General features: G+C 44.6%; 2 long non-coding RNA genes across 2 annotated transcripts; one reads left to right on the forward strand and one right to left on the reverse strand.

Annotated features, from left to right (window-relative positions):
• The first annotated feature begins 7,789 nt into the window (after positions 1–7,789).
• Positions 7,790–36,183, forward strand: LOC109321621. Its single transcript, XR_002104110.1, has 3 exons — positions 7,790–7,944; positions 25,952–26,064; positions 35,637–36,183. It is a non-coding gene; the product is annotated as an uncharacterized LOC109321621 (long non-coding RNA).
• Positions 36,184–45,041: 8,858 nt separating this feature from the next.
• On the reverse strand, positions 45,042–48,653 carry LOC109320940. The gene is made up of 4 exons (XR_002103893.1): positions 48,415–48,653; positions 47,984–48,105; positions 46,524–46,638; positions 45,042–46,171 (listed from the first exon to the last, which is right to left on the reverse strand). It is a non-coding gene; the product is annotated as an uncharacterized LOC109320940 (long non-coding RNA).
• Positions 48,654–72,089: the final 23,436 nt, after the last annotated feature.

Genomic DNA, 72,089 nt, shown 5'->3' on the forward strand with positions numbered 1-72,089 from the left:
ACTGGTCACAGGACATCATGATGATTGATTTCCATCAATTTACCACCCTCTGGGTCTGACCATAGAGCCAGTTCCCCAGCCTCCAGATTGTGGTGGACCCAAGGCTACAACTGGCCAGTTTTGCCAAGAGATGATCATGGGATACCAGATTGAAGGCTTTTTTGAAGTCAAGATAAATGATATATATTCTGGTTGTGCAGCTATGTAGCACCATACATGTATACGTGGGTGAGCAAAAACCCTAAAACTGTAGGCAGTTAAAAACTGGTGGCAAGCAGGTATTTGAAGAAGGGAGACTGGGTAACCTCCCATGTTTTAGCCCAATAGACTAGGGGTTATGGAACTCCCCCAGAAAGTGGTAGATCAAGGTTGTAGGGCTTCCTCACTCAGACGGCGGTTGAATCTATACCTTCCATTTCTGTCAGTGCTCTAAGCACCAGGTCGCAGGTTAGGTATTATGCACATTGCTGTCCTTAAAGCTGAGCCACTGCACCTTGCATTTATCACTTGGCAAAGTAGATGGGTGGAGAACAGTGGAAAAGTTTGTGTCCCACTGCGGACAAAGTCCCAAAGTAGGATCTAAGGACTTCTCTTTTCCAGGTATGTCATGGAGCCATATAGCCTCCAGCTTGTTTTCTTTCTCCTGGCCCTACATATCTCTTTATTTCTTGGCTGCTCAGGGAAGAAGAGGCAGAAGAGAGAATTGTATAATGTCTAACCCATGGCCAGGTGATAGAGCACTTGCTAATAACCAAGAGATGGAGGGAGGGAACTATAACCTGTGACCCCTGTTTCCTTGATAAGAGCCTCAATGATTTGCTTATTATGCTAAAACCTGAGGGAGACCCTCTTGCAACATCTAACAGCCATTAGTTATTGGCTTTTTCCCAGATATAAATTGAGGATTTACATGAATATGATGCCTGGCCAGGGCACAACCTACTGAGAATACTTAGCATCTATGTGAACACTTATACATCCATGCTACATGTAGAAGAGGATCACAAACTATGCATAAGGGTCAAAAACTTCAGTTACATGGCTAGGTAAATACTATTTGGGGACATAATGAAATAGGATTATGACCTTTATGTTCTTGAAGTCAAGCTCACTTAAATGCTTTTTCTGGATTTAACTAATAGGAACTTCTCCCACAAATGAAAGACTGAAAAAAGTGGGAAGCAGCTGGTTAATGGTGAAAATACTGGAGGAAGCTGTTTACAAGTTTTGTCATTGTGCTGTCTGTCAGGTACAGGTCCTGGTCAGGCTTTCAGATCATGGACAGATTGTCCAAAGGTGACATAATCAGTTTGTTAATTGGAGGGTATGTGAAAGTGCTGGCAGTGCCGCATGAATCATACAGATACCACCTACATACAGATCTTTGGAAAAGTGGGGCAATGAGCAGGAGAAGAAGCTGTCTTATTCTCCTTCTTTTCCATGGAAGTAAGATGCCAGCAGATGAGGACTAAATCAAGGGGAGAAAAAACAGGAATCATCTGGATGGTGCATAAAATAATGCAAGTATCATGCCACTGTGCTTAAGTGGAAGAAAGGTCGAACTCAATCTCATTAAACAACAACTAGTGATCAGGAACTACTGCATGAGGATTAAAGTTGGCATGGCACCTTAAACAGACTACACTGCAAAGACATAAGGTAAGACTTGACCCATTATGGCAGGTGGGATTTCAAACTACACCAGAGATGGTCATTTAGCAGCAGCACATGATAGAAGGTTAACAGAAACTGTCAGGAAGAAGTGTCCTGTACTGATGGGCATGTACCAAACTGCAGTTGGCATTAACAAGATAGTTGAGTAGAATTTCCATGTAAAATAAATGCTTTTCCCTAAACTACCCTAAACCAACCCTCAGTGAATTAAGAGGCAAAAACCCAAGTAAAGAAATTCTCAGTCTCCTAAGAAAGAGCCAGATTTCTAGCATCTCCTTTTGGCTAAGGAAAATGCATATAATAAAGTAACTGATTTCCTGAGACAACTCAATTTCCCTGTATTATGTCAGGATTGTAAATGATAACTACTAATTATGAACAGTGGAACTGGATACTTCAGTGCACTCATGTGAGAAGGAATGGATAAGGAAGGACCTGGGGATTAAGGCTGGTTTATCATGTGCTGTGGGCAGGTTGCTTAATGTCTCCATGGCTCAGTTTCCCTATCTGTAAAATGTGGCATGCAAATTTAATCCAATTCTGTATCTGAAAAAATGTTCTTATACACGATATTGAGGTGCCTACATTTCCTGCATGGGGACAAAAGACCAGTACTATTTTTGGTGTTCCATTTTCTTGTTATTGTATCTTTCTCCTTGCTGTCACATTTTCTAATGTTGTTTAAAACAAATTTTTATATCTATTGATAGCTTGAAACTCATGAGGGATGAGTGTTGGTTTCAATTAACTTTCATTAAGATAGATGACCCTGTAGATTTCCTCTTGAAACAAGGCCTAGATCAAATCCAATGTTATTGATTGCATTTAGCATGCAGCATTTGGACTAAAGGGCTGTGAATAAATAGGCTGCCCCTGTCTGCATATTTCTTAGTGAGAGCATTATATGTAAAACTGTAGAGCTCCTGTCAGCAATGTCAGTCATACAAAAACGTAAATTTGTGCATTTCCAAAAAAACACATCCTATGTTGGAATTTGAGGAACGTTTTGTTTTTTTTTTTATCACTGCTTTGTATCTCTCCTTGGATGGTGTGACAGGGAGTAATCTCCCAGTCCGGGTCACATTACCAGCCCGCCCACCTGTCTAGGGCAGGCTGCCTGGTCTTTCCTGCCATGCCTTGTAGTTACAAAAATGGTTGTAATGAAGTAGAAGGCTTCCCATTTAAGACCCCGATGCCTAGAGGTTTGTACACAACTTCAACCCTCCCTTATCATGTCCCATGCCTCACAGATGTCTCCTTTTGAATTGCTCTCAATGGCAGCTCGTGGCCGGGCCAAACACAACCCTTTGCTTGGCTTCATACATTCGTCCTTTCTCTCTCTACCTTAACGGGCCTCATTCACACCACCCACTCTCACCAGGCCTTTAGCACTCTGCCCACTCACTGGGCCTCTTATACGCTGCCCCACACTGGGCCACACTCAACTTGCCCTGCTCCCTTGAGTGGTTCCCATAGTCCATCAGGCTTGCCTACTCACGTACCTTGAGTGGCCAATGGGCAACCTCTCGGGCCCTCTCACAACCCTCATCCAAACAGTGACCAGCCAATTCCCCTCTCCCTGAATGGAATTCTGACCCGAAGCCCCTCATCAGGTAGCTCACTCTCTCCCTCGCTAGGTCTAATTACTCGCCTACTTGGCCTCAGGCCCACTGGCGGCCTCAGGCACCTGAAGACTTACCTGGGCCTAGCTGCTTCCTTCCAGCACGCCCCCCTCCCCCGCCTCTGGGGCCTCAACTCACATGCCTCTTCTCTGAGGCCCACACTCCGTCCCCATGCTGGGGCCTCAGGGTATTACACCCCCACAGACACTAGTGCCTCTCAATAGGCATATCTGGCCCCACTATCTTCCAGGGTTTTACACTCCCATGGGCTCGGGTGCCTCTTCCCTGGGCATGCCTAGCCCCACTACCCTCCAGTCATAATGACCTACCGGAAGGTGGGACCTGGGGTTAGCAGGCACCCCTTCCCACCTTTCACTGGGGACATAACTGGCCTGACATTTCTGGGAGGCTGTCCTGCCATGGACAGCCCCACCAGACCACCCTTTCCCAGCAGGGTGCAGTTTTCAGTCTTACCCGAGACCAAGCAGGCCTACCTGCCCTGGTCTAGTTCCCTCATTAAGGCACCTGGCTGACGTTCCTTCTCACTCTGACCTCATTCAGATATTATAACAGCCTACATGCTGGCTAACCCCTACCCTCTTCAGCTGTGATATCCCTTCCATCAAAGGGACCTTCAGCCCGCATGGGCTCTGGCCCCATCTCCAGGCCAAATAGCTCACCTTGGTCCTGGCCTGCCCCTCCTGTTATGCGTAACTATCCTTTGGCCCTGGCCCTCTGCATTGACCAGCACAAGGGATCAGAAAGTCAGTCTAGCAGCTGCTGACCCCCATTCTCCAAAGGGATCTCACCACAGAGCCCCTGGCTTGGCCCCTACCAGATCTACTTGGGGCTTGCCTGACCCCTTCTGTAGGCCTACAAGCTGTTATCCCCCTTGTTAGCCTGGGCCTTGCCCTCACTAAGCCAAAGCCTTCTTCCTGGGGCTCTGGGCCCCACTGCTCCTGTAGGAATGTCCTGCCATCCCCATAGTTCCTCCCTTACCACCAGTTATGAGCAGCAGCTCAGCCAGGTGTTGTTGCTCCCCAGCTGCTTGCCGCAGACTGCTGCCTCAGCCCTGAGAGCCTGGATCTTAAAACAGGCGCCTCACCAGGGCTGGCCCACACCTGCCAGCTGCCTACTCTCAGTCTTAAAGTGGCACTAACCAAAGGTGCTCTGCCACTCACCTCCCCCATTAAAATGGCTACAGCAGGGGAATGGTCTCCCTGCCGCCCACCTTGCAGGCTTCTCCATAGCCTGCAGCAGCACACTAAGTGGTGAGCACCCCAATGCTGTTCTGACACTCTTTTTTGCAGTTACAGAGCTTAGACTAGGTAGATCCTGGAATTATCTTCAACCTGGCAGTATCTAAGCATTATCCACAGATTACCCAACAGTGTTGAGCCACTTAAGATTGCATCTTTCTAGAGAAGTCTGTAAGTAACAAAGACTGAGAGGAACTTTGCTTTTTCAACAATAATGGCTGAAACTGATGTTGCTTTGTATCCTAAGGTGCAGCTTAATGAACTGCTGCTACAAGAATTCATTCTGATTGTAGTCTGAATTTAATGTTAGCACTCCATTAGCTTCCAATGCCAAATCTAGGTGTCTGATGATTAGCACAAGGCACTGGAAGGCTAGGACTCCTGAGTTCTATGCTTTGTTCTGCCACGGCTTCACTCTCTGGCTTTGGGCATGTCATCTCACCTTTTGGTTCCTTAGTTTCTCTATCTGCAATAGGGTTGGCCTATTTTACATGACCTGTTCTGAAGCTTAATGCTTTGGTGTTTGCATACTCCTTTGAGATCCCTGGATGAAGGTGTTATAAAAAAGTAAAGTTTTTTTTCATGTCCAAATTTGACACTGACATAAGCTGTACAGAAGTACAGACCTTCTGATTAAAGGTTTAGCTGAAGTCCTGGCTGTCTACCTCTGGAGTCAACAAAAGAATTCAAGGTAGTTTATGAAAACTAAGTGAGACAAAATGCTGAGTACCTGTTGGCTATAACATTGCAATGTAATGCAGTTGATATTGATATTGTAAAGTGCTGCAAGGGGATGTGTGAAAGGTGAAAGCAACCTATAAAACCAATTCCTTTTTCTTTTTACTTGCTATCTTGTCAAGGATCTGGAAAGCTCTTTTACTGAGTAACTTTCGTAATGTGCACTACATCTTTCAAAGCACTGTTTCATTTCTACACAGGATTCTACACTTTTCTCCTGAAGTTTAAAAGGAGCTAGTTGCTATCGTTCTTTTTAAGTTTCCTAGGACTGGAAATGGTGATAGGCTGTTACGGAGTTTCCATGAGTGAGAAGAGCCATAATTGGCTTTAAATCTCTTGGTAAATCATGATTGAATCCCCCCACCCCCCGAACCAAAAATACACTTGTCTTATTCAGGATTAACCTTCTCTTTCAGCTGAATCTACCTTCTAGGACACTGAAGAAAACAAGAATACCTACTTTCAGTGAGGTTTACTGTGGAATCTAGCTTTCCAGATAAGAAGTTTGATGCATAAAGATCTAGGGACTACATTTTTGTCTTATTTCCTTCAACTGGCAACAAAGATGAAATCAGCCTGTTTTTATAGCTGAGAGAAATCTTCCACAGCAGGTCACATGGCAGATGATGCAAACTAAGTTACAGGCAGCCGGATGAAGGGATATTTCATCAGAGAAATGTATAAAGTTTGGGTGTTTTATTTTCCTCTTTTTTATTGATTTCTTTTGCTCCTATCAAGACCTCACTGTCTTACACAGAAGCAAGATCAATTACTGTAAGCTTCTTCCTCCTTAAGGCCATTGCTCTTTAGTGTTGTGTTTCAAGCAATTTGCACCTTCCCTCTGTAAAGAAGATTTTTCTGGTGTGGCACTGCCCACACACAAATCATGGACACTAGGGTAAATTAACCCCGCGAGGGTACAGACAGTCCATTAGAGAGAGAGAGTACTTTCTGGTTAATGGGCAAAAGCATCTTTCATTTCAGTAGCAGCCTGCCCTGAAGTCCACTGAAGTTAAAGGAAAGACACCTCCTGACTTAAATAGGCTTTTATTCAGGCCCTAAAAGATTTGCCTTTAGACAATGACCAGTCACCGGGAATACAAAACAGTGGATCTCTCCCAAGTGAAATGCCAAGGGAAATTATTGAATAAGTAAAGACTCTGTAGTTAAACCTTTGCTGGGAAGACTTGGTCTTTTAGAATAATGATGAACAACACACACTCACTCAGCAGTGTTCATCTTCCAACTGTCTGGCAAACAATCGATGAATTCATGTTCACACAGTCTAGGTGACTTTACATGACTCCTTGCCAGGATCTTTGTTAAAAAGCAGATTTACAAGCATATCCCTGGCACTAGTTAGCACTCATAGTATCCAGTACATCAGTTAGTAGATGGAGTCCCCTGGTAGACATAACAACCTTGACATTAGCTGGTAGTTGCATTAACACTGGCATCACCTGGTAATATTCACAATAACACTGTCATCACCTGAGACTCCCAGAAACATTGCTGGCACCTCATATACCATTTTTATTCTTACTGTTAATTACTCATCAGCTCTTAGTGCCCTTCTAGATGCTAGTTAGAAGCACTACTCCTGGTATCACCAGATATATATGTACATTCATCCTAGTGTCATTAAAGAGACAAAGTCATTTACCAGATAGACAATAGCTGACAAGAGACCTACATTCTATTCCCAGCTCTGCCACAGGTCTGATGGGTGATCTTGGGCAAGTCATTTCACTTCTCTGTGCCTTGGTTTCCCCATCTCTAAAACAGGGTTATGACAGTGATTGCCTTTGCAAAGCACTTTGAGATGTACTGATGACAATTGCTATGCAAAGCCTTATTATTACTACTACTACAACTACTATCACTACTACTATTATTATGGACAGTAACATAGGTGAGCATCCTGAGTGTGTCACCAGTAGGTCACTAGGGCAGCTCAAACAAACAGCAGAGAGGAGCCAAGTTAATTCCTTCAGATTCAGATTCTAGAGCTCAGCATCCGCATGGCTCTTTAATTTTTCAAACCCCATTATTCACTTTCTGTGTTCCCTCTATCAATTCACCCACCACCCACTGAACACCCCATTATGCTGTGTGACTGTTGCAGCTTTATTCTCAGGCTACTGCACTGCAGCTCTTTATCTTCACTAACACATATTATTCCACCAGCCTATTTTCAACTGATCTTCTAACACTTCTTAACAGGACAGAAATCTTCTCACTTGGGAATGTCTGATGCATCTTTTAAGTTTTTTTTTGTACATAACAAGGTTGTGTCGCAGGCATACCAGTCACCTAATTATTATCCTTGACCTTGGGAAAAAAAATCTGAGTGCATTTAATAACAGCCCCAGTGAGCTGAAGCAGCTTTGCAATTACATTGCATAATGTTGTCACGCAAAGGGGGTTACCAGGGAGATAATGGTAAACACCAGCTTCAGTTCTGTCTGAAAAATAATTGGAGTCATCTCCCTTTGTGGCTGGTATAGAGGAGCAAATTGGATGGGTAAATTTCCAGTTACTGTGGACATTAGTAACCACACTGCACTTCACCATTGACCGGATCGCTTGCCACCCTTAAATGCAGTGGCTATGAATTGCCTGGCTTTCTCTCAGTACACACAGCTCTGCAGGTAGGTGTCATTTTAATGTGAAGTCTGAAAGCTGGCTGCAGTATAACCTTTATTTCTTCATGCTGTTATTACATCTTCTCGTTATTTACAATGGTCCTCTCTAACTGCTCCATCTGTCAGAGAATTCATCACTTCTGATAACTCTATAGAGAATACAATCCTGGCAGGCTTGTATATAAAGGACTAAAATTCTCCTTTCAGTTACACCAGTGCAATACCATTGACTTCACAGGGGTTGCAGGGTGTAACCAAGAGGAGATTTAGCTCTTGACAAGTCCCTGTTAATCTACTTCCCTGCTTTTTGCACTAATTGCCACTTAATAACACCTGTTTCATCTCAAGAGGGCCTCTACAGCTGTTGGTGTCATCTCTCTGCTCTGCCAGGAAATAGAAAAGTCAGTGTATGCCAAAAATGAGTAGAAGAGCTGGGGGGCCTTGAGACTCTCCTGTAGGGTTACTAGATACTTTCTGATCCACTCATGAGCGCCAACAGGTGTTTGCATCTGTCTTCAAGTTCTTATTCATGGATGGTCTGAGTGGACTTTACACCACCAGAAAATCTGATTAGCATGATGCAGTTATGAAAGAGGCACTTTTAAGGCTGATGCGGGTTATGCAGCTAGTATTAGAGATACTACAGGCAGCAAGTATTTCATTTCCTGCCCATGTTCAAATCAGACATAGATAGCAACCATGGGGTCTGAACACTGCAGGCTACATTGTGTTCTCATCTTAACCCCCTTCACTCCTAGGGTAACTAAGCAGAATCTGGACCAAAGAGGTCTCATCTAACTTCAGTTCACCATGTACCTAAGGAACATGTGTTCCACCTCAGGCTGAAATAGGCATTGATTTAGCATCCCTTCAGTGCTTCCAGATTCTTTTTCTCATTTTCCCTATTTTAGCTGAGAAGCTTCTGCCTGCCTGCCACTGGTCCTCAGACTGACTCCATGGACAAGTAACAGTCCATGCAAGCCTTCCAGTTGATCTATTGGATTTAATTACCCCAGTGGTGCAGCTGTGGTGTGTTGTGTGCGGAGATACTTATATCAGATAGTCTTTCTCTGACTGATTGAAGGAGTCAGGAAAATAATGTGTTACACTATTAAGTACATAATCTCTGCCTTTCCAGCTTGTTCTTGTGACTCCTATCTTCTAGTCTTCCTGCAAGTCCCATGCTTTATTTCCAAGATGCAGTATCCCTTCTCTCACTGAGTAATCCAGCCATCATAGCGCCTGTTTTCTGGTTGTTACTGATTCCAGTCAGGCACCATTGGCCTTAGCATATTGTCTGCTGGCCCTGCAATACAGGCCACGTGAAACTTCACCCAGCATTGCAGTGGTATTGCACTTTCCTTCTCCACTCCTCAATAGATCTGTTTTGATGACAGCCACACTTGTTGGCACAAATATGTCTTTTATAGCTACTCTGTCCTGGCCCTCTCTACCATCCAATTAGAAGGCTGTCAGTGACAAGGCCATCATTCCTCCTGCAGCTCCTCACAAGGCTGGACACTACTGTACTGCTGCAGAAGATTAAAGGACTCTTTCCTTTGTATTACCTGGTAGCTGTGTGCTAGCCAGAATCTAATTCATCTACCCCCAAAATGTGTGTATGAAGCTACTAATAGGTTCCTTAAGAATTCTTTCCTTTCTTAAATTGAGCGTGCATGCCAAAAATCCAGAGTTCTCCGATATCCATTTCTCTTCTGTTTTCCTTTTTTCCATCTCTCAGGACAATAGCTGTTCTTGAGAATTCTAGGGTTTTGAGCATCAGGCATCCTACTTTCTTTATAGTGGTCCATTTAAAAATAATGGTGATTATCTTCTCTGTTCAGTGATTGCTCTTTATACTTCAAGTGCTCTGCAACTGAGAAACAAATGGGTGTGTAATTCTTTCATCTCTAGGTCACTAGTTCAACTCTGCTTTAAGCTGGTAGTAACTGCATGTCATTGTGTTGTGAAGGCTGTTCAGCAGCCTATGTGAAATGAGTTGTTGAATGACAATCCTGTACATTAACTTTACCACCAAGCATAAAGATTACTGGGTAGTACAAAAGAAATGTTGCTTTAATCTTCCACTGCAGTATAGAGGTGCTCAGATTTGTCAGGAACTGCAGGAGGAATGATGGTCTACATTTCAATGGCATTCTAGGGGTGTTACTAAGAATGAAGTTTGGTCCATTAACTTCCAAACTATGGGCTGCATTTGACAGTGAACTTGACTGATGGAGTACATAGGGCTGAATTGTGATGTAAATTATCAATGATTTCTAGATAACCTCCAACAAAGTGAAAGTAGCTATGGACAAACTAGTTGCAAAAATTAAAATTCACTTACTGTCAAATCTGGCACTTACCTAAACTGGCATGCATCAGGAGTCACTCCACTGAAAATAACAAAAGTGTGAAGCTAGTGGATTTGCTCTGGATTTACACCAGTGCCACTGAAAATAGTATTTGAGCCATAAAGATCTGAAGATAAACACTGTCTGGAATCCGTGATCCCACTGTGAGAATGAAATAGAAGACCTGGGCACTCTTTGAAACAGATAGAAATGCGTCAGTATTAGATCTCTCACTCTTTTTTAATCAAATCTTTGCACTGTAATCAACTCTGAGTCTAACTCTCTATCTGTATGGAACAGAGTGAACCTAAACAATAAAATGATTTAACACATTGTTTCCTTCCTCATTTCTTCCCTGATTGAGTTCATTTCACAATTTCTCCTGCTTCTACAGCTGTGTTACTCCGCATCCAGGAAGTGTTATTAATGCTGCTTCAAAGCAACACCTTGCTTGGCAGAAAGATATTGAATGTTATTGTTTATTAGGGCATCATTACTTTCAGTTTCTATTTTAGAGCCAGAGATTTCTTCAATGCCTTCCTGCTTTTTGGTTTCCTCTTTGCCTTTCCTCTTCTGCCAAGTTGAAACAGGTATTCTTTACCAGTATACCTATGCTATATCAGCAAAATACCTAGCATGGACACAGCTTAAACCAGTAAAACTCTGCATTTGTTGGCATGGTATATCTCAACACCACCCCGAGTGAAACACACTATGCTGACAAAAATATGCTTGTGCTGTGATAAGTGTTGTCTCTGTTAGGATCAGTTATGTTAATCAGGGACAGCTCCTGGTCACACCCCAGCCATCCCAGCAAAAGAGTGCAGTGTAGACCAATACTTTACACCGGAGCCTTTGCCCAAAATATATGCACACAAGTGAGGCAGACAGTAGTTAAGCATCCACAGCAACAAAGAGCTTTGAGGCAGTAATCTCTTTTTTTCCATTCTAAATATAGCAGAAATTCAGTTTAAAGTTTATATTCCATAGGAAGGGTTGATTTCTTTTGATCACTTGAAGATAATACAAAGATAAGTGCTAGGAGTGGCAAAATAACATCATCTATATTGGTTTGATGAAATGATATAATGCATTTTCTGGGTGTATGTTCAATATGAGATCAATGTAAACAAGGAATTTAATTCCAGAAGAATATTTCTTTCTATTATTAACTCTGGTTCTGAGGATTTTCTAAACATATTCCAAAGTTTTTATACAACATGAAATACAAGAATTAAATGGCAGGTATTCCAAGTGGGTTATTTTCCCTGGTATTTTTTTTTCTGACCTTGGTTATTACCAATTTAACCATTTCCATGCTCATGATAGTTTTGTCATGTTTTCCTACCCACCATGTGCAATAAGCAATTAATGGCAGCAATAGTCATTATTTAGTCACAGAAAACACATTAACTCAGTTCAGAAGCAGGTGAACAGGGGTCAGTTTGTCTTCTTTGGAGCCATTAAACAGGACCATTGGGATATTTTAGGTATATTCTGTACTATTCATTTCCTCTGAATTGAGGGGGTGAGAACTCCTAGCCAGACTTTACCCACTTTGCTTCATACATCTTCTCTTCTATGTCCTCTACACCCCAGAAAATCCTTTTATCTCCCTGTTCTAATTAACTGACCAATTTACTAAGTATATATTTCAGGGTGGACAGAAATTCCTATTGTCAGGAAAAGGGCATTGCTTTATTTTTCTAATTATTTCTACTTCAAATGGACTTCCTGTCTACCACACCCTCAAAGAAATAAACCCAAATCTGCTATATATAGGTCTCTGTAATAAAGTACTTTGCATTCCATGGCTAATAATAGGTGGTGATTTTCAACTGACAACTTACTTCCTCCCTAGTGTCATTTATGGACAATGTTGAGGAGAAAACTGTCAGGGACAGAAACATGCAGCTGGCCTAGCTCGATTTCCTGTATGGCTGACTTCCTGTAGACCCCCAACTGCTAGTGGCACATTGATAGGCTAGCTTTGTACAGATGGCTTCCTGTGATAGCTCTTCCTGGTCACCACAGTTGGCTGGATACAGACAAATACACATAGGCAGTGAACATTTCATTTTTATATAACATCTGCACACTTTCCTTTAAGAACCAATACAATTATCCATGCTTGGAACTTTCTGTTAAAAAGTCATTAAGTATTACCCACTGAAATATATTCTGTGTAACTCTCTAACCCCTATCAGCTGTCAGGTTCAAAGCAGCTTGCAGACAATGAGGCATTACTGAAAGCATTACTGGAGTGGCTAAAACAGGGGTAGGTCAGGCCTGCACCCATTCCCTTCAGTGGGAGTTCATCCAGGAGACCAGCATCAGGCCCCACCACAAGAAAAAATTGTGAGTTGTCTCTGAAAAGCTTGACTGTTATATGCACTATTTTGACCTATAATTCTTACCCTATTTATACACGTTGGGGAGGTCCTAACTATGAGCGGTAGATGTGTGTGGAGGTTGCAAAGCAATAGCTCTGAATATTGTGATTTCTGAACATTCTGCAAGCTGAATAAATCACTTTTATTGACTCAAAGCTATTTTCCATGGAGCTTCCAGTGACTGTGTCTCCAACTCTCAGGGTTAGAACTGCAGCTGGATTGCTCCTTTACTTAACATCTTGATAAAGGACATGCTCATTTTGATGCTGATCTCAACAGCATTGGTGGGGGCAGAAAGTGGGGACAGAGTCTCCCCTTTGTTTGAACTCTGCTTGGACTCAGTATAAATGAGTTGCAAGAAAGTACTTATAGGGTGTGTCTGCACGTGCATTTGATGTGGCACCAGTTTACTTGCGAGTAAATGGTCCCAGGCACACATGTACATGTGTAGGGAAGCAGGAGGAGCTCCAGCTGCCAGCAGCCAGCAGTTCTCTTCAAAAGGTAGCCCCGCTCACTGCTCCCCCACCAGCCACTTTCCTGGCAAGGAGCAGCATGAACAACAGAGGGACAGCACACTGCAGCACTCGCCTCACTCCCTGTGCCTCCCCATGCCATGGCTGCTCCAGCTTCTGCCCCTAGCAGCAATAAACAGTGCCCTGTGCTCCTGCTAGCCACCACGCTAGCCCTGCTGGCCCACTGTGCCAACTGCTGGCTGACCTATGGCCATCTTACCCTTCCCAGCTCCCCCATATGCAGCAACCACCTGCCCACCCTCTGTGCGCTGCCCTAGGGCCACCACTGCATACCTGCCCCCTTGACCCTGTCCACCTGGCCAGACCCCAGCAGGGACACCAGCTATGGGCTCCAGGATGCCACTGCTGCAGCTGCCATCACTCTCCTGGGCCTTCAGCCCCACTGCCTCTGGGCCTGTTGGGTCAGCCAGGATTAGTGGTGGTATATTGTCCAGCACACATGGGATGATGAGCAGTGGCTGGAGGTAGTTTGTATGACCTGGGCCACCTTCCAGGACCTCCTGAAGCAGCTCCAGCCACACCTGGAGCAGCAGAACACTGGCATGCGGCCACCACTCTCCAGGGACACCCTGCTGACTGTTGCCCTACTCAAGCTTGCCATGCCCACCAGTCTGCAGTATGTCAGCCGCTGCAGCGGTTGCCATCCTGGAGGTGTGTGGAGCACTCCAGGATGTGCTGGGGGACACCGTACACAATCCCTGGCAGTAGTGGTAGGGATCCGTGCCCTGGAATTGCCACAGTGCATCAGGGCCTTGGATGAGACATCCCCATCACCTGCTTGCCCCATGGAGACCCACCCGTATTACAGCCAGAGAGGCTTTCACTCCATAGTGTTCCAAGTGATTGTGGACCACCATGGCACCTGCACGCACATGGGTGCTGGCTGGGCCCACAGTGCCCACAATGCCCGCATCTTCAGGAATTCTGCCCTGCCAGGCCTGGTGGAGAGTGAGCACTTCACACCAAGGGTGCCGGACCTGCAGCTGGAAGCAATGATGGTCCCACCCCTCTTCATCGGGGACCCCACCTACCTGCTCCACATGGCTCTACACCAGACACCTGGACCACTGCCAGGCCTACTTTAAGTGCTGCCTGGGCTGGAGTGCACCTTTGGCCATCCTAAGGGCTGCTGGCACACCCTCACTGCCCACCTCAAATTCACTGGGCACAACCTCCCTTGGGTCATTGTCGCAGCCTGTGTGCTGCGTAACATCTCTAAGACCCTGGGAGAGCTCTTCCACAAGGCCTGGACAGAAGAGGTATGGCAGGAGGACAATGCCTGGCAGCAGAAGCACCACCTCTGGCAGCAGAAACAGTATAAGCCACCCCCCACCAAGGCCTTAGGACAGCCACGCACTGCCACCCAGGGCCAGGGCACCAAGTGCGGGAGATGCTGGCCAACCACCTCCTCTAGCACTCCCCACTCTAGCCCACCTGCACAACCGCCCACAGAGCCCCTTTCCCCCCACCCACCCCCAGCACCACACTCACTGAAAACACACCTGTCAAGAATAAGTTTTTATTCCTCTCACATCAAACATACCCCACTTCCCCCTCCCTCCTCAACAAACAGAGCTCCTCCACTACCTATCCTACCCACCGACAAAAAAATACCTTCTACCCTGTGAAAACTATGTAAAATGTTGTTTGCGTGCTGTCGCATGGTGGGGGGCCATGGAGTGAGGGCAGCTAGGGCACAGAGCCTGGGGACAGGTGGCCAGCACCCTGGCCTTTGGCCATTCCCCACCAGTGCACATGCTATGGTGTGTCAAGGAGGTGGGGGGCTTACCTGGGGCGATGGCAGCCAGTGCTCCTCCTGTGCAGGTGACTCCTCCCATGCAGGTGGCTCCCCCTCCAACAGGTGTTGTCTAGGGGCAGCAGGGCCAGCGTGCAGTCCTGGCCCCACTGCAGGCAGCTCCAGCTCTGTGCCTATGTGGAGCTGGGGTAAGAAGCAGGCCTGGGCCCAGGTGGGGTGGCTGGGTGGCACTGGACCCAGGGCAGGGGCCAGGCCAAGGGATCCTGGATGCTGGAGGCAGTGCAGGACCTCCTCCCAGGCCCAGGTAGGGGCCTGCTGCTTGGCAGGGTCAGGGGCTGGGCAGTGAGTGGCACAAAGGCAACTGCCAGTGCCAGAATAGTGTCTAGCACAGTGGTCATTGTCTATGACCTGCACTGCCCTGCCCAGGACTGTGCTCTGCTCCTGCAGGGACTCTGCCCACTCATACTCCAGGGCCAGAAGCTGGGTCCAGAACTCCCAGTCTGCTTGATTCCATGCATCTTTGCAACCCACGTCCTCTGCCCACCACTGTCCTGTCAGGCCGCATCCTCCACCTGCCACCTGTCCTGTTGGGCCATGTTCTCCATCTGCCAGGCCTGAGCATCTGCTAACTGGTCCTCTGACACTGTGACCAGGCAATCCAGAAGGAGGGTCCTGTCCAGAGTCCTCCTCCGGCAGAGCCAGCATATCCTCGGGGCCCCAGCTGTGGGCAGCAGCAAACCTAAGGCTGCATCCCGGCTGCCAAGTGCAGCCTCTTCCCTGAGTGCAGCTGCAGGCCCTGTAGACCCATGAGAAAGAAGCTGTTTGTGTGCACTTGCAACTTTTCAAAGATAAGATGCTTTGTACCAGGGGCTGTGTTGTGCCTGGCTTCAGATCAGGGGTCAGGCATACATGGGTACCCAGGAACCATGGTAAGTTGGGCAGACAGGCCTGGGCCCAGGTGGCCCCTGGCTGAGCACCACCATCCCCACTTGCTCCCCTAGGGCTGGCAGGCTGCTGGGTGCTGGCCACAGATAGCCTGCCTCCCCCACCCTGTTCCCAGAGCAGGACAGGACAGGTTCCTGGCAGCACCTGCTGCCCCAAATCCATACCCCACTGCCCCCCACTCCACCTTCTTCTGGAGGCCAGCCACTCTGCTGCTCTGCCTCCCAACCCATGGTGCCTGGGCTCAGGGGCACAGGGCTCCTGGACAATGGTGATAAGGAGCTGCTCATGCTCCTGCCCTCCCTGAAGGGATGTTCTCTATGGAGGCACTCCAGGGCCAGCCCACCCCCACCGGCCCCTGCACTGCTGCTGCTCCCCAAGCATGCCCCTGCTGTGCGTGCCCCAGGTAGTTCATAAGGAACTGTTTGCCTGGACCAAGGGGTTCTCAACCCACTATGCCCTGCTGCTTCTGATGTCCTGGGTGAACCTGTGCACCTGGCATGGGACCCTGAGTTATGACAGTGTGGAGAGAAAGCCTGGACTGCCCTGCAACCTCTGCCCCTACAACCTGCATCCAGGGGAGCACGGGCAAGCTGGGCAGAGAGGTTGGGCAGGGGCAGGGGCAGGGGGCATGGGCCAGGGTGGGGAGCCCTCCTCCCATTGTAGGCCTTATCACATGGCCAGGGCTGGGGTGGTTGGCAGCTCTATGTGGTCACACCTGTCGGTGATGGCATGCAGTTCTGGGCAGTGTCCTTGGACAATGGGTGCAGCAGGCAGGTGTCAGGCCAGGGCTCCCCCCAGGAAGAAGCTGGCACTGTTGGCAGCCAGCAGTGTCATGGGCAGCTGCACCTCATGGCAGAGGCTGAGGCTGCAGAACTGGCATAGCAGGCAGTGGCCCAGGCTCCTGGAGCTGCTGGTGGAGGGTGCAGCTGAGAATCTCAGCAGGATGGGCAGCTGCAGGCCTGAGGGGCCTTCCTCCAGTGATATGTCACCATGGGTGCCAGGCCACGTGGGGGCTTGGGAAGGCTGCCCATGCTGCTGTACACAGAATGGCTGCACCCTGGGTCCCAGGGCATGAGGATGTCCATCAGTTGCCACATAAAGGGCATGGGCTTATGGGAATTTCCTGATTGATGATTGTGATCAGTGATGGCAACCTATTGTGCCCACAAGGTCTTCACCTTTATGCGGCACTACCACACCAACCAGTTATGCTCGCACTCCCACATCCAGCCTAACAGGCCCTTGTAGACATGAGCATTGGAGCGCCCATCCCACTGCAACTGGTGCTGCACCTCTGCTTTACTCCACAACACCACAAGGTCACCCGTCTCCTCCTGTAACCAGTTGGGGCCCTGAATAGTGGGCACAGGCATGGGCATGGGTGTCAGCAGGAAATCACCATCAGGGATCCTGCATCAGCTCTCTGGACCTCTATTCTGCTGTCCCCATGCTGCTGTACCTGGGCATCTACTTGTAGCACCCTGTGCTGGGGCCTAGCTTGGCACTGGTAGTCATGCAGCTGAGGCAATGCCTTGCAGCACCTGAAGCCACAGGACAGGCTACTGGAGCTATGTTGTGGGCAGCTGGAGCTGGCCCTGGAAGCCAGAAGCTGCCTGCAGCTGGGCCTGGGTACTGGAAGGCCTGTAGCAGCCTGCAGGCCCTGATGGCATGGGCCTGGCAGCCCTGTAGCAGTGTGATGCCAGGCAGCAGTGCTGGGATGCAGGCAGGCTGGGGCAGTTGGCCTGCAGCCTGCCCAGGGGGACACAGGGCCTAGAGTGCCCTCAGGCTCCCTAACTGTGTGCCCCAGAGCTCAAAATGCCTACAGGCTTTTAAAGGCCTGAGGTAGGGGCTGCCATAAAGGCAGGCCAGCTCTAGGACAGGGGCTTCAGACCCCTAGTGACAGGGCTGACCTGAGAGAAAATTTGCTCCCAGGTCATGTCTACACATGCATTACTGCGCAATTACTAATCATGAGTAAATTTGATACCTGAATTTGTAGGTACCAAATTTATTCATGATTAGTTTTAATGTCACAGTAAGTGTGTACACATGTAGATGTGCATGCTTACTGCACAGTAAACTATGCTACTGCATAAAGTGTCTTGTGTAGATGTGCCCATAAAGACCACTGCTGAAGAGCACCACTAAACTTACACTAAGGTGCATGGCATTTTGGTCTGCTTTTCCTCCTCCCACATTTTTCTGGAGCATCGCCAACAGAGTGTTCTCCCAGTATACCAGGTTGGTGAGGAGGCAATTGCCAAAAGAGGTGGCAGAACCAACTTTGCACTAATGGAAAGTTTTTCTGTGCAGGCAGTTTTCCACTGGCTGGCTCTGGCTGTTTTGTGGCCACTTAGAAATGTTCAAATGATCTTAAGGGACCAGCAAAGCTTCCAGGCCATGTATCAGTGCTGTAAGAATGCAGATTAAACTATAATCAAATATTTCTCCACATTGACCTGTGGGAAATACATGCTTGGAAATCAAATGTAGCGTTTGACCCTCTGAGGTGAGATGTACCTTCGGTAAGAGTTGACAATTCTCAGCACCTCAAAGAGTGACACTCTTGGAGCAGTATCCTGTCTTAGTTGGTGAGGCAAAAGGCAGGTAAGACTGAGTCCATATTTTACATGTATTTTCCATTTGAAAAGAATCGCTTGCCTCTCTCACAACTTAATACCACAACATTTGTATTTTTTGTCTGACAATTTCAAAGTTAGCAGTAGCAGTAAGTTCGCCATGACACGACACTTGGATAATGAGGAGGCTTTGCTAGTGTACACTAGCATACACCCCTCAGAACCAATTTCCATGAATAGAACCAGATGTCTAAGTAATATACTTTTGGAAGCAGTTTTCTCATCCTGGGAAAATTTTTGCAAATTGTTTTCAATCTAGACTGAGACAAAAAGTCCAAAGCCCCCAAATTTTTGTAACCCCCAAATTCAGAAAGTATTTTGGTTTGGTTCCATTTCAATTTCTGTAAACATTGAATTTATATTTCCACCTTTTAATTCTTTTTTTACTATAAATTCACTTAAATTCCTAAACAAAAAGACTCTTTGAGCTGAAATACTTTCATTTGGAAAATGTCCAAGTGGGACATTTTGACCATTTTAAACCTTTGGCAGGGTATGGAAAATTCCTCAAAACCTGCCTATCTAGTTAAATTTTTAATTTCGACAAACCAGCATTTTTTGACGAAAAAACCCCATTTTGCTTCAAAATATCCAACCAACCTTATGTATAATTTATTGGCTTCCTCAGAATTAATCATATCAAACCCATTTGCTTCACTGTTACTAGGTCAGACCTATGACTCATTTTGGAATGAACACACAGGAACGTGGAAATCTAGGTGTACATGTTCCAGGTCTATGGACCCTGGTTCTCACTTTGTTCCTCTGCTCATTATAGGAATGGGGTAAGAAGAGGCCTTTCACCTACCTTTGCACTTATATTAATTTTGACATAGCCAGAGGCCTGCCCAGGCCCCACTATCAGCTAGAGAACCTAATTCTAACTTCACAGTGACCCATGAGATGCATGACCCTGTCCTTAAAACCAGCAGTGAGGAAGGATGGCTAGGACAGAGTCCCTATTCAGGCTCTTAGCTTCTAGTCTAGATGAGCAGGCCCCTTGTACTGCTGCTATTGCCCAGGCAAAACTCTAGCAACTTTCCGCACATATACTACTGTAATGGTATACAGAAAACAAATCACAAAAGAGACTTGGGTGTTTTATACCTATTTTAGGAATGCATGTAGTACAGAAGACAACATTTCATTCTGTGTGCAGCTTAAAAATTATTATTGAGTTTCCTAAAGCTGTGGTTTGTAAAGGATTTACCTGACACTCCTCTGGACTTCAGAATGGTTGAAAGACTGTGAACCTGACAAAAAGGTAGGGCCCAAACAATATCTAAAATGCCAGGCTAACCCTTTCTGGCCATAATAATTTTTAGATCATTGTTTTGTGTCTGTCCCTTCTACATAATCTTAATTCTGGCATCTGTCATGCTGGCCCAAGGAAGGAAAACAGAGCTCTTTTCTGAATTAATGGCACACATATTTGCAATGACTGGTACTGGACTTTGCAGAAGCTGACTTGCCCTCTTTGCTTGTTTCTAATTCTCCTTCCACTTATACAGTGCTCAGGTCTGGAAACGTGCAGTTAAAATTCCCAAACACAACTTCAGTTCCAAGAGTCACCATTTGGGGCGGGGGCAGATTTAGATGCTGTGAGACCTTTTCCGGAGATGTTGAGCATCTACGGCTCCCATTGACTTGCAAGTCAAGTTTTACATTCACAGCACCTATCAAAATCATTGCTGAAGTGGCCCAAGATGGGCATCCAGAAAACATGGCACCAAAATTAACATGATTTAAATTGTTGGCCTTGGTTTTGGTTGGGCTTTTTTTCCCTTCAGAGACAGTGCAAGTTACAATACTGTGGTTCACCCTAGGCTTTTCCAAAGCCAACAGGTGCAGAGATACAGGGCTGTGGTTAGCCTCTGCTTCTTTTTTTTTTTGTATAGTGGTCAACATTCCCGCGCTGAGACCAAGTCGCACAGAGCTAATAACCATCAGCACAACCACCAGAGACAATTCTGTTCCATTCAACCTACCTCAAAGACATTTTCTTGCTAAGTATCCTAAATTATCGCTCCATATCATCATTTTCTGTTTGTCACCAGGGCTAATTAATGTTACACTGAACTGAGCAAGCTACTAACCAGGCCATAATCTTAAACCTGTCTAAACAGATTAAATATGTGTATGCTCTGCTTTGTTTGCCTGGCTTTTCTGGCTCCTACTCAATAATTCTGTTCCCTTAATAAATAATACCAGCTTTTAAGTTAGAGCCATTTTCAATCACTAGTCATTTCCCCTTTTTAAAAACTTTAAAGTACACAGGAAAGGGAGCCTTCACTTCAGCCAAGAGGCATGAAGCAAAGAGGACAGACTGCACGTTCAGCTGAGCAGCCAGGGCTTTGCCTGGGACCTGACTCCAGAAAGTGTATCAGTGGATGGGGTCAGATCAAGGAGGCAGCAAGGTTTTCAAAGGCAAGGTGAAGTTTCCACCCCCAACCACCCTGGCCTTCTGAGTCCCAGTTACTAATTCATAGCCTGTTTCCATTTTTTAAAATGCCACTCATTTTCTGCTCTGTAACCACATTATTTTTTCCAGTGTTAATGGTTCTTCTTGCTGCCACTCCATAGACCTCAGATACAATAATGATGGACCAGACGGACAGACAGGCAAACAGAAATTTTGCTGGTGAAAATGTTACCAGGCAAAATTCAAGGTGTTTGGATACAGTGTTGTGGGAGAGACCCACAGAACGTCATGAGCTGGAACAGATGGCACACAGCATTTTGTATTATACTCCTCTTAGGCTGTTATATAGAATTTGATGTTCCTAAATCACAGGTGGGTTAAAAAAATCCTTACATAGACTCTAGTGGGATTATCAGACTATATTCTAATACAGAAAATAAAGAAAGAGGAAGACACTGCCATTTGGACTTCCTTTGAACCTTAATCAAAATGGAGACATGTCCTGTCATGCACATCTTCACATTCTGAGGAAGTGGCACAGTTCCCAATTCTCGATGCTCCATTCCATTCTTTCTGAGCTCGTCTCCCATTTTCTTATAATTTCATTAGTATTTATGTAACTGTATCAGCCTAGTTAGAGCTGGACTGAGCACAAAAGAGTAAAGGTTCTTATTCTGAGATTACACTCTAAAGTGTTATTGTAAAGCAAGACACAAATTTTATATATATGGCTGATATACTTCATCTAAAAAAGCTCAAGCTCTGAATTTTCAGTGAAGCAAATTATAGGTGCTACAATCTGTCATAACTGAACAGGAATTCACAACATTTATGAACAGTAGCTCCCATACTCATTAATGAAATTAGTGAAAAAGTCACAGAAGGGAAAAGCAGAACATAGAGTCTCTGTTTTGCAATGGGTCCCTCTTTCTTCTCCCTGACATGCCATTCAGCTCCTGAACCATGCAGCACCAAGATGGGGTGAGCAAGGCATGGGGCATGACATACTATATACTGCCTGGGACAGGGTTGGTCATTTGTTATGTATTTGTACCTGTTTTGGTGTAGCCCAGCCCAGCTATCTTCTTTCTACTTGGCCACAATATAAATACTCAGCAGTAATAGTGACACTATCCCCTGTCAGCGTACTTAGTTCCCTTGATGCTGCTAGCAGTTCCTTTTTAAAAAACAGTTTTCTTAACACTGCCTTGGATGTTAAGCTTCAAAGAAATACTGGTGAGGTTGGAAGACATTTCCAAGATATCATGCCTCTTCTAACCTCAAAATCCACTATCATTAAGACCCAGAAGAGTCTAACTCTTTGTACTGCACCATTTTCCATTCTGGATGGCTACTGCAGCTAACCTGACCAAGCACATAACAGGTCTATACCACATCATAGGGGTGAATGAGGATGCCCTTTAAATTACATATAAAGGCCTTTGATTCAAACTGCTGAGGTTGCCATAGGCAATTTGCTAAGCTTATTGATCATCTTCTGTTTAATTTAAAGTTTGATGTCCTGGAACAGGCTATTCAGCACAGAGAGCTAATGGGATGGGATGAGATACAGGGAGCAAGAGGGAGACACACACAAGGGAAGTGGATAGTGGTCAAAGCAAAAAAAGAGGGTTATATGCTGAATAGGCTTCATGGGTCAGTTAGTAATAAATATTGTAGTAATAAAAAGAGTGTAGCATGGATACCAAAGGGATCTTTTGCTGTGTGATTAAAGTAAAACAGGGTGGTTATTAGGCACATAAAATCTCAGAGAAAGATGATGAAAAGAAAAGAGGTGAAAGTGAGTGTATGTGTGTGCATATAAGCTTAGTTCCCCAAGGCAGCTTTTGGAAATAACCTTATGTAAGAGTCAACTAATATATAAGCACACTCGGTAAGAGCAAAGGTGGATTGAGACTAGAAAATGCCCTTTATCTCCCAGCATCCATCTCTCTCTGTCTCTCTCTCTCTCTGCTGTATGACAAGCTGGTAGCTGCAGAGCTCTTCAATCTGAACATAATCCTTCTTTCTCTGGATCAAGAGAAATCCTATGATTGGGTCAACCTCAACTTCTTATTCTAGACTGGGGTGAGCAAAGTCCAGCCTGTGGGCTGGATCAGGCCCATAGCAGACTTCATTTCCCAGCAGCCCCTGCCCACATCGCTGCAGCCACTTTCCCTGGAGACTCCAGCAGCAGCAGGCCACAGTTTCCATGGAAACCAGCCCCAGCAGCACTGGCAGGTTGTGTGGCTGGACTGGGAGCTGCTCCAGGACCAGGATCTTGTGGCAGTGACAGCATGTTCTGGAGCTGGGGCAGACTGCGATCTGCTGTCTGTACGCCCCAGGCAGGGTCACGCAGGCAGCATATAATGGCTCTGTGTCAGCTCCAGACCATGCCGTCACTGCTGCAACATCCCAGCCCCAGCCCTGGAGCAGCTCGCCACTTAGCCGCAGGCCATGTCAGCACTGCTGGGGTCAGTCTCCATGGAAACCCTGACCCCACTGTCATAGCCCCACAGCTGCTGAGATCTCCATGGAAACCGGACACAGCATTGTGATCAGAAGCTGCTGGGAAATGGAGTCCAGCCTCTGGCCAGATCTGCCATTTTACCCAGCCCTGTTCTAGACTCTGAAGGCCTTTGGCTTTGGGCCCCTCTTCACCTCTAACATCTGACTCCTGTACTGTGACCTCTCCAGCCTTCTGAAGATAAATGGAGTGCTATGTAGCCTATTCTCAGCATCCAGGGCATCCAGCAGGGCTGCCCCACTTTCAAGAATATTATATGCTCTAGCCTTTAAGCCACTACTGGAATTGAAATAAAATTCCACACCTCCCTTATTTTTGCAAACCCAAAAACAGATTAATAGGAGTTTATAAAATCACAATTTGCTCACTGGGGGTTGGGTGTAGGAGGGTTAAGACCTAAGATTAATAGTTTGAATATGGTAACATGGAGCTTGGATCTCAACCACTGGTTTGAGTCATATAATTTTTTAATAAATCCAAATGTAGCATCCTAATCTCATCCTTGCTTTGTCTGGGCTATACAACAAGAAAAATGTGTTTCCATCAGGTTCCATAGCTTGTGATGCAAATTTGCTATTGTAAATTCTTACAATGTGTCCACCTGACCACAATTGAGAATCACATACAATATAGCTACCTCATGAGACCCTATGAATTAATATCCAGGCAGCCTGGACCATTCTTTAATGAACAATGTTTTGTGCTAGGGAGTTTACAGAGGAAAGGTCACATTAATTACTTTAATTTTGAAAATAACTTCTCTATATTGAAAGTCACATGCCCAGTGCTATACATAAGGGTCCTTTTCAGAGCTGGAAATAGATTCACAATCAACTTCCTTGGAAAAAACAAAGAGCTGGTTTGAATATATATTGTGAAGCAACTGATCTACTTAGACTATATTGTATATTGCAAAGTAAAGCTACTGTCCAGGACAAAGTGGTAGCTCACACCTGTGTACATTAACAATAGATAAATACTTAAACTGGGAATGTTTCATATGAGAAGTAAAATGACTCAATGTTCTGTCTGGAGGAGGGGGAAGGAAGCTCCATAAAAATGAACATCAAATTGAGGAACTCCTGGCTATCAAAATGTATGATCTGAAGAGAGTTGAAGGGGTAGCCTAAAGGAACCAGTGAAAGGAAACAGAAGTTGATGGTTTCAGTAATCACGCATCTTATGATGAAATTATTCTATTTGCTCTTGGGCAGATACCCAACCTATATAAAGAGCAGCATTCCTTTGAGGTACCATGGACCAGAAGCACCTGTAGAAAAAGCAGTCTTGGGTATGTCAAATTCAATATACTCTTAGTCAACACAAAAACTATTTGCATCAGTCATATAACTGATGCATTATTTTTCCCTGACAGCTGTCTGCTTGGAACAACTATCTGTGATTTCTACTACAGAGAAGGAAGACAATTTATCAAGAGTCCACGTTGCTTCTCTTTCATAGATCAGTTGTCTCAGGCACAATTGTGAATCAGTTCCATGCCTCTCATATCTCTCACCCCAGTTTTTACCTGGTACACTTGCCAATTTATATATATTGGATAGTATGGAAATTTAGGGAAATATACAGAGTGCCTGAGGCATGCACTACAGGCAGCTGATATCAGCCAGCTGACCTCATCAGCTAAGCATTGGAAGAGGGAATCCATTAGGAACAGTAGCTAGCAGTCATGTCTATACTGTCATGTGAAGAGTTGTGGGTGTCCAGGTTGGAGGTGGATGATATATACTTCCAAGATGTCCCAGAGTAGACTTATTAATTGAAGGAGTCAGGAAAGAGATATAGACTGAGAAATATTTGTGCTAAAAAACATATTGTGGTGATCCACACTGCTGAGGAGAACTTGCTGGTAGGGTCCCAGAAGAAAACTTTTTCAATGCACATGTCCAAATTGCAAGCAGTCTGACTTATTGAGCAGCATAGAGTCCCACGTAGGCCTTTGCAAGAAGGGATATATGTTTTTAAAAGCACTTAGTTTCTAACTGGCTATGGATAGGAAATTACACAATGGATGTTGAAATATTGGCTTGTTGAAAAGTTGTCATTCGAGTAATGGATGCTTTATTTCCTGTTTTTGCTGAAAGCTAAAGCACAGCATAATTAGCTAGCGAGAAAGCAATCTTGGCAGCCAAACAAAAAAAGCACATTTTAGGCGCCTGAGCCAATTAAAATTGTTTACACAGCAATTGAACAATATTTTTCTCCAAATAATTATAACTGGGAGAATTCATCATAACAAAGTCAGGCTTGTCCTTCACAGTCCTGTTTCATGCTGTGTGCCTTTAGCTTCCAGGGATATGCCTGTGAGTTGAGGGCATTTTGCAGCTCTCACACAGCTAGATTCTGGGGTGCAGGGGGGAGGGATAGAGGCAGTGTATTAGGGAGGGGAAGATCCAAACTCACTCATATTCTTTTCATCTGGGTAGGATCCCAGGCTGGAAGAGAGACATGTATTTTCTGGATCTGGTTCAACTGTTCTGGGGAAGAGCTATTCTGCTATCCGCAGCTGATTTCTTCTCAGAATCATAGAAATTTTACAGTTAGCAACAGATAGTGAGAAAATACTTTTATATTCTGGCCTTTAATCTCAAAAGAGTATGGCTGTCTAATCATAACCTGAATCATAATTCAACCTCATGTCCAAAATGTGTTTTGCCATAATCCAGCTTCAGAGTCAGATTTGAACATTGCATCTTCTGTCCTGATTTCCAATAAAGAGGCTATGATTCTCTCATTTTTCTATTAGAGCAATTCATACTTTAATTATACAACTTTTAATTACTTGAATCCACACCCTGCCTAAATCTCACTTATGCAAATGCTCATAAATGGAGACTCCAGTTATTTCTATAAGGGCTGCCTCTTCTTCTTAGACAATGACAGAAACAGCCAGGATGATAGAAAAATAGCATTACTTATGACTTCTGACTGCTTTTCTTATGACACAAAATCAATCTGTTATCCATTTGTCTCTGATATTGCTACTTTCCTTCCTGGGTGTGAAGTTAATTTGCTGTATATTTATATATGGCTCTACACGTTGTTCTGTTTGAATATTTTTTTCATTGTTTCTGAAGCAAAAATAAGCTGAACTGTGAAAGCTATCTCATCTACCATGGCAAGGGTGCTATATAGGGTTTATAATGAACAATAAGAATGAATAAATACAGAGGATAAGCAATATTTCGACTGTACAGCACATTGCCAGGCAACAAACAGTCAACTGACTGCACACATATATACACATATGCAAACTGTATATTGTCTGTGTCCAGACATGCTCATGGTTATACTTTTTTATAAGTTTTTTCTGCCTGCTGCCTATTTCTGGCCCACCCTAGCATTGTGTGTGTGTGTGTTCTTAATTATTAGGTGCACAGCCTGTTTTCTTTTGTGACTTTCAGAAAGAAAAATGGATTGGGTGTGACTTGCCCAGGAAGACTTCTATAAACAAAAGCCATGGGTGGGTGCTCAGCCTGTTCTGACTTGCCCTTGGTTTAGAATTGGAAGAACAATTGGGAAAAACATGCCCGTACATCATATTTGCTGGAAGCAGAAATCCTGGACCCAGGCTTTTATCACTGATGAATTTTAAAGTGCTGAGGAAAAGCTAGAGAAGAAAAAAAAACAAAGCCATTTGAACATACTTCAGGGAATGTCAAAGTGGTTGAGGTTGTTCACCACAGACTACATTTTAAAGGATGTGATTTTCATTGTCTCAGAATCATTGTACCTCCATGGGAATTGCCTGTGTAAGACTCCCTTGTGGTTTTAGTAGCCACAGCATGGTGTGCAGAATGGGGAAGGAGGCAGAAAGGCACCGGCTAGAAAGGCATTCTACCTTTAGACCTTTATGGAAAGCCAATGGAGAGTACTGGAGCAGGACATTCAAGCATGGCTTATATGCATCTTTTTTAGGGGGTCAATATGTGTGTATTGAGCACTTCCAGATACTGCACAGGGGCTTGTGCTGTGTAGTGCTGGGAATGCTGGCACTATGAAGCTAGTACTCAAAGGCTGCAAGCTCAAGATAGGGTCAAATTTCCTTGTGTGCTTTCCACAGAATTTTAGAGGACAGAGGGGCAAAAGAGAGGAACAGATCAGAATATAGAAATACCACCCTAGTGCTTGACTCAATCCCAGCATAAACAGAATATGCAAAAAATGACTGCATAACTTCTGAGCTAAGGAAGAAACAAACCACAATATCTCAGGAACAATGGCCTGAACACAAAATGACTAGAGACATAAGGAAAAGTTCTTCGTGGTAAGAGCAGCTGTGCACAAAATGGATTTCTGAAGGAAGGGGTCCAGGTGATACTACAGATTTATAAGATTAAGATAACAGGAATGATTAAGTCCTTTGGACCTTTCAGTGTGATAAGGGTCAACAGCAACCCCAGTTCACCTCACAGGAGGTGCATCTACACCAGATGCTTCCTGCACACTAGCCTAATAACACTGAACAGTAGCATGCCAGTCAAAAACTGTGCTGATAACTTACTGCTCAGTGTTAATAGGCTACTGCACAGTAAGTATCACCAAAAAAAACCAGTGCGCCAGCACTACTGCACAGTAAATGTAGTTACTGTGCATTCATTTAGTTTTTCATTAGCAAAGTACTAAACTAAATATGCAATAACTATGGCACAATAATGAATGTGTGGACATACCTTGGACTGTTCTTTTAAGGATTATGATGACATTAGAGATTGATACAACAATGGCACTAAGAAAATACAAAGAACTGGGACCATTAGTATAACTAAGCTATGATGGACGAGTGGTACTGAATGAGATGTAGTTCAGGGACCCAAACCTGAAGGATGTAGTTCCCATTGCAGTAAATGGGACGGAGGTTACTCAGTACCTCTGAAAATCAGGCCATAACTGTTACTATTGTATTTCAGTGACATGCCCTATGTTTCATATGATCAAATACATTTTCAGAGTGTATGATCTCTTAGCTTGAATCTCTAATTCTGGTCCTACGTAAGCATGTTTCCAGATCTTGTCAAGCGTATGTCTTTAGTTTGCAAGAACAAAACAGACAAAGTGCAGAAATTTAAATCATCATTCCTTTCTCCATGGGTTAAGGTTATATGCACAGGGAAAGGCTTTTTTTAAGTAAGTAAGTGGAGTTATTTAGCCTAAGGCTTGTTAAAGTTAAAGCAGTTTTGGATCGTGATGTTTAAAAATATATTTGATAAGAGAAGAGAACTGCTTCAGTGATATATACTGAGCCAGATTTCATTCCACTGGCTTCACTGGAAATATGTAGGTCCCTAAAATATGCTACGCTTTCTGGATAAATGCAGAATATCTCTGCTAAGAAAGTAGAAACCTGTTATGGTCACAATAGCTAAAGAAATGTTTTAAGGAAATAAGTATTGGACTATTGATTTGGTCACATCAATTTGATTGGCTGTGAGGTCTTCTATTAACTGGCACTGTTGTGTTGATACACTGGGAAATGCAGAACTTTTATTGGCATCCATTAGGGAAAGGAAGGAAATTAGGACAAAAGCCTACTGTTTATTCAAGATTGTATTTTTATTTATCTTTTGGCTTTTAAAAGCTTCTTGGTTTACATACCCTCTGGGCACAAAGGCTTCAGTTTACAGACATCACTGATGAAATAAACAACCAAGCTGACAAAAAGTCAACTTGAGCAGAGCAGCTGAGATGTGAGAACAGTTCTACCACTCAAAGTACCCCTTGAGGGAAAACCTGAATAAGTAGGCCTTGCACTGAGCCTTGGAGAACAAGGTTTTGTCAGACCAATGGGGAAGCTGTAACCCTGCCACAAAGAGTTCCCTGACTTCAGCTCCTCAGAGTTCAACTTTCCAGACTGCAAACAGTCTACCTCAAAGAGAGTGGGTTTTACTGTGTTAGCTGCTCCCGGGTAACTGCCCAGGTGCAGAGGAGAAATGGCAGTAGTGACTGACTCCTAATGCCTACCTACCTCTGACCTGAGCTGGGTCATTCTGGCCCCCCTGCCACAAAATGTTGCCAAACCCTAGCTTGGCCTTCTTTCATGAAGGTCTAAACAACTCACAAATTGGATTTTACTTACTGCAGGGTAAGGGCATGAACACAAGACCCAGTGCCATTTACCCCGAGGTAAATTATGTTCAGGTCCATACCCCAAGAATGGCTGCAATCAATTCTACTGCTAGGATTGAGCATAATGAAAAAGGTAGTATTAGTGGACAGGGGTTTTGCATCCTGATTGCGTGGTGGGAAGATCCTTGCATCTTGATTTGCTGCCACAGTTTCATCGTGGAGCTTAATCCATGGAGCTTCACAGTTTCATCCCAGGGGCACATTGCACAGTCAGAAACGAAGAGCAGCAGCCATGGGGAGCTTGTAGGTAGACTGAATTATGGTCCCATGTCTATAAGAAAAGCAGTGGCTATTTTCCCTTCACCTTGGCTACAGCTCCTGTGACAGCAATTATCTGCATATTCACATGCGTATGGGTGTATCTACCATTTTATATACAGCTTTCAAAAATTAGCCTATGTAGAGGTTGGGAATAGAACAGAGGAGCTGTGATGTCCCCACCATTTGCTGTGGGGTGGTAGCTTTGCACTGGTGAAATGAGTGGGAAGAACTGGGCCCTTAGATGTAAAACATCCATCACAATGAAAAGCCTTGCATTGATATAAATAAACCATTGTTTAAGTCCATCATTACCCCAATGACTTCTTTTGAGGAAATCCCATGAAAGTTTGGAAAAGCCACAGCAAGAAGAAAAGAGGAATTTGGTGTCTTTTAAAATACTGTTACTTCAAACAAAAGTCCCTAAAGTATTTTTTCCTACACACGGTACTGTCCACACAAAGGGACCAGCAGCCAATTGGATTATAGCACTGTTGATTACTCATGATCCCCTTCCTGTGAGGACAGGCCCTGATGTGTTGTTTTTTGATAACACTGGCTCCTTTAGAGCAATAATACTGGTACAGCTTCCTGCCTAATCGTAAACCAATTACTGCACCTCAAAAGGGAAAACATTGTGAAGACTCCAGTTTTAGCTCAGAAGTGATAACAGAAACATTTTCTTGCTAATCCTTGCTAGGCCTTAAGTTTCATTACTGCATCCCCTATGCCACATATGACAAATATTTGGGAGTTCAGAGGGTTGCATTGTGGGTAGATTGGGTTTAGCTGTAACGCCTTAATCTGGATTTGATTTTCCGCAGACTTTGGGAATGTGAGGAGCACAGAGTTTGTTTAGAGACTCATATGGGATTTTTCAGCCTAGATCCTTCATCTGAATTTTCTCTTGGCTGGTAGTGATCAGAAAATATCACCACATGATGGCTCAGTGGTCTCTGTGAAATGAACTAACAGCCTCCTTCCAGTTCTCATTGACAGACAGTGGCAGACTGCGCAGTAATAACTACCGCTCGTGCAGATGCATAAGCATAAGCTCATGTAGACGCAGAAACAAGTTTTAAATGACTATGCAGCAACCGGCATTACTGCGCAGTACAGTCTCTGGAAGGGTTGGGGTTTTTTAGATACTACGGCACAGTAGCAACAAGCTCATTACTACTGTACAGTATTGTCGCCGAGCAAACTTGTTGCTACTGCTCAGTCAGTGCCGGATTATGACATGCTGAGGCCCTAACCTATGTCCAGTTTAAGAGACCCCATATGATAAAAATAATCCACAAAATCCATGGAAATGGATTTTCATGAAATTTTAAGATGAATTATTGTTATTTCTGCATACATTTATGAACTTAATATGAATAATAACTGTTAATCCATATCTATCTATCTATATATTTATTTGTCAAATTAGAATGAAAATGTCCTTTTTTTCTTATTTAGAGGCCCCTCATATTGTGAGGCCCTAAACTGTAGCTTAAGTAGCTTAAGCCTAAATCCGGCACTGTGCACAGTAGTGTCTTGTGTAAACACGCCCAGTACCTACATATCAGAACCTATCACTGCAACTGGGTTGATTGACACCTTGCTAATAATAAAGTTAAAGGCTTAATGGAGAAATTAACCATACTGTCATTTGTGGAAGTGGCCCAGTGAGATCAGGGTAAAGGCACATTGGGGCAAAATAGGTTGAGTTCCTACTCCTGCTATATGTATTTTGTATAGCAGGTAGGAACTTCACTCTCCAGGGCTGGCATCAGAACAATTCAGAACTTTTTTTCAGAAAAAAATAAGTCTGACTTCCTCATACAAAAGAGCTTCCTAGATTGTCTGGGCTACCAAAACTAATGTCTTAATGCAGTGGTATTCAATCTTTGGCCTTGTGGACCAGATCAGTAGAGTGGGGTCATTCCATGGGCTAGATTGAGCCCCACATCCCAGGATCAGGCCCTGTGTTGCTTCCATGCTGCTTCTGAAGGCCAGAGTTAGGCCCAGGTGGCCTGGAACTCCACTGCCCAGTCCTGTACACCAGGATTGGGCCCTGGCAACTTGCACCACTCCCACCCAGCCCCATTTGCTAGGATCTGGCCCCAAATGCCAGGATTAAGCTGTGCTACCCTGCATGCCTGATCTAGTGTGTAGGGCTTCAGGCTCTTCTATGGTCTGAAAATGTAGCAGGACAGAAGCAATGCCACTGCTCCACTACCACCGCATTTTCAGACCTGTGGGAAGCCCCGCAGGCTGAGTGACACGGCAGTGGAGGATCTGGCCCACAGACTGGGGCTTGAACATCCCCTTCCTAATGGATTCAGTGACAGATTTCAAGTACTGTAGGAGATGAGCCCAACATCTGCATTCATGAGTTAAGGTGTTGCTGGCAGACTAATTTTGGAACTTAGTGTGAGAGTACATTGAAAAGTGGGCCGCTTCCCTTACTTACCTCAATTTTATACTGGTTTTATACTCCATTGACTGCAATGAAACTACTCCAGTTATACACAAGTGTAGCAGAAAAGAATCATGTCCAGAGAGTATATGAACCATCAGATTATCAGCAGTACTGGGAGGAAGAGAGCAGATTTTGACATCTGGTAAGTAACCAGTAGTCACATATTTTTAACTATGACTCTTGTTTAAATATGATAGGATCTTCTCAAGCCCATCGTGATCCTAGTCATTTGGTGCTGCTTCAGCCACAAGGTAGCCCTAAGGGGATGCCTGAGGATTCCTGAATACTCAGTACTAGACAGCTCACCATGCTGTGGAGGAGATGGGGAGGAGTAAAGAGAGGCCTGATCCTTGACCAAAGCAGTGACATGCAGGACTCTGTTGCAGTTGTAACTAAGAGCAGCCCTTTGGATTCCCTGAGTTATACCAGGACCTAAAGTGGCCCTCAGGCAGCCCATGATTAAAAGCAGGAAAAGCTGTTTTTTGCTAGCTGTGCTGAGTGTCAGTGAGGCTGACCTGGGGATCTGACCAGCATTTTCCCAACTCTCTTTCTAAGGTAAGTAATTTTATATCTCAGAATGTTCTCAGGGGGTTATCATAAGCTCTTTGATATTATACCTGTATAGTTTAACAAATGCATGTTATGAAAAGGTTCTCACTGTTTCTACATTTATGCCTTTGCTTGCCTCTAAAAATTTAACAAGCAAAAGGGTATAGAAAATTCATATTAACTAGCTCATTAGTTCTGTTTTTAAAAGAAAGATTCTTTAAATCTTAGCTTTCTAATAACAAGTATGCTACATGGAGCTTAAACAACTTCATGGAAGAGAAAATTTCTTTTCTTACCTGGTGACGTATACAAAATTAAAACTCTGAGTTATGTAGTGGTTCGACCAGAGACTGGCCATTGGGGCATATGGGGCAAAGATCTGGTTTCACTGAACGCACTAGAAAACCTTGTATTGATTTCAGTACAGTCAGGATTTCATCCCTGGCTCCACTGCAAATTCTGTCATTGACCCACAGTATAACTTTGGTCAAATCATTTAAACTACAACAAGAGTGTTACTTAAATGTCCCACAGTTATATTCTGAGGCTTAATTGCTTGAGAAAAGTGTATTGAAATTCTTCAGTGAAATGTGACAGCAGAACACCTAAGTGTGACATATTTCTACAGGTCATTACTCTTTTGCATTCTCTATACCCTTTAACTCAAGCACTTGCATCTAAAGCCAGGGCATGCGCTTTTGAACTCCCTGCTGAAGAACCCTGTGGATACAAAGGGTGCGTGTCTGTGGTGAGAGAAGCACTATCTTACTGAAGTTGAGCAGAGAAAGGAAATGACTCAATCATCAAAAGGCCCTCCTTCCTCAGGGAACCGTCCCTAATCAGTATTATCCCGTTACAATAATACTATTTCAGAGGGACTGTGAACCAGAGCACTGCGTAGCCATGTAAACTGCTTCCTGTATTTGCCAAACAAAACAGCATTCAGCAATTAATAGAATTTCGCTATTAGCCCTATGATAAAACAACACAAACGTTGCTGCTAATCATATACTCATTCATGGTGCCATGCATCCCATCTGGAAAAACCCTTTTTGTTTTGGAGCTGCCCTTTACCTACTGTGCACTTTTGCCTGGAAAAAATGTTGCTAACATTTTGCTTGGCTTAAAATGTCACAGCTATGAAAATTGTCCTCATTACCCTTACAAGAGCTATTGCAAAGCTTCCTCATGGGATATTCCGATTAGTCATTGCTTTAGCACTAAGCTGGGCTACTTTGTGTTGCTTGCCAGGGATCCTGTAAAATCTCTACCTATTGGTACTTGATAATAGAAAGTGGCAACTACAAAAGTTGGCAATGAAAGCTATAGAATAACATGATGGGCCTTCCAGAGCTCTGGGACCTAGACTATTACAAAAGCTCAGCTCTTTATAATTAACTGTGATTAGACACAGACACAGATGGGCAGCATCTCAGCAACAAATGAACCATTTTTCCTCCTTAATTTCATAAGAGGGAATTTTATGAGGATGACAAGAAAATGCACCTTTTAATATTTTGTCTGTCTTTTACCATTGTCACTCTGTTTCACTCTTTTTTAACCATTAACAATTATTTACTACTGCTGCTGTCATGGAAGCATGGAGATGGTGGCAGTTGGGAGACTTGCTTTGTTACAAAGCCTTGTCTCAAGTGTATAGCAGTAAAGTTGTGTTATGTGAGATGGAAATTTCTATTGTTATGCACTGAATCTGTTGTTGCTGGAATCAATCAGGAATTGGAAACCCATTGTACCAGATACTGTATACACATAAAGTGAAAAACTCCCTGTCATATCAAACAAGAAGCAACAGGTGAATACAACAACTGGGTTAGTATCCAGTAACAGTGGGACCGTTCTGATTAATGTAATGAAAAGTGCAGTGCTGGTCATAGGTAAAGTTGAGGGTGCTTCATAAGCAGATCACTACTAACACTAAAGCTTATATATCTGAAAAGTAAACTAAAATAATTTATGGGCCAATACTGAAAACCAAACCCAGTAAAATCTACAGAAACATCAGTTTGCACCTACAACCAGGTATTTGCATGAGTGAATCAGGTAACTACCTGTTCAAACAAACAGTCAAATACCCAGTTCCCCAGCTAGCATGCAGAGTATCTCCCTGTATCCAACAACACAGGTGTTTGTTCATGGGGATAATATCATTATTGGACAATGACATATACATTTAGCATAAGCACTGTCTCATGCCTCATGAAAGATTGTGTCAAAACCTTCTTACACAGGTTCAGTTACAGAAGACAGGCTTTAGCAAGAGGAATCTTGGAGTTTGGGTGGTTTCTAAATGGAGATAGAAAGTCAAAATGTAGTTATATTTCTGGGTCTTTTGCTAATAGGACCTTTGGAATGTTTCAGTCAGGCAAAGAGTAAAACACTGCACAGGGAATAGAGCAGTAGGCTGTAAAATGAACCTTTTCTCATCTTGGAAACGTGTGCTAGAAATCTGAGTTAACTATTCTTGTTTGTTGCATCAATGGAAAGATCAGAATAGGAAGCTATTATAGATCATGGCTGCACTATAAATGGGGGCTTCTCATTCAAGAGGTAAAACTCATGATACAAGTCCATGCATGATATAATGAGTCATGAAGTCAATGGGGATGATTTTTGTCCCGACATGTTTTGTTATGTGTGCTACAGATGAGAGATATTGATGATATAGTGACAAATGTAATACTTTGTTTCAGCTTCTGCGGCTTCAGGAATGCACAAAGTCTGCCCTGTGAGAATAAGTGAAAACAGACGGCCACATAATGAGTCCAGAGGGGTTTATGGAGCAAAGGGGTTTATGGAGTAATGAGGAAATCGCATACTTGATGGAAGCCTAGCCAAAAATAGTATCAAGGAAGCAGCACTTTTACTTAAGCATTTTGTATACGTATAGCAGGTGGGTCTGACCAAGGAATATCCAGATTGGGATTTCAGCTTTGAGGTTCAAAAAGGGAGGGTGGTGGTTCCAACTCAATATGAACAAGGCATAGGTAGCAACAAGTTGTGACAAAAAAATTAAATGCTCTCCTCAAGAGAAGCCTATTCATCTCTCTGTGGTTCAGTTCTCCCTATCTATCTATCTATCGTCTTCCTATAACACCAGTTTTTTCTGTCATCCTGGGCGTGTCCACATGTTCATTAAAACGCCTTAGGTACTGCACTTTTAGTTTAGTACTAGCTTAATAAAGTACTAACTAAATGTGCAGTAACTAGAGTTACTGTGCATTAGCACCAGTGCACAATTTTTTTGTGACGCTTACTGTGCATTAGCCTAATAACACTGCACAGTAGGCTATTAACCGCCATGCTACTGTGCAGTGTTATTAGGCTAATATGCAGTAAGCATCTTATATAGATGCAACCCCATCTCTTGTCACAATGGTATAGCACCTAGCACAATGAAATTCTATTAGATGTTACTGTAATACAGTTATAAAGGAGAAGAGGTGGCCTGAAAGGTACAAAAAGTATGGGGCAGGGTAGGAACTGTGACAACAGTAATATATAAACAGTTCAAATAGAAAGTTCGTGATTGATTTTAATATTGTTACAAAAGTGTCTCCTAAAAACTGAAGAATGATTTGACCTCTCTTTAGATGTTGTGGGGAAAAACACAATAAATAAATGAAAGTTTCTGTACTGAAATCTTTATTTTTTTCTCAATAAACTCACAATGTTCTCCAGCATGGGGACAATTCTGGACTATTGAAATATCCCTTGTCACAGAAATGGTTTTTAACATTCCTCATCATAATTGTAATCTGCCACTGGTGTTAAAAGTATTGGAGAATAAAATTAGAGCTGTGGTTCACATCTTGATGTAAACATGAAACATTCAGAGCTTCTCCCAGCTCCTGAAGAAGACATGGAGCCTACTTCTTCCCTCCTTGTAAAGTCAATGAAATTATAGTAGTGGAAATAAGAAGAGTCTTGAGTGTAGACTCAATAGGGTCCGATCAACTAAAAAGAAAGTTCATATGAGGGTTAGTGAAAGAAAAATGAAAACAAGAACACCAAACCTCTGGGCTCCCAGGTTTATTTTGAACACGAATCATGAGAAAACAAAACAACATATAAAATCCCAGGGGTGTTGTGGCCTCTGATCACAGTCCTTTCACGCAGCTTAAATCCAGAAATGTAGAAAACAGCTGAAATCAGAAATCCAGCAGTTCTGCCCCTTATGTGCTCTCTGTCCTGGACTCAGACAGCAGCTCTTGAAACTAGCTCAAGTTTCTTCTAAGACTAACAAAGCTTAGCTGCCCCATAGTCTTTCCCAACTGAAAGTGCCTCCTTGAATTGTCTCAGCCCCATACCTGCTACTTGTTTCAGTCAAGTCTTTATCAGATCACCCTGGAGTGGTACCAAAGAATGCAATGCTCTATCACAAAACCTGAGTCTTGTCTAGGATAAGGAAAAGCCATAGCCCGTGGCTTATCCCTTGAAATTTGAAAAGGGTGACTATCCAACCCATCCCCGCTATCTGTCTTGTACATCTAAGGAAGAGATAGTCAACAAGCTTTTCTCTGCCTCAGCACATGCAATATGTCTAATATCTTCAGGTTTTGATTCATAGGTGGGCAAGGAATAGTCCTAATTTTTACCACTGCCATATATTCCAATGTCTCCAGATGAATAGGGACAACAAACCATTTAGTGCAGATTTTATTTAATCAATTGGGAGTCTAAATGGACTTAGGCACCTAACAGTAATTCTATTCCACCCTGCTTGACCACCTGAAAATCCTTTAATGCAGAGCTGAGCAACTTCTAAGTGGCTAGTGGCCAAAGCTACAGTCCCCCCGGACCACACGCCATGTGGGTGTCCCCCCTCAGCACTGTGTGGGCACCCTCCCGCACCTGCACTCTGCACTCTCCCCCCAGATGCACTGCATGCCTTCACAGCCCAGGCTCACCCTCAGCTCCCCATGCTGCACCACCCTACTCCCTAGGGTAGGGGCAGGAAGTGCAAGCCAGTGGAGGGAGGAGGAGCCCAGAGACTGGCTGCTGTTGCCAGCTGGACAGCCATACTTTAATGCATCTACTTTGTAACACACAATCATCTTGTCCTTAAGACTGAGTAAGAAAAAATGAAGTGAGGAAAAAGAAGACTCACTCATCTTTTCTATTAACCACTTCGCAAGTACTCAGACTGAGTGGAACAGAATTGCATTTAGCTACCTAAATCTACTTATGTGCCTAATAGGTGGAATAAACTATAGTCCTCAATGTCTCTCATCCAGTTCCTTAAAAGAGGACAGTAATTAGTAATGGCAATATTAATAACAGAAAACTCGTAAGATTCTTTTTAATGAGCAAACACATCTTAAAGGAGCAGTTAAAATATTGTGAAGCCATTTCAGTTTTTTTATTCCTTCAAAACTATACCATCCTCAAAGCCAGAAATGAAATTCTCATTTCTCTAAACTTCTCCACTCCTGTTTTGCCTAGTTTTACCAAAATAATTTGAAACAGAACTCAGTTTTCCTTAAATTTTGCTAGCTTTACATCCCATACATATGTAAGGCTAGCTAGCATAGATATAGATATAGATATAGCTATAGGTGGGTATCTATGCTAGCTAGCCTTACATATGTATGGGATGTAACGCTAGTGTGTGTGTGTGTGTGTGTGTGTGTGTGTGTGTGTGTGTGTGTGTGTTATATATATATATATAAAACCCAAGACAGATTACAAATGAATCCTTTGTTTATTATGGCAATTTATGAGGAAAATCTTTAAGATAACAAAATTAATTCACAACAGTGGTGGCCTGTTAAATTAAAAACCTTGGACAGCATACGAAGAAAAAATAGCTGGCTATGTTCGACAAAGGTTAAAAAAAAATGTGTCTGGGATGATAAATGTCCAGGACAAAATTATTGTCCAGGATCAAAAATTACTGGGAACAACAATATAATTAAGAAAGATAACAGAGTCTAGAATTTAAATATTTCCTGCTTGAATGGAAAGGGCTAAATCCTGACTTCTTTTGTTAAACCAGACTCTTACTGACTTCACTTTCATTTTGATTTGAATAAAGGTCACAGATCACAGACTCATAGAGCAGTAGGGCTGGAAGGGACCACCAGAAGTCATCTAGTCTAACCCCCTGCCTGAGACAAGATGATCTCTAACCAAACCACCCTATGCAAATCCATTTTCTAACCCATTACCAAACTACACAATCAGCCCTAAAAAACACAAGACATAACTCTGTAATCTGCCACAGGTAAAGCAGGAAGACCACAGTAGTTAATGTTCTGCTGCTACAAAGGTTGTTAAAATATGCTTGAGAGATCCCAAGAAAAGAGGCATGCCTCCACCTAGAGTAAGACAAAATCTCCCACAGTCCATACCAATTTGACCATACGATAAAATTCCTTCATGACCCCAAATATGGCAATCTGTTTGACCCTGAGTCGGGAACCTCTGGGTTTAAGTCACAGCAGAAGCATTGGCACACCCCAGTCAATACCCCAGCCTGGCTGCAGCCAACATCCAATACATCTGAGGAAGGCTTAAAAAAACCCTCATTCACATAGCAGCAGGAAGGGAAAAAATTCCTTCTCAGCCCCATGTGTAAACCAGTAAAGCCCAGAAACATGGTTTCTACCCACAGGAGAACATAGGCACAGCTATGTCTCAATCATCCCTGACTGATGCCTGTCCAACCTCTTCTTAAACATCTCCAAGGATGGAAAGTCCATATCTTCCCTGGGCAGTCTATTCCACTGCTTCACTGTTTTAACAGTGAAGAGGTTTTTCCTGGTATCCAATCCCAACCTACTTTGCTGCAACTTCAAGCCATTAGTACTCGTCCTCCTCTCTGCAGCAAGACAAAAAAGATGTTTTCCCTCTTCTTTATGGCAGCCCTTCAGGTATTTGAAGACTGTTATCATGTCCCCTCTTAAGCATCTTTTCTGCAAGCTGAACATACCTATTTCCTTCAACCTCTCCTCATATGACCTGCCTTCCAAGCCTTTTGTCATCCACCTCTGGGTCCCCTCTAACTTCTCCATGTCCTTTTTAAAATGTGGAGCCAAAAATTGCACACAATACTCTAGATGAGGCCCAACCAGCATTGAGTAGAGAGGCACCATTACCTCCCATATCTTGCACCTAATGAATCTATTAATGCATCACAAAACTGCATTCACCCTTTCTGTAGCTAAATCACACTGCAGACTTACATTGAGTCTCTGACCTACCAAGACTACCTGATTCTTCTCTGCAATGCTGCCATCTAGCCAGAAGGCATCCATCTGTAATTGTGGTTTTGATTATTCTTTGTGAGGTGTAACACCTTGCATTTGTCAGCAATGAACTTCTTAGCTCCAGACAAGCTTTTCCATCTGTCAAGATCTTTCTGAATCTCACTCTTGTCTTCTGATGTGTTTACAATCATTCTCAGTTTCTGAGTAATAGATCCTAGTCTGTAACCTAAATAAGAGTTTGGAAAAGCTGTTCCCTGAACACATACCACACTTTTCCCTGTTTTTCTACTTCAGACTTTAGAAGTGGGTGAATAGGTAACCAGCACTAATCAACAACATGACTGGGAACAAAATAAACAGGGTTCTAATAGAGGCTAATATGTGTTTAGGTGCAGGGTACAAAATAGCCCTTTCTAATAGTTAGGCAAGATGGCAAGATATATGGTAAACTGAAGTAGGGTAGTTTATTGCCAAATTGCACAGGTAATGTTAAATTTAACAAAGCTGTCCTAAAGTGACAATGGTGTTTGTTTTATACACGAAACAAGAGCTTTTTCTGCATTAAAAAGCATTAGGGAATGCTTCTAATGTCAGAATGATTTATTTAATTACAATACTCTCTAGAGACCCACTGTTATCAGAAAGGGCAAATGGACTGAGCTGGATGTCATTGGCAACCAGTTAACCTGTCAGCCTAAGGAACAACAGCAGGATCCTTAAAAAAGGCCAATCAGGAGGAGCTCCAGGAGGAGGTCTCTTGTGACTCTCCTGGTTTTATGCACATTCCAGTTATGAGAAGAGAAGAAAGGAATCATAGAAAATTAGGGTTGGAAGGGACCTCCGGAGATCACCTAGTCCCAACACCCTGCTCAAAGGAGGACCAGCCCCAACTAGATCATTCCAGCCAAAGCTTTGTCGAGCTCGGTTTTGAAGGATGGGGTTTCCACCACCTGTCTGGATAACCTGTTCCAGTGTTTTACTACCCTCCTGGTGAGAAAATTCTTCCTAATATCTAATGCAAACTTTCCTTGCTGCAACTTGAGACAGTTGCTTTTTGTTCTGTCATCTGCCACCACTGACAATAGCATAGCTCCATCCTCTTTCAACCCCCCTTTCAGGTAGTTGAAGACTATTAAGTTACCTCTCAGTCTCCTCTTCTCTAAACTAAATAAGCCCAGTTCCCTCAATCTTTCCTCATAAGTCATGTCTCCCAGCCCCTTCACCATTTTTGTTGCTGTCTGCTGGACTCTCTCCAATTTGTCGACATCCTTTTTGTAGTGGGGGCCCCAAAACTGAACACAGTACTCCAGATGTGGCCTCACCAGTGCTGAATAGAGGGGAATAATCACTTCCCTTGACCTACTGGCAACACATCTACCAATGAAGCCCAGTATGCCATTAGCCTTCTTGGCAACAAGGGCACACTGTTGGCTCATATTCAGGTTATTGTCCACTATAACCTCCAGGTCCTCTTCTGCAGAGCTGCTGCCCAGGCAGTCAGCTCCCAGGCTGTACCGGTGCATGGGACTGTTCCATCCTAAGTGCAGGACTTTGCACTTGTCCTTGTTGAACCTCATGAGATTTCTTTTGGGCCAATCCTCCAATTTGTCTAGGTTACTCTGAATCCTAGCCCTACCCTCCAGCATATCTACTTCTCCCCACAACTTGGTGTCATCTGCAGACTTGCTGAGGGTGCACTCTATGCCATCTTCCTTCTAACTTTTTCCTTACTTTCCTAGAAGTGTGAGATGTAAACACAGCTATGTCCACTGTTAAAAACTGATATCAGCTCTTAGCATGGTAATCCTTGGACTGAGATTAAGACCCAAGCTTTTCTTAAGCAGGCATCATAGTTTGATGCCCTGCATGTACCCTGCTGATTTAATACATCAGACAGATATTGTCTGTTATGCTGAAGTACTTCTGAAGAAGCTGATAGCAATTTTTAACATGAGGGAGGCTATGTTTACAGTCACACTTCTAGGAAAGTGAGGAAGAAGTTAGAAGAAAGGTGGCTAGAGTATAAAGGGATGTGTCTCTGTATGTGTTTTCTGCAGTGCAATGATAATGAGGAGACAGCTATCCCTCCTCCCATATGTCCTGCCATCTAGAAAAAAAGAGGATAAAAAAAAGCAAGGGAGGAAGGGGGAAAGGTTGTGTGGTTAAAGTGGGTGGGGTAAGACTACTGCCCATTATGTCTTATCTTCCCCCACAGAGGCACAAACACTCCTTCAGAGAGGGTCATGCAAAATAGTCTTCAAAGTGATAGCAAAGGAAGCAAGTGAAAAACATCTTATAAAAAAGGACAATGTTTTAAAAAATTCCTTAATTTTTGTTGCCTGACTCATCTAAAATAGACTTTTTGCATTCTACAGCCCTACATAGTGAATATGCGTAGACCAAGTTAGGCAAGTTGTCTCTGAAAAGCAAATTTTGTCTCTTAGCTGCAGGAAATGTCCCCTCCCCTCCCTAATGTAAAGTGCAGAATGACTCAGTATGTGCTGGGCTGTAGTAAAAAAAGGAAGTGTGTAGAGACTTGACAGCGGCAGAACCTGAACTGTACTAAGCACTGGGAAACTCCTGTGGCTGGGTGGGAAAGCTGTGAATAAGTTGTGAGTGGAAGGGCACCTCACCATACATATAGCTGGGGTTTCATTTTATTTTCTCATCTTAAACACATTTTTTTTTTACAGAGAGCAGTAAGAGCACAGTCCACCATAATCTAAAACGGCCCAAGGACCAAAATCGTACCGGTCTAACTCCATTGACTTTGATAAATTTGCATCAAACTTCCAGCCCATGTGAGCTAACTAGCTGAAGTCTCAGTCCTGCAAGCTGCTGAACACTCTCTACTACAGAGTGCTGAATTCAGCGGGAACTGAATGGACACAGCAGCTTGTAGGAGAATCTCAAACACACACAACAAATTGGACAATAGTTTGGTCCCAGGAAAATGTAGAGATAAAGGAGTAAGTTTTAAGGCAGTGATTCTCAACCATGGTGCTGGGGAAGCCTGGGGTGCTACCAGATTCTTTGAAAGGTGCCCCAAAGTGTAAGGCAATAAGCAGATAAACCAGATTCAGGCTTGTCCCTGTCTGGACTGTCTCTCACTTCTATTGTCCAGTTCCTGTGTAAGGAGGTAAGCACTGTAATATATAACCTAGTTTTTGAAATTGGATGTCACACAATTCACAAAAGTTATGGAGGGGTGCCTTGAAACCAAAAAAGAGCTTCCTTTCCTTAAAACAATGGTTCTTGGTATACCAGAACAGTGTTCTAGCCTGAGCAGGCAACATGAAAAAAAGTGAGAACCAAGGAATTATTTATTTATATCCTGCTCAGTCCAAATGAATAAGAGAAGGTAGGGAGCTGTTAAACAGCAGGAGATAGGGGACTATTAAAGAGCAAGATGCTGTTTAGGGCAATATGAGGGCAAAAAATGTGGGAGGGGTGAAGTGAAATAAACCACAAGGTTTACTGGAATAGAACTGCTTGACTGCATCTATTTGTATAATGAATCATGATTATAGAAACAACACATGGAAGGAATTTGCAACTCAAATAACAGAGATGTTTAGTGCTAAATTTCTCTCTCCAAAAAAGGGATGTACATAATTATGACTGGAGAGGGCACAGAAAACAACAAGCTCTTATTTGGCCTCTCATAATAGAATAACAAGGAAACATTTGCGGACATTGAAAAGTAACACATTTAAAATGATAAAAGCACTTTTTATCTAATTCACAATTAAACTATTGCCCTCACTACCATTGCAAGTTCCTGAGTCTTAGCATTAACAAATTTCAAAACTGGACCAGGCACTTATGCAGGTAATGAAAACATTCACAGGCAGATTTGTTACGGGAAAAATGGTTGTACAATTGACTTTTGCTGCTGTTGGAGGCATGATCTAGACCAAATGAACCACTGAACCTATCCAGTATGACAATTCCTATATTGTCCACACTACTATCATAATACTAAGACATACTCTTTGCATGCAGGCCATTGATCTCAAAAAGGGTTTGGAAATCTTAGCGTGAATAAACAGAAGAGTCCTGAGGACTGATGAGGAACATTTTCTATTCTAAGGATTCTGTACCTGAACATTATATAAAAGGCATGAGTATTAAAAGCTAGGTGTGCTGTTTGTCATATGAAGCATCGGGCTTCCTCATGAAAAGGTGCATCTGAACACACAGGAAAAGCTACCAAGCTAGATTTTTGCACAACTCTTTCAAAACAAAATGTATCAGTTTTGGACATGGACCCATTACATTTGTAATTAGTTTTACATCTGTGTGAACAAGGAGCAAACACATAATTCACAAGGCTACACCAGCATAGTTTACTTGAAGGTGGTATATAATTACTCTGGGAAAAATCAAGAGTAAAATGATACTAGTAGCTACAATGTTATAAGCTTTATGTTTGCTATGATCTGTTCGCCTGCCACCTGGTGTCAAGTATCCAGGTTGTAACCATATAGGTCTAAAGCAGTGGTCTCCAAAGTGGGGTGCGCACACCCCAGGGGATGTTCAAGACGATCCATTGGGGTACAGGAAGAAAATATTAGAACTTCTATTTATATGTGTATTTATATATTGGGGGTGCGTGCTCAAAAATGTTTTACTGATAGGGGTGCACGAATATAAATATACATATATTGGGTGTGCATGCTCAAAAATTTTTTACTGATAGGGATCAAAAAAGTTTGGAGACCGCTGGTCTAGAGGAAAAAGCGATCAGGGCTCATGGTAGAGGTGATCTCTTTTATTAGACCAACAAGATTTTTGCAAAAAAATGTCTTTAATTGCAAGCTTTCAGGCACAAACACCCTTTATCAGGCATTTGAAAAAAGATTGTAAAAGTTCTCCTGGGAAGAAATGAAAGTTCATATTTCATAGGATTTCACAGAGGAGTCAATAGATGGAAAACTCCTCTGGGCAGGCAGTTCTTAGCTGGAAGAGTCTCTCAGCGCTCCTGTGAGGCTGTGATGATGCAAATTACCTTTGACAAAGGCAGAAGCAGTATTTCAGGTCTCAGAATGTGAAAGATGTTTTCTGCTTGGGAAATTATGAAGATTTAATTTTTTTAAAATCAGCTAAAATTCAGTATCTTCCATGTGTCAGTTATCCAGGCTGTAGCCGTATTGGCCGTGTCAAGGCACTGTAATACTACTCACTGTGAGCAACTACTCCTGGACATCTTCCTGTCTGTCCAATCCAGCGCCTGGTGTAATTTACATCAGAGCAAGTGTCATGTGTCCAGGCTCTAGCTATTAAAAACTGGCAGGACAAGTGTCATCAAAACATCAGAAAAAACTATACAAGAAGATGTGGGAATAAATATCAGCTAACAGATTAAAGGCAAGAGTCGTACTCATCTTGAAGAAAGGAGATCCTGCTAATCCAACTATGCATAAGTTTGTCATGCCAAAAACAATCATGCCGTAAGTGAATGTGAAAAAGTGAAAACAGCAATTTACAGCATAAGGTCATATAATTCAGTCTGGAGTGAAACAAAATGATATGACAATTCCAAATAAGATTACTGCGACAATAAAAGCTATGTATACAAATGCCTGTGGTTTTGTAAGAATAAATAGAAAATTAAGCAAGTGCTTCAAGATAAAGTTTGATGAAAGAGAAAGAGACATGAAGTATCATAGTTTGTCATCCTGTGGTTAAACGGGACATTATAAGTAAGTTGTAGAACATGACATTGTATCATCAAAATTTATGGTTATATGTCTATTTCAGCACTGGCCAGCATGTTTGAATTAATGCTGATACCCTTTACTACCTTGTAATATCAGTGTGCTTGATGTGGCCTGACATGAAATGTCAAGAAACAAAGCAGTTATAGCTGGAAAAGGGGCAGCAGACAAAGTGTTGACATGCAGCATCTTTGAAGCCATAGAACAAATAGATTTTTGTGTACCTTGGCAGACCAATCAGTGTCGACAGTATCATCAAAAACAAGTTAAAATGGAGATGTGCATTGGCTGTAGGACCTGCACAGAAAATGATGAAATTATGTACCAATAAAAACATTCTGTTTGGTAACAAAATGCATATTTATCAAAACAGTGATAACAGTATTACTCTGTGGACTGGAAATAGCAGCTTTAAATAACATGAACATCAAAAGCCTGGAGGCAGTAGAGATGAGAGCTCTTGGAAAGAAGGCAGGTCTGAAATGGAGTGATTCTGAGACAAATAAAGGATCTGGAAAGAAAGCAGAATGTGAAATAAAGGCATTAGACTGCCTATAATTGAAAAAATTATGGTGGAGGAGACACAGTGGGAGACAAACAGGTGACAGAATGGCAAAGAAAATCATGCACACACAACCTGGAGACTGACCATTGACTGGATGGCTGGATACTATCATGACTGAATTATGCTGAATGGAGGAACAAGCCCTGAAGAGAATGGGTGGCAGGGTTATAGTATTGTTGCCCATATCCATGAAGCTGCTCTGAAATGGAAAAAAGAAAATATAACATGTGACGGGCTAGCTGGCAGTGACCTAGCCTAGGGGTTTTGAAAGGGCAAAAGATGATTGGAGGACTTGGGATTCCCTTTCTGCACCAATCAGGGCCCAGAGACTCAGTCCCCCCCTGTGTCCCGATTAGCCCCTTGGGTCAGCTGGAGGGGGATAAAAGGGGCAGCATGGACTGACTCAGGAGAGAGACCAGTGAGGGACAACAAGGAAGGGGATTCACAGAGCTGGCAAGAACTGAGCCAGTGGGGCAGAAGCACTGCCCTGAAAGAGCAGGGCCTGCAGGCAGCAGCGGGACCCTCAGCAGCACGGCATGCGGCCGGCAGGAGAGGCTCCCCACTGGGCTCCAGGATCCCCCAGGAGAGGCTGCAGCCAGCAGGAGAGGCTCCCCAGCTCCAGGAAGGATCTGAGCAGTGACCTGAGAGGTTCCCAGCTCTCCTTCCAGCTCCTCTAATGAGAGGTCAGGCAGCTTGACATGAGGCCGGGGCACCGGGAAGGTCAAGACTCTTAGCAGCCTGGAGCAGTGCCACCAGTGGTGGCTGTGTGGCAGTGTTCCTGCCTACCACACAGGGGATCTGGTTCAAGTCCCAGTTGAGGTGACTTGGGTGAGTGAAATAACAAGAAGCAAGTCTCCTTGCAGTGGAAAGGGGCCATTGTGTTTCCTTTCTCCAGGTACTGAGGCCCTATATTTCCTTGTCATTTTGCGCCTTTTTATATTTCACCAATCTGTATTGTTTGTTTTGCTGTTTGTGTTTTATATTTTGTTAACCCTTTTTTTTGGTAAGTGATCGTAAGTGTCAAACCTTTGTTGAATCCTGCCCCCTTGGGGCATTGTAGTGTCCACTGTACCCTCTGATTTATGCCTGTTCTGTTCCCAGTATTAAAAGGTATATGGTTAAGTCCTCATTGGTGGTCTGGCTCTGCTCTACAGGGGGAGGACAGTCCCTACACCTCCCACAGCACTTGTGCACCTGCTTTGATCCCTTCAATTGGAGAAGGGATACCTCTTGGAGTACCGCCCGGGTTACAAACATATTAAAGCTTCTGTCTTGGCCAAATTCCAATTCAATTAATTACATTTTTGCCTTCTTAAATTTTTCCTGAAGTTTCAGCTGGACAATAAGTTCTTAAACTGCCCACCCTGTGATGCTGAGTAACACAGCAGCGTGTTGTGAATCTCCTCTATTTGTGGATGATGTGATCCTTGTCTGTGACTTGAATAATAGCTGCTAAGAAGTTTTGGGATCCTTCAGGTTGAAAGCTATTTTGTAAAGTCATAATGTGGGAGAGAAACAAAGAACAAAAACAAAACAAAACATACAAACAAAAACCCCAAGTAGTAGCCTTGCTTTAAAGCATCCCATTCAGTGAAGTATTCTTGATTAAGGTGCTGATAAAATCCCACGTCTGCCTTTTAGCAGATGGAAGATAGGGAAAAAATCACTGCAAAAACAGAGGGGAGAAGAACAGTTAGAAAAAACACACAAGCACTGGATTATGCAACACAGATTATCAACATGATGCATGGCTCTGAAGATAAGAGGAAAGCAAAAAATCAAATGTCTGTACTCTCAGCAAAGAAAAGTTTCATTCAGCTTTCCCATTCACTCCATTTGAGTCCAAACTTGCTTTTGCTTAATCCAATGGCAATTCTCCCTGTCCCAGGGGTACAATCACAGGGGTCCATAGGGGGACCCAGGATGCAGGCTACACACCCACAGAAGAAAGACCCCAAAATCAAGAGTTACTCACCCACTTTAGGAATCCAGATGCAGGACGAACAATGCCAAAGAGAGAAGCCTGCACAGTTCATCAGCTGCACTTATCTACAGCTGGGATTGGCAGGTGATATCACGAGTGATTGCTGGCTGGCTGGAATAAAAGTGGACACAAGCCAGCAGGAGCAGAGAGCGAGAGAAGCAGTGGAGGCTGCAGAGGCTCTCCACACTGGTGGCAGGCAGCGCCAGTGTGCGAAGGAAGACTCCGCCTAGGGAAAAGCATCTCAGGCAGCAGCAATTATACCACTCCTCCATGCTGGTCATGGGCAGCACTAACATGCAGGAGAAAATTCCTCTCTGGGAAGAGTACAGGGGATGACAGAGGCTCTCCCCACCAGACACCCACAGCCCCAGAGCACTGGAGAGGAGCTGATCAGGGAAGGGATAGAGGAAGCCCTCAGGGAAAGTGGAGAGCAGAGCAGCATCAGGAGACACAGGCAGACACAGGCTCTAAGGCCGGATGGGAGCAAAGGCAATTTAGCTTGATCTCCCCTTTTTCTTTAGCTGCCTTCTTTTCTTTGTGTATTCCTGTTTCATATCTTTCTTGCCTGTGCGTATTCCTTTGTGGTTTTCCTATTTTGTCCTTATTTTCTCTTTTATTGGTATAGTGAGGGGATCAGGGTGCCACCCTGATACATGGGCTGACTACGAGAATTAACAAGCAGCTGACAAGCAGTGGGAGAGGCATCCTCAAGGGGTGAACCCACAGCAGACCTGTGACCCAGAGGAAAGAAGAAAAGATTAGGAACTGATACCAAAGGGGCATGAGAAGTAAAGACCATCAGGACCGGAGGGTCAACCGTATTGAAATCAGGTGGCCCATCAGAGGTTGGTGCATGGATGAGGTGTAGGGCAGGTGGAGCCCCAAAAATATCCATCAGGAGGAGTGTTTAATCCTCAGGGACCTCCAACAGGGAACCCCAACACTGAAGGTACATTCAAAGTCATGGCAGGCAAGTTCTGGGGTATTCCCTGGGGTGACTGAGGCCCCTTTCAGAGATTGAATGAAGCCTCACCACACCTACCACCAGGTACCTGCGCCAAGGCAGCACAGGAACGGATATTCAAAGCAAGATGGTCACACTCCCAATGATTACTGTGATGTAGTATCAGACTTTTAGCTTTTAATAATAGTTGAGGGACCTGAATCTCTTCAGCCTCCGCAAGAGAAGGCTGATAAGTGATCTTCTGGCCATCTACAAACTCACTGGGGGGACAGCAGGAAATAGGGGATACGATGTTTACCAGAGCGCCTATTGAGGTAACTAGAAACAATGGCCACAAACTGAAAGACAGCAAATTTAGACTGGACATAAGGAAAAAATTCTTTACAGTGCAGGTTGCCAAAATATGGACTATGCTTCCAAGGGAGGTGATGCTGTACCCTTCCTTGGAGGTATTTAAGAGGAGATTGGACAAAAATCTGGCTGGGGTCATCTGACCCCAACACTCCTTCCTGCCTAGGGCAGGGGGTTGGACTTGATGCTCTAATAGGTCCCTTCTGACCCTAAAATCTATGAAATCTATGAAATATGGACCTGAACAATCTCTTCACCAGGCACTGACATCAGTAGGAGTTGCAGCACTTATCACCAGGATGTTTTTAATCAAATATTTGCAAAATACAGCACCAACATAGAAGACAGAATTCTGAACTAATACTAGTTGGCTTTTGTTCTGCTCAGAGGCCCATGAGAAATTATTTTGATGCTACCAGAGAAGAGAATGTTAAATACTAAGGCCACAGCTAGTAAAGCATTTTGCTGACAAATGTGAAGCTCCCCAGTCCAACTCATGGCATTTCAGAAAGCTGACAGATTTTCGCTATTGAGTCAGAAGGGTGGGGGAAATTAGAGCTCTGCTTTGGAGCTGACCCATCTGAGGAGCAGTGTGTCTGCAGCTTCTCTTGCACTTTGGAGCACCTTCTTCTGAACCATCATATCATGATGGTTAATTTGTTGTGGGATTGGGGACTTTTAAAGTACCCTGCAGCCATGCGCTTCTGTAAGGACATGACTGTAGAGCACTTTCAAGGGGCTGATCACACAACAAATGTAACTTCTGTCTTAGCCTTTAAAGTGCTACAAGTCCCTGAGTGCTTAAAATCCAGTGCTATACAGATACATGGTCCTTCCACCCCAACCTACTGAAGCATTACAAAATGGCCATGAAGACAAACAGCAGTACTGCTCTTCACAATAAGATTCTATGCATGCCTCTTGCCCTATGGTCCCAAGAGGTCCCAAAAACAGCATACAGGAGAGTGCATACAGGAGAGTGCTCATGGACTGTCAACCCTGCTTCCTGCCTCCTGGAGCATACAAACATTTTAGGAAGTGCTTCAAAAAGAAGCAATTCAAAGAGTCCTCATTTTTAGCGGGTATTTTTTAAAGTGCTTTGGCTACTTTTGAAGTGCTACTTTAGCCATGCACATGTGTTCTCCTGCTATTTGGCACTCTTAAAGGTATTTCAAACCATGCTTGTCCAGGACCTAAATCTGGCCTGCTACACTGGTTTCTGTTTTATGAATAATACGAATTTGACTTGATCCTCAGAAGTACGACCTACCCACAACACCTGCTTCAAGTCAGGATGAGGAGTCAATGCTACATAAATATGAAAATCAAGCCAATTTTACATATTTTCAATGGCCAGATATGAAACCCAGCATAGCTAATGAAAGACCCTCTTGACTTTAGTTGGCTTTGAAGCTGAACCATAACACAAACATTTCCCATATTTTAGTAAGCAGGCTACATTAATTGAGACATTTCTACGTAAAGGAAGCAGAAAGGTGGCAACCACTTCAAATGTTTCCAGTTCATTTTCAAACACAAAGCATTTTAATACATAGTATACTATAGTGATATGCCTATTTGTGGTGAAGAATTGAGAAAATCAGTGGGACTACTTGTCCAGTTAGGTGATACTTAATCTAAGGAGTAAGGAGTGCAAAATCTTGGCTTCAGATTGCTAACACAATTTCCCCATGCACACAAAATGCATCTGATTACAACCTATGTGTGTGAGAAGTTACTGAGCCTTCATCACAAGTGGCAAGGAAGGAGCTGTTATCCATTGGATGACATGTGGGGCTGGGATTCAGAAGATATGGAGAGAAATCCTGTCTGTCTCTAAAAGTCAATGGAAGCATCACCATTGATTTAAGTGAGGACAGAATTTAACTCTGGCTCCAGGCTGTCTCTGCCCCTGAGTTGCTGTTTGAATTGGGCAAGACAAACTCTCTGTAAAAGCACTCTATGCTATGTAAGGATAATGTACAACTTTATTCAAACAATGGGCCTTTTTGTATTGTCAAGCGTTTTCAGAATCTAGCCATATTCTCTTTTATAAAATGGCTGATGCAGTAGGTTTCACGTGGATCACTTTGAACAGGAGAAGTCAGCCTGAAAGCCAAAATTTAAAAATGTCTCAATAGCAAAGAAATCATAGAGAAATAGGGTTGAAATGGACCTCCAGAGGTCATCCAGTACAAACCACTACCTGAAGCAGGATCATCCCTATCCAAGCCATCCTATACAATCCATAATTTAAACTCTTTGTAAAACTGCTGTCTATCCTGACATGACACAAGACATAATACCCTAACCTGCTGTGAGGGAGAGAAGGAGCTGGCAGGCTCCGGGGCTCCGTGCCCAGGTGCAAACCCGCTAATCACACGCCCACAGGCCCAAGACGCTGGGCGGGACCTCACCTTTTCAGGTGCACAGAGAAGGGAGGCACTGGCATGGCAAGGGCCGGCATAAAAGAGATGCCGGAGCCGGCCAGAAATGGGGTGGTGGAACCGGAAGAAGGCAGCGGAGAAGCTGAAGCTGGCCGGAGCACATTCCAGCAGATGCGAGCCGTCCTCAAACTCGGCAGGACCCTTTGGAGGAAGGGTAAGCCCCAGCTGGGTTTTTGACCCCGGGCAGCTGACCTCGCAGGGCCATGAACTGTTTGGTGCCTCCCGGGAGTGGCTGGAACCCGGCAGAAGCCGGGTACCGTATAAACTGGAATATAAGGGCAATCACTGTCTGGGAAACCCATAGCTCCTGTAGGAAGGGGCAGAGCCCTAACGAACCCAGAGGATCTCATTGAGAGTTAGAGAAGGGGTTTCAACCCCACGCCATACAGGAGGATATCGGAGGACAGCTGCTGAAGGTCGAAGCAGTCACTTCAATCCAGAGAACTCCTGTCCATAGCATTTGTGTTTACCTTTGCCTTTTCTTTTATGGACGATCTGGGGTGATCTACGGACACGTGGCCTGGCCAGATAGCCGGCCACCTCCCAGTGGAACGGGCGAGGGTGTAGGGGCGGCGGAGCCCTCATTGATGCGGGACCCGCGGGATGCCGAGGAGTCTCATTTTTGGACGACACGCACCAGACCATGTGAACCAATTAATATTACCATCAAAGTCGTGGCAGGAAAGGCAAGCGTGTGTAAAACGCCCAATCCCAGGTGAGCTGCTCCTTGGCAACCGGTAAGCGGCCCTGATGCGGGGAGGCAGTGGAGGCCTTATCCCTGACACTGGTGCATTGGCCGGGAAGTCGGCAGCGGCTTCCCCGACAGTACTAAGTAGTCCAGATGGAGCACCAGCCTGGACTGATGGGGACCTGATGGCCCAGGTGAACCTGATGGCAATGAACCTGATGGCCCAGGTGCTGCAGCAACAGCAGCAACAGGCCATGAGACAGACAAGTATCCAGGAGCATTTGCTCCAGCATCAGGTGTGGGCACAGATGGGGCCCATGGGCTTTCAGGATGCCTAAAATGTCCAAAGAGGACAACCCTGCGGCCTTTCTAGAGACATTTGAAAGGGCGGCCATAGCCGCAGGAATGAAGAAAGCAAAATGGGCGGGTCATCTGGGGGTCCCGTTAATTGGGCAGGCCCAGGTGGCATACAGGGCTATGACCCGAGTGGACACCCTGGACTATGACACGGTCAAGGCAGAAATATTGCGGAGGCTGGACATAACGCCAGAGAGGCACTGCCAGGCCTTCCGAGGAAAGAAACCAAGAGAGGCAAAGGCTCCTCGAGGATTATGGCAGAGCCTTGCAGACCTGATGAATAAGTGGCTCAGACCAGAGTGTAGCAGGGCACTAGGGTGCCTGCTACTGACAGTAGGAATAAGGGCTGCTGAAGCTCCCTAAGGCAGCACAGGTGTTGGTTGCCGGAGCAACCAGGCTGGTCACATGACCAGAAAGGGGCAGGGCTAGGCCTTTATAAACAGCCCAGGCCAAAGCCTAGCGGTAGTTCCCTTCTGGCAGCCTGAGGTGCAGGAGCTCTGCAGAAGAGCCCAGCAGAGCAGAGACGAGCAGTGCAGCCTGAGCACCTAAGGGGCCGCAGCATGGTGAGGGCAGAGAGAATCCTGACGGAGATGCCTTTGCAAGAGGGCCAGTTTGGGCCTGGACCCTTATATTATAGCCGGTAGGCTTATTTTGAGTTAGAGCTGGTTGGCTAGTAGTTTGCTTTGCAGTAGGGCTGTTTGTGTGAATACCGGAGGACTGGGTGAGGCTATAGGGGTGTGAGGAGGCCTCACGGGAGCTCCCCAATAATCTGGGAATTCCTGGTGCCCAGTAAGGGCACAGCAAGCGGTGCCAGGGCAGCACAGTGATTGGCACCCTAGCAGGCACAACGGGTGAGCGCCAGAGAGGCACAGTGTGAGGGGTGTTGAGACCCCAGCCCGTGAGGGCGGTATTTTGCTCAGTAGGGCGTACGACCCAGGAAAGGGATCGGGGGCCAGGTAAGGCTAAGGCCACCTGAGCCCCAACCTTGGGAAGCCCGAGTGCGGCCCCAGAGAGGGCAGGGAAGCGTGGCACAGGCCCCAGAGAGGGCAGGGAAGCGCAGCACAGGCCCCAGAGAGGGCAGGGAAGCGCGGGAAACATGGCACAGGCCCCAGAGAGGGCAGGGAAGTGCAGCACAGGCCCCAGAGAGGGCAGGGAAGCGTGGCACAGGCCCCAGGGAGGGCAGATCAGGACAAGAGGCTCCAGAGTGAGCAATTGGTCTCCTACCGCACAAAGTCCCGGAGAGGGGCAGGCGCGCGAGAGTAAGCCTGGAGGGGGGTGGATGTGCAGATAGGGACCCGACGGAGATGAACGTGGGACTAGGAGCCCGGATAGGGCTGAACGCACGGTTAGAAGCCGTACAGGGCTAAGCGCGTGGGCAGGAGCCCGGGCAGGACTGCATGTACGGTTGACTGGCCGAGAGAGGGGCGCATATATCGGAGAGGACCCAGGAGACGGGTGCTTGTATTGGGAAAAACTCTGCGAGAGAGTTTATAGGAGAGAGGCCCAGGAAGGGTGGGAGGGGAACAGAAGCCCGGGAGGGGTGAGTACACAACACAAGAACGTCCGGTACAGCTGTGAGGCTTGGGGCACGCTAAAGGGGTGGTTGGAGGCACGTGTGGCCCATAAGGCTGGGGCGCACCAGGGCGGTACACCCAGGACAGGGGACGGGAGACACTTGGGCACTGTGTCCAAGAGGACAATTAGGCAGCCTCCCATAGAGAACCATTTAAGATCAAAGACGTGGCGAGCGAGACAGAGGTTGCTGAGTCGCCCTACTTGGCACGTTAGGGGTGCCAGAGGGATCACGGCTGACCCTGTGCCCCGCCCCGTGACACAGAGGCTGTCTCTAAAGAGGAAATATGTGACCAGATCCTCTTAGAGCAATTTACAGCAGATCTGGATGAGGACACGCGGAAGTGGGTGAGGTGCCACTGCCCGACATCGTCTCAGGAGGCCCGGCAGCTGGCTGAGCAGTTCGATATGGCCCAGGGGGATCTGTGCCAAGACAGAGGTACGAGGGGGCAAGATACAATCTGAAGAGGGACAAGGAGAGCAAAGGGAGCCAGAAGAGGAGCCCTTCCCGTCCGACATGCTTCCTATGTGGACGAAAAGGGCGTATCGCCCGGAACTGCTCCCAGGGTTTTTGGTCCAGACCTGCAAAGGACCTAGGATTCCCTGACAATCGTCCAAGGTCGGGGGAAACCCCAGAAGTAGAGTCGATGGAGTGCGGGGTGGGCAACAGCTGGTCCGCTAAGGTTCAACCCTTACCTGAAGTGCGGGCATGGGTTGAAGGCCATCCCATCACAGCAGTCGTGGACACGGGATGTGCCCAGTCACTAGTGCGCCCCTCTTTGGTCAACTGGAAGCAAGCACCACGGTGTGCCGGGGTGCAAATGGTATGCCTCCACAAACAAAAATCTTATTTTGAGAGGCGTTTGCTAGACGTTCAAGTGAAGGGGATCCATAGAAGAAACCCAGTGGGGCTGGACAAAGGGATCCTGTACCCCATGATTTTGGGTCGGGATTGGCCCGAAATATTTGAAGTACTAGCAGCGCTCCATAGGCATGAAAGCCTGAGAGAGGACTGACATCGAGACCCCAGAGGACATGGAAGTGGAGGCCTTGGCTAACAACAGTCAATTCCGCGAGGCCCAAGAGGGTGACGAGGAGCTGTGGCCATTTCGAGAGGCCGACTCAGCGAGAGCCGACCACCAGGTAAACTCCCCCAAACAAGAAAAACAGGTTCCTCGGGTGGAGATAAGGAAGAGGTTGCTATACCAGATCAAGCGGGGTAGGGCTGAGGGAGAGGAGATAGCCCAACTGGTTATACCCCGACCCTATAGACAACCCCTTCTACGCCTAGTGCACAGGAACCCCCTTGGGGGACATCTAGGAAAACACAAAACGGAGGCTTGTCTAGCTAGGTGGTGTTTCTGGCCCCATATGTACGAGGACGTTGAAGAGTACTGTAAAACCTGTGAGCTTTGCCAGAAAGTGAGCACCCATAAGCCCCCTAAGGTGCCCTTACGGCTGATGCCGGTGGTGCGAGAGCCATTCGCTAGGGTGGCCTTACATGTAGTCGGCCCGCTGCCCCAGAGTGTAGTGGGACACCAGTTCGTGCTGGTATTCATAGACTACACGACCCACTTCCCAGAGGCTATTCCACTAAGAGCCGTCACAGGGCCCAAGGCGGCAGAGGAGTTGATGAAGTTGGTTGCCAAGTTTGGAATCCCCAGGGAAATTATCACAGACCAGGGGTCCAATTTTATGTCCTTGGTGCTGGGGGCTATGTGCAAGGTGCTACAGATCTGTCACCTGAAGACGGCAGTGTACCACCCCCAAACAAACGGGTTGGTAGAACATTTTAATGGTACATTAAAAGGGATGTTGCGCCGGTGCACCCAGATCGAACCCAAGAAATGGAACCTAATGGTCCCACCTCTAGTTTGCAATCAGGGATGCCCCGCAGGCCTCCTCGCCCTTCAAACTAACATTCGAGTATCAGCCTCGCAGCCTGTTAGACGTTGTGAGGGAAGGGTGGGAGGCAGACCCAAATTCAGGCAGGGGAGCCTCCGAGTACGTCCAAGATATGCAGGATCGTCTCTGGGTAGTCAGGGCAATGGCCCAAGACAATTTGGAACAAGCCTAAAGCAAGCAGAAAGAAAGGTATGACGCCCATACAAAGGAACGGGAGTTAAAAGTGGGGCAGAAAGTGCTCGTGCTGCTACCCAGCTCAACCAGAAAGTTTTTAACTTGTTGGCAGGGGCCGTTTACTGTTGTTAGGAGAGTAGGCCCCGTTGACTATGAAGTGTTGCACCCGGGGGCAAAAAGGGAGAGACAGATCTATCACATCAACCTCCTTAAGGAGTGGCACGAGCCCGAGGGCATATTAATTTCTCCTGAACCCGAGGCGGACGAATTGGGGTACAAATCAGGGTTAACTCGGAGAACCCCAAGGAGGGAGATCAAGTCCCAGTAGGGAGGCAGTTGAAGGCTACACAATTACGACAATTGCAAGGCCTAGTGGAAGAATTTAAGGACGTCTTCACGGATAAGCCAGGGAGAGCAGCCGGGGTGGAGCACAAAATTATGACCAAGGAGGGTCAGGCAGCACGTGAAAAATGGCACAGAATCCTGTACCATAGGTACCAGCCTATTAGAAGGGAACTAGAAAAGATGCTGGAGCAAGGGATCATCACGCCATCCCATAGCCCATGGCGCAGCCCCTTAGTGGCCGTGGTGAAACCAGATGGGAGTTTGAGGCTGTGCATGGACTTTCGGAAATTAAATGCCCTGACGCAGTTTGATGCGTTCCCTATGCCCCAAGTCAGTGAACTAGTGGAACGCATAGGCCAGGCGAAGTTCATCTCAACCCTTGATTTGTCGGCAAATCCCGTTGAGAACGGAGGACCAGCCGACCCCGATGCGGGGAGGCAGTGGAGGCCTTATCCCCGACACCTGCCACGGGTAAAGCAGGGGAACCAAAGCAGCCAACATCCTGCTTTTATAAAAGGTTGTGAATATATGCTCAAGAGATCGCAGGTAGAGGGCATTGGCAACACATAGGGGGTGCACACAGATGCATGTGCACCCCCTGAGCTTGGTGGTGCACACCCTGCAAAAAGTTCTGCCAATGCTGCCGGGGTGCCTGCGGGCAGTTACCGCTCACCATCCCTCCTTCCCCTTGCCGCCGACATTGCCAGTGGCATCTGCGGGCAGTCCCTTATCGCCGCTGGCGGCGGCGGCTGCTGCTGCTGCTGCTGGTGGCATCTGAGGGTAGCTGCCGACAGCTAGTTGATGCTTGCCATCCCCTCCCCACCCCCACTGCCATCACACCCCCACTGCCGACACCTGCAGGCAGTCACTGTGCACCCCCAGCCTCTGGGGGGCGCACAGCATTCATAGTAAAGGGGCTTCTTCTGTCTATTTCTACTTAAAATATTGAGAAAGTAAAGTATTATCCTTCCATCAGGCATTCCCCCCTCTTCTCTGACATGCTGTTTTTATTTTCTGGAACATCCTTTGGGATGTGGGTCTATTACTTTCACTATATCTCATTTTCTCACATCAAGGAACCAAGTGGCATACATTTCATTACACCAGAAATGCAAAAGGATAATATATTACATTTTCTAAATGGTCCAGCTAGGGGTTTTTTGTGTTAACAAAGTACAGACACCACCTGCAGGCCACTGTACAAATTCATATAAGGGAGCAGAAAACAGATGCGGAATGTGCAGCTGATATTTTGCCCTAAGTTCATTGCTTGTTTTATTAATGAAGTATCATCAGTTCCCACAACAGACCTAGTTTTTGAAACTGTATTCAAAGAGACATACACCATGCTACTGCACCTAACATTACTAATTAAAACAATTTAATTAGCTTGCTTTCTTATTCTGCTCAATTCCTGACAAAACTAGCTGCAACCCAGGGTCATCTGCAGTCAGACTTCAGGAGGCAGAACTAATATAACGACAGAAATAACAAAAGAAGAAAATGTGTTAAGCTCCTAGAACTGAGTTTAAAAGAGGGCATTAATATTATCCAGAGAATACCAAGCATATGATTAGAGTGGTCATTACAGTTTTCCTAACAATACAATAATAGCAACATCTTACAAGGCACTCAAAAAGCACATCTTACAAGGCACTTCAAAGGTACCTTTCTTATAAAATCATGCTATTTCAGTAGCTATTTACAGCTATTGATATCTGCGTTCTAAAGCCACACTGGCCTGTTGAAAATAAACTTTAAAAAAATCAAAAGCAATTTAAACTGAGAGAATGTTTCTGACTAAAAACATTGTCCTTCCTTCCTTCAGTCCTTCTAGTATGTATTCAAAAAGAATGATTCCAATGTTTTGATAAGACACTGAAATCTTTCACAAGACTGTAAAATGTAAGTATCTGTCTTCTGACCTGGCCTGCTTGACTATGTTGCAGTATCTTTGTCAGTTCTCAGCTGCCCCCTTTAAAGAAGTACATGGGCTAGAAATTAAACTAGATCCCAGTTCTCCCCTTGCAAGAGGTTCAAGCTGGCTAGTACCAAAAGCTCCCTTTATAAGGCTGAAGTATTACTTTTGTAAATAATCTAACCACACAACTGAATAATGTATTTATTGCATAATATCTCCTAAACACAGATGCACAAGATCTATGCAGGTTGTTTACAATGGAACCATAACCTCTACAACTCAAATATGACTTACAAGGCACTTCTCTGACATTCTTATACTCTGCCTATGTGTAGTGACCACTGCTATGGGCAAGAACGGTCAGCCAAGTACTGGTTTGGAGCAACAGAGTAAGGAATACAAAATGAAACACCTTAATAAACTTAAGCATATAGAGAAAAAGACCTTCTCCGTGGGAAAAAACCCCCCCACCCATAAACCCCAGGTTAGAAATATGTACTTTGTAGCATGTGTACTTATTCAGCATGTACACAAAGTTACATAAAGTTTGTATTCAGAACTCAACCCCTATCTGAGACTTCCTTTTATCCTTAAATGTAATTTTAATGTGATCTAGCTTTCCCTGTAATGCTTTTGTTTCGTTCTACAGCCTTCAAGGCTTCAACTTTCACCTCTTCAGTAGGAGCAAATGAAGCTACCTGATATTGCTGCCAGATGAATCACAGGAGTAACTCTGTATCTTTATTCAGGGTCATAGAACCTGACATCTGGCTACAGTGGCCTTCATGGAAGATTAAAGAAGAAGACAGTGATGTTTGGCAAAACTGAATTGTTTTCTCTTCCTAGCCTGCGATCCATTTATGTAGTGCAGGAGAAAGTGTGCTTTCTCAGTAGGAACTGTGAAGTGAAGTGTCATTTTCTCTGTCATTAGCTGCCTCTAAATGCTATCTAAACATTTTTACCCCTTTTGGTGATTTGGCTTGAAAAGAGAACATGTTCATTAGTTCTTTGCCTCTGGGCCAGATTTAAATGAACTTTGCAGGTCCTTCACCTTACATATCTTGCCCCTGGAAGATGATCTTACACTTCTTATACATTGAATGGGCAGACTGAGCCACCTGTTAAGGATAACCCAAACTACTCATGGGCTGAGAAGGGAGATGCCTGCAGCTACCCAATAAGAGATGTCAGGCACAGGGGTGTGTCTGAACCCCTGCTCCCACTGGATTTTAGGTATCTGATTCAGAGCTGCATATTAGGTGCCTCAGCATGACAAGATGCAGAGTGATATCTTTCCCAATGTGATAATGATTAGAGTGGACATTACACAATGCTGATTACAAAGCTCTAGCTGAGATGCTTTACTATCTCATTAAGAGAAGCCATATAAAACTAACACATTTCAGAATGTTAGTTCCCACTCAAACAATAAAAAAGCAGAGTGTTTGATGACTTTCATATTAGTGCCAGTTATTATGTGCTTCTCCCGAGTCATCCTGCAGACGTTTGGATTTCTGACTCTAGTGGTTGCATCCTTGGAATGCTGGATCTGATTTTCTTCATCTTATTGTGGGAATATTTTGAATATTCCCTGTGCTCCATTTCTTAGTACCATATTTATATGCATACAACACACCCTGAATAAGACACATGCCCTTTTTTAGGAAGGCAAAACTGGGGGGGGGACACACACGACACACATCACACATTTCCAGTGTTACCTGTCAGCACAAACTCGCCATTGCTGAATGCTGGCTGCATGGAGTTGAGGCAGTATCCACCCACTACCTTCACTCCCTATTCCTTGCTGTTCAGCCAAAGACTGCTGCCATTTCAGCAGCAACTGTGAGAGGGTTAAACCTCTAGCTTTACAGCTGCAGGGGGAAGACAATGTTAAGGAGTAGACTCTGCCCCTGCTCGATGCAGCTGGGAGCCAAGCACAGACCTCAGCAGCCATTCTAACATTGTCATGCCTCCATTCTGGCATAGAAATCAGTTTTTTCACTTAAGGCATGTACTCTAATTTTGGATGATTATTTTTTGTTAAGAGGTTGTGCATGGTATGCACTTAAATATATGTGCATAAATATGCTACAAAATGCCACAAAGAGCGTAGGCTATTATTATGTGATTAAAAGTTTGTCTTTCACTCATTTTATAGCAGGTTTCAAATCTCCTATGCTGTTTTACTAGCTATATTGTCTCCTATGCACCTTCCATAGAAGGAAACTGTCTCTTCATTAATATCAGAGAAAGTGCTGAGTAGGCAGTAGGAATTACATATTTCCCTTGTCTGATCAAAAATAGGAATGTCCTTGTGCTCTAGTAACTTGGATAGCAAATCTGAAAATTCACACTCAAGTATCTTGTCACGCCAGAGCAAGTTGCATATTTCTACTGCTAGTGCCCTTTGTTGACTGTCTAAACCCAAACATCTATCCAACAATATCAGAATAACGTAGAAGAGAAGATGAAAAACATTTAGTCAGCATGAACTATACTAATCCTTCAACTGACAGTAACATCCAACTCCATTTTTGGTTTTCTGAATGGCTTTTTAGAACAGCTCATGAGTGCCCTCTTGTGGATGACGTGCAGGGTCATGACATTTAGGGCTGTCATTTCAATATAGTCCTGTTAAATATCAAGCACAAGTAACACATACTGTGTTTTTTGTTTAAAAGGCTTTTTGGTATTTGTATGCATTTACTGGGAACTAACAAAGTGCCTGGGACTGAACAAAAGAGAGATACAATCCAGCAAATTTAAATGTATCCAAGAATATATATTCTTGCGATACTGTCTGTTTATTTAGGCCAACAAACAAATTGCAATTTTAATCTTATATTTATATTTGCCAAGTTTAATTGTTATTAAACATTACTATATATGTACACACACACGAGTTAAGTATATGTATGACTGCATGCTCTCCCATAAATTACAAGTATTTTACATTTCCATTCTATTATTAAGAATACAAACAATAAGGAGAAAAATCTTGAAGAAAAAGCAATTAAAATTACTATCCATGATCATTATAAAAGCCCCAAATGTATGTCACAGAAAATGCTAATTTTCACTGTGCTGCAGAAAGCAGAGTTCAGAAAGAACTAGGTGACCCACTTATTAGAATCTGGCAGTTCCAAGACCAAAGGACAGATTAAAGCAGACCATGAAACAGAAAGTAATAAAATGCTCTTATTGTTTGGAAAAATTGCAAGACTGGGTCCAAGTGAATATTTTCAGGAGGGATTATTGGTGAACTTCTCTGAACATTAACTGTAATCTTGTTTTATTTGCTTATCTGTTACCCATTTTTACACTGAAGCTACGCTACTGTATTACATTAAGAAATAACAACACCCCTGAGTACCAGACTTATTCTTAAAGTAATCTGGAGTAACCTGGAAAGCTTCTCAGTGAAATGAAGACTTCACGCAAGGTAATTTCCAAGGCATATTCCTAATGTTTTCTTCAAAATACACACTTTGCAAGTTTCTTGTATAGTGCAATGCACAACTGCTAATGTGAGGCACTATATTTTTCCCTTAAGATCAGGACTGGGAGATGTGATGCATCTTTTGCACTCACTGAATTTGGGGCATGCCCAGCCCCCTTGGACAACACAGATCAGTTCCAATGTTGCACACAGTAGCCTTGTGTGACAGACTGAGAGCTGCTGTGCCACCCAAACCATACTTATCTATTTCCTCTAAACTATCTTCAGGCATACCCAGAGGCTTCTCTATCAGCTGTTTGCAAGTATGGAAACCTCTTCACAGAATGGCAATTCTTCCAGGAGCCTTTCGGTCTCATTTAAACAGGTCCCATCCTTGGGGATTATAATCTGATCCACTAGGCTGGAGTGGGATGTCTTTCTAAAAGTTCTGGTCCTCAGAACTCTTGCAGAAGATGACTATAGGTTAGGGTTAATGGCTTTATAATTTAATTGTTTTATAATGTAAATTAATTGTGCATGGCTCTCATTAAGACAGTGGCTTTCTCCCCTTTTCATGACTTCTGCCAGTAACAATCTCTGCTCCTGTTAGCCATGTAGGTCCAAGGTTCGAACTCAACAATGACCCCAGGTGGGGATGTGACATGAAACTTGAGAAGCCCCAAGGAGTCTAGTACAGGTATCTTACCCATCCTCACTCCTGTTAGATGTTTGTTTTTTTTTAATTGGCAAATTATCCCCCGCTAGCAATTTTTAGAAACAACTGCAGCCCTGTATGATCTATTATCAAGCAATAAACATATGATATAGCAGCTTTCTTTTAATCAGATAACTGCATACAGTTTGGTATCATATGCCTTTGCGTGCAATATTTGTTTTTGCAAACTCTTACCAATCAATTATGTACTAAATTTGAATTGTTTTTTTATAAGAACTTGGATCCCATGTTAGTCAGGAGGCTGGTTAAACTCCAAGGAAGATCCTCACTTTTGCTTCTAACAAAGCTGAACAGATTGTACAACGAGGAAGTGGAGAACTGTTTCATATCAATTCAGGGTGTTAGAGGATTATGCCTTCCAAAGCATACATACCCCCAGATGCTGCAGGCATGTGCTGGGAAGTGCCTCTTGGCACACCTCTTCAACAAATACAACCACTAGCATTCCTCCCAAAGCAGCCTTGGTGCTTTATGAAGTGGGTAAAAGCCTTACTCAAACACAGCCCTTTGGCACTATTAGGAGTGACTGCATAACAAGGCTGACCATCCAGGTCCAGTCCTCTCTGGGGGTAGAAACCAGACTATTACTGTTTGGGGAGGACCTCAACCCTTCTAGAATTTATACAAAGAGACCTACAGTTAAGTCCATTGCATAGGAATATTAACTCCCTTGTCAATTTATCTCCAACTGTGGAGAGAGGGACTTTTTAAAAATATGAATGCATCTTATTTCCAGTGGTACAGGAACCTGCTATAGGAGCAATTATTATGCAGAACCGTTGAAATTCAGGCCATTAGTGCTTAGCTGCTATGTAATGGACAGCATAATACAACTCTAAGGGAGACATTTTTCTTTTCTTGTAGTTCTTACAATTTATGATTTAATGATTGCCAAACAGGAGTGTACTATAGTCTGTCTGTCATCTATTGACTCATTGTTACAACAGCTTGCAGCTGTTTTGGCTATGTGCTTTATGATATGTTTCATTTGAGTTTTTTTGTGTACAAGGCATCAGGTGTGTGATCCTGTTCCATTCAAATTGTGCATCATTTGGGGAAAGTGCCAGCAGCTTTGCAAGGGTAAATATACGATAATGCCTAAGAGAAGCAGGTCACAATAGAGCAAAAAACATTAGAGTTAGACTTTTGAGGGTATATCCTCATCTCAGTATGTAGGAATTTGCACACATCAGCACTAATATTACAATGGGAGAGACTATGCCAGTTTTAAACTGGAAATAGGAGGTACTTGTAATGTTTTCTGCTAAGATTTGATATCAAGGCAATAGATCAATGTAGCCTTTGCACATTAAAAAGTGCTTGTATGTGGTACTTTCTAAACAGAGCCAGGTCCCTTGGTCTGCTCTATTTGAACTGTGAAAAATCCCAAGTGACTATGAAATCATAGTATTGTATTAGCAAAATTACTGAACAATTGCCAGTTATAAAGCACTTGGGAATGCTCATCCATCCTAAGTCATAGATAAGCTGAACATTCCCCTAGTTCAATACCAAGCATCTCATGCTTGAATAAGAAACAAAATAAGCTATGAATCTAGCTTAATAGTCTCCGCCATGAAGTGGCAGACCTGTTCTATTCTTCAGGGGCAAGGTAGGCGAGTCACTAATTTAAATTCATAGTAAGTATGAAAAGATTAGCAATGAATAATGGGTTGATAGGTGTCCCTGTCATTGATCCCTTTTAGAAGGGTGTCTCAGTCAGAGTCCTGAGTTTGGGTTAAAACTACTTGAGTTCATCAATAATTCTAGGTCTCAGAAACAGGTGATGCATGTGTTATAAATGTCTTTAAAGATAGAAAGAACTATTCAATGGTACATAAAGGTACTTTCATAACCATATAGGAGTGTGGAATGTAAATGTGCTGTTTGAAATCCTGCATTCATAGTTTTAAACAGCTCCAGGACAGAAGCAACCCAGAGGTCATCTAGAATGGCCACCTGTGTATCACAGGCCACTGGTCATCTTTTACTCCCATGCTAGGCAAAATAACCGAAGTTCCAGAGAGAGACATCAAAAAATGGAGATTACAGGAGACCCTTCCTATTCATGGGAGACATGTTCCAGAGATCCCTGAGAATGGTGAAATCCGTGAATACTGATGGGACTCTCCGTTTGACCCCACAGCTGCCCCCTGCCCCCCCCACATTGTTTGCAGGGCTCCCCCACAGTGCCTGGGGACCAACCCGTTCCTCCCCCAAGTGCTGCCGCAGCTGCCTCCAGGGGAGAAGATGCCACTGCCCCCACCTCCCTTCATGTCCCTGGCGCTCGCTCTCCGCCCACCTCCCAGCTCTGCCCTCCCCCATGAATATTTGAATCTGCGAACCCAGAGTTTGCGAATAGCGAGGGTTTCCTATACACCGCTTCCTTTGGCAGCCCATTGCACTGGTTAATCATTAACACTGTTTAAAAATATGTGCTTAGCATTTAATTGGAATCACTTAGTTTCAGCTGACTAAAACACACATTCAAATTTCTCCACTAGCATTTTACTGCCCAACATTTTCTGCTTATGGAGGTACTTACATATTGTAATCAAGTCATGTTTCATTTTTCTTTTTGTTGAATTAATCTCCAACCTTTTTAAGTAGGAGATTACTTTTTTAATTAAAAAGCAACCAAAGATCTACCTTGCGCTCACCCCCGCAACCCCTCCTCCACCTCGCAGGTTAGTCTGTGGGGAGGGAAGTGGGGGGCAGATCGTGGCAGAGGGTGAAAAAAATATTGGGGGGCACACCCCCCACAGCAGGTAAGTCTGTGGGAGACGGGGCAAGCGGAGAGGAAAGGACCATGGTGGGGTTGGGGCAAATTGAAGCCCCAGCCATGACAGGGCACAGCAGGAGCAGGGGCTGCAGTGAGTGGGGCCCTGGCTGGGCTGGGTGGTGGGACATGTGTCCCCCAGGCCTCCACTTGTCCCCCACTCCCCCTAGCCCCTGCTCCTACCTGTGACTTGCTCCCTCCCTCACTGCTGGGGCCTCAATCTGTTCCCCCCACCCATGGCAGAGAGGGAGCAAGGCTGGAACAGGGGCAGGCCCTGAACAGGCTGGGCATGAGACAGAGCCACAAGCAGCTTGTCTGGGGAGTGTGAGGCATGCAGCCCAGGAGGGCACAAGGGGCACGTTCTCCTGGATCTGCATACTGGCTAGGCTAGCTGGTACTGTGGGCTGTGCATGGGACACCACAGGATGCACGGTGCATGGGATGGCACCAGGCTGTTCCCAGGGGGCTCACCCAAGCTGTGCCACAAGCCAGGGCCTGTTTATGCCGCGGACCCTGGCTGCACTGTGCACCAGACAAAAGACACCACTGCTGGGCACCGCTGCTGATCTACTGCTGCTTTATTGCTCTGAGCTGCTGGTCCCAAGCTGGGGGCGGCCTGTGTCAGCCACATGGTGCCAGGGACAGAGGTGGGACTGGAGTGGATCAGCTGCCCCTGGGAGCAGTGGTTCAGGCCAGGTGGGTTGGGTGGGCTACAGCGAATTTTCAGGTGCCTGCAGCTCCTCCCCATAGCCCCATTCCCAGTGCCACCCTGCCCAGTCCAAGCTGCCACTCTTGGAAAGCTGCACTGCTCCAATCCCACCTCCATCCCTGTCGCTGCATGGCTGACAAAGGCCACCTCCAACTCAGAGCAACAAAGCAGCAATGGGACAGTGGCGGTGCCTGGCAGTTGTGTCTTTTGTCTGGTGCGCAGAACAGCTGGGGCCCACAGCAGAAAAAGGCCTTGGCTTGCAGTGCAGCTCAGATGAAGCCCCCAGGAAGAGCACAGCACCGCCCCAGCCCACAGCAGCAGCCAGTCTGGCTGACGTGCAGATCTGGGGGCACGTGCCTATGCCATCCCAGGCTGCGTGCCCCCCTGCCCAGGCCCCCCAGATGAGCTGCTTGTGGCTCCGTCATGCACCTCGCCCATGCAGGACCTGCCCCTACTCCAGCCTTGTTCCCTCTCTCACAGATGCTGCAGCCACCCACACTGCCTGGCGTTTGGGGGGGGGGGGGCATGTGCCCCCCGATTTGTGCACAGCGGAGGCGGCTCCTGCTGTGGGCTGGAATTTGCGCCCTTAACCCTGCTGCAGCTGGCCAGGAGTGGCTTGACAACAAGTGCCTCCTGCCACTGGGCTGAGCCTCGTCCCCTGCCTGCCCAGCAGTGGGACATACACGGCATCAGGCCACTTCCAAGCTTGCTGCAGCAGGGCTCCAGGTGAAGAGCCCAGTGTGCAGGGGCAGCTGCCTTGCCCCATGCATAAATCAGGGGGCATGTGCCCCCCAGGACCTCTTCCAGGTTGTATGTAGCAACAGGAGCCCCCCTGCATGCCTGGATGAGCCTCCTGGGTTCGGACCCTCCCCGAGCCCGGCCAGGGCCCCACTAACTCAGTGGCAGGGGTTGTGGAGGGGGATTGTCTCACTCATCCAGCTGGGCCCCACAACTGAGGGAATGACTCAGCTCAGCTATGTAAGTCCTGCTGCTTCTACCTCTTGGACTGCATCCCAACTACCCCAAGTGCGTCCTGCCATTCCTGATTGCACAGCCTCTGACAGTTGATTTCAGTCTGAGAAGGTTAGCCCCCACAAACTGAGATTGACTGTCAGGGGCCCCCCCAATCGACTGGTCACTCATGATCAACCAGTTGGTGACCGCCGCGGTTTCCAGGTTATTAAGATCATTAGACCGCTATCAATCCTCAAAAACCTTGCAGGACACCAGGTACCCTTATCACCAAACTTATAAAACCAAGGGGCCCAAGTTGATCTGTGGACCTACTGTAAACAACAAGGCCTCACAGACCACCAACAGCCCACAAACCATGATCTAAGATTGGCTGAATCATACAGACTGAACTCTGGAAGTCACTCTTTCTGTAAGGCATTTTCACTTCCCTCTGAGACATCTTTCTGCACTCTTCCAAATTTTTCAGTTTTTTTTGCGTGAAAATGCAGACTCCAAAACAGCATGCACCAGTTCAGTATAGGACTCACCATCCTACTCTTAATCTCTACTCTCCCTTTTCTAGATTTAAAGATTGCTGTGCCTTGCACTCAATGTCCATGTTAAGTCATTTGTCCAGATTGACTTCTTCATCCTTTTCAGAGCCACTGCTTTCCAGGACACAATTCCCCATTCTGTAGGTATGGCTTGTTTCTAGGTGTATAATAGTTTGCATATTAAAAGGCTGAATTAAAAGGCATTTTGTTCAAATGGGCCACGCTTACATAAGAACACAGATTATACAGGCTCAATCATCTCCACTGTTATTTACTATTTCATCCACATTTGTGTAATTTCTAAAGTTTAGTAACAACTATTTTATATTTATTTCCAAATCACTAATGAAAATATTGATAGCGTCAAGGCTTAGTACTGGTGCCTGCAAAACTCCACTACACATACGCCCATCCATTGTTGATTCCCCAGTGAAAGCTACTTTCTGAGATCTGTCAGCAATTCTTAATCCATGAACACATGCTTTATTGTGTATGACAACTGTTTTAAAATAGAATATAATGAACTATTAAGTCACACATCTAACAGAAGTCAAAGTATCCTTATAATTACACAGTTACCTATGTAATTATACATTTTAGCATACAAAATGAATAGTCATGTAGAAACAAAGCAGGTAGGTCTAAGATGTTTCCAAATGTTCATACTCTTCTGAAAGGGTGGACAACAGAACTGGACACAATATTCAATGTTTCACTAGTTATGGTAATATTGACTGGTTTGGTTATCCAAGTACCACATTAACACTTTTCATTGCAGCATCACATTGCGAACTCATCTTCATTTGGTTGTTTAGGACTACACCAAGCCCTTTCTAACTACTTTCCAGGATAGAGTCCCTTATCCTGCAAGTTAACGTACCTGTTTTTATGTTCCCAGGTGAACAACTCCATTTTGTGCAGTAAAATGCATGTCAGTTGTTTCTGCCTGCCACGTAAGCCAGTGTCTCCCACCCTCCTTATTATCATTTCTCCAGTCTGCAGATTTGATAAGATTTTGTTTTCTTCATGGGGTCAGGAATCAGCCCCTGTGGGATGCCAATAAAAAAAAATGATGAAGATTCTCCCTTAGCAATAATGTAGGTAAAAATATAATAGTTATCCAGTTTTTAAATCAGCTTAGTATGTGTTCTAGTGATTGTGTAAAATGCTATTTGACATCAATGTACAGAGTTTACAAGCCTCTCAAATTCAGACTTCTAATTCGTCAACTAGTTTATCAAGCATAGAACTATTTGAACGGATCTCTCTCAATAGGCAGCCTTTTCAATATTTTATCAATCTTGCTGCAAACACAATGTTTAACACACGAGTTACAAAACTTGTAATTTCAATTAATTCAAACAAAAAAAATCTATTGAGCTTTTAAATTCTTACTGAAAGAGAAAGGTTTATTTTGCTTGAGTGTAATTTGATTATGAAGAGTTAGTCAACCTATGAGCTTAGACATAGCACACATATCTCACCCCTGGGCAAATGTTTGGAAAAGAAAACCTAAATAAGAACAAAATCATTTATAACTTTGTAGAGGAACCTAGTCAACTTTAAGAAATACAACTGCTGAAATGTACAAAGGTTGTCCCGCTTTAAGAACGCAAATCCTAGTAAAGGTAGCGCCTCTCTTCATCTGCCTGGATCCTTTTTTTGACTAGAGCTGTTGTTCTTTTTCCTTTTTTGCTGAATGTGTGGCTCCACACTCATACAAGTCACTTATGAAGACATTATGGGTTCTGTGTAGTTAAAATACATATTTAAGTAAATCTATTATGAAGTCAGTGCAAGTTCTATGTCCATTACTTTGGATGCTATGTGCTCAATTAACAAGTTAAAATATAGGGAGGAGGGGGTTCCAACTACCAGCCCTGAAAACTCAGTCTACAAAGTAAGAATTAGGATGGGTTTATCATTGCTAGTGGTAGAGGTTCTGTCAGCCAAATTAAGCCTATGTTACACTTGTTAGTTCCATTCTCTTCTAATTATGCCCTCAGTGACATCTATAGAGTCCCACTGCATTCAGAGAGTTTTTCAATCATGCATCTAATGCAACATGGTAAACAATTCTGTGTTAATGCATAAGTAGCCTTAGTTACTCTGCAGAGGCAACAGAAGTAAAGTTTCAGTGAAAAACAGATCAGAGAATATGATCCTCAGTATAGACTTAGAACTGACCTATTAAGACTAAATCATTTCATAGTCATCTTTCAGAAGAGGCCTTCACCAGAAATGCTTCAATTCTGTTTCCTTCCAAGTCCATTAAACAAATGCCCTAATGCTGGGAATGTTTGCACGTGGACTAAGCAGTCTCATAGAAAAAAATAAGATAACTCATACAAGTAAAATTACATAAGTATTAGGGGTGTGCAAAGCTTCAGTCGCCAATTCGATTTGAAGAAGATTTAGCCTGATTCAGAGGCAGAATCACTGAATCTGAATCAAATCAGGAGAAAAAAAAAATCTCTGAATTGATTCCGAAAAGATTCAGAGATTCAGAAGGCAGTCTTTCAGGGGAACAGAAACTGAGAAGTGGGGAGGGGGGTGGGGGGAAGACTAACACCTGTAGCTTGCCAGTGACTATGATCTTTCCCTGAGTCCCCTTCCAATCACAGTGCTCTACAGGAAGAACATAGAAACAGCATATAAGCCTCTGTCTGCAGCCTTTCTGTGCCTTTTGTGAGTGGTTTCTGCCTGAACAACAGCATATGAAAGGTACGGGACTGGCCTGGCTTCCTACCTAGTCAGTCTCCTGCTAGTTTCTGTTCTTGGAAAGGATTGGATACAGCCTACTAACTCTACTTATCCTTATTAAATCCATTTCTTTCATCTTATTTTTCCCCCAAAAACCTCTTATTTGTTCTTGGTTTTTTCTCCCCACTTGGTGGAACTCCATATACCTGATGCTGGAAAGACTAGTGGAGTGCTTGAGGAGCTTGGGATCAGTGGCCTCCTTAACAAAGCAGTGTGGAATACCATCTCCCTGATCTTGGTGGTCTTCAAACCCTTCCTAGAGGCCACCAAATCTTCAGCATTGGCGAAGCCCTCCTTAGCCAAGTGATCCCTGTAATGAGGGAACTTGAGAACCAAATGGAGAAGTTCCAGGGGATCAATGTTCCTGGCTGGGGGAAGCTGGGAACACCAGACATGCAAGCACTGGTGAGGCAGCTGAAGGAGGACATCAGGAAACAGCTAGATCTGTTGCAGTCCAGTACGGTCCACATGCTGGTGGACATATGCGACCCAAGGATGGAAGGAAGCGTGTGTAGTGGCAGCACCAAAATCCTCAATCACTGAATAGAGGTGCTGGTGAACACAGTCAGGGAGGCAGAAGGGCAGAGGTGAAGGGACGTGGAAGAGGGGGATCCACTTTCCCGTACCAGCACCAGCACCAGCCAGCCAGTCTCCTCCATGCCAGCCACCGCCAATGTGGGCCAAGGGCATGGCTTCAATGCTGGGGTCCAGACACACCAGACCCCAGCCTCAGGCAGGTAACGCCGAGGCTTCGGTGGCTACCTATCTCACTAAGGACACGGAGCCGCTGGACTGTGACCCCTTGGTCTATTGGGCAACCTGCAGCCAGATGTGGCAGGATCTGGCCACGGTTGCCCAGGAACACCTGTCCTGTCCACCCACCAGTGTTCTGAGCGAGAGGGTGTTTAGCATTGCTGGGCATACTGTAACACCCCACCATACCTCCTTGGATCCTGGTTTGGTGGAGCAGCTGGTGTTTCATAGATTTCATAGACATTAGGGCTG

The sequence above is a fragment of the Crocodylus porosus genome, unplaced genomic scaffold (assembly GCF_001723895.1).
Source record: "Crocodylus porosus isolate Cpor-Errol unplaced genomic scaffold, CroPor_comp1, whole genome shotgun sequence".
In the NCBI taxonomy this organism is placed as follows: Eukaryota; Metazoa; Chordata; order Crocodylia; family Crocodylidae; genus Crocodylus; species Crocodylus porosus.